The 72,089-nt window shown below is 42.2% G+C and overlaps 1 protein-coding gene across 1 annotated transcript; it reads right to left on the minus strand.

The window, feature by feature from the left end:
* Positions 1–7,993: 7,993 nt before the first annotated feature.
* anxa10 (annexin A10) lies at positions 7,994–54,930 on the minus strand. Its single transcript, XM_033034139.1, has 11 exons — positions 54,914–54,930; positions 53,473–53,605; positions 38,621–38,734; positions 32,279–32,369; positions 29,960–30,039; positions 22,948–23,007; positions 22,715–22,808; positions 20,247–20,342; positions 20,030–20,088; positions 12,479–12,601; positions 7,994–8,062 (listed from the first exon to the last, which is right to left on the minus strand). Exons 1-11 carry the CDS (start codon positions 54,928–54,930, stop codon positions 7,994–7,996), a joined length of 936 nt encoding a protein of 311 aa, XP_032890030.1.
* Positions 54,931–72,089: the final 17,159 nt, after the last annotated feature.

The raw sequence follows: 72,089 nt of genomic DNA on the forward strand, positions 1-72,089 counted from the left end.
AAAATCGAAGGTACACAAAAATGCTGGAGAAACTCAGCGGGTGCAGCAGCATCTATGGAGCGAAGGAAATAGGCAATGTTTCGGGCCGAAATACTGCGGTAATACGGTATTACCTTGGTGACTGATGGTAAAATGCTTATGGGGCCTTTTCACGGGGCGAGTTGACGCAAGATGTCACCAGAGTGAAGAGGTCGTGGTCCAGCACGAGTCTCGCACGATATAACGGGGGTAGATAAAGAGTTCCCACGGTACTCGGCATTTCTGTTATTTGTGCGAGTGACTTGTCCGTTTCCCGAGCTTTCGCGTTAAATCTTGAATGAACATCGTGAACTACACGTGACACAAATGATGTAACTTTTTTTTTCACACACTATATATATCCTCCCTTGGTTGAATTGGCTCATTTGGAGACATGTTTTACTGTGTATGTGGGAGACACAGATGGACTGAGCACAGTACCTCGGTCTTACTGTGTGTGGGAGAGGGGGAGAAAGAGACGTACACTCACAGAGGCAGAGTCTCTCAGCCTGTGTAAGAGGGAGGGAGAGAGAGAGAGGCACACACAAGGTGGATGTGAAATCTCACCTGCCTGTTTCAGTGACAGACACCCGCCGCCAGTAAATGAAGACACCCCCATCTGTCTCCCCCTCCTCTCCCTCGACTCCCCCACCTTTCCCTCCCAACTCCAGTCCCGTCCCGACCCCCTGGGAAACTGAATAGAGCAACAATATAGATATAGAAACTGAAACAATATAGAAACTGAATAGCGCAACATGGCAAAAACATCTCTGACACGCTTTACCCCCTTTCTTTGAGATTTTCTGGGAGCCATCTCTGCAAGTGTTCCTGTTAAAAAGATTATCCAACAATGACAATTAGGTGGGACGTCCTCGAAGGACACATGTTCCCTTGTCGATATTGAGGCCACCTTTTTTACTCACCTTCTGTCCCCTCTGTCCAGCTTCCGGGTTTACCGTTCGCAGGAGTTCCCACGCGCTATATCTCTAAAATCTGAAGTTAGGTAATGTCTAAAGGAACTGCAGACGCTGGTTAATGCTGGTTAATACGCACAGAAGGACACACAATGTTGGTGTAACTCAGCAGGTAAGTCAGATCTGGGAAGAAAAACATAAAAAGCTGGAGTAAGTCAGCGGGTCAGGCAGCATCTCTGGAGAAAAAGAATAGGTGACGATTCGAATCGGAGCCTTCTTCAGACAGCCTAATCGGAATTGAGTCTGAAGATGTGTCTCGTCCCGAAACATCAGCTTTTTTTCTCCAGAGATGCTGCTTGACTCGCTGAGTTACTCCAGCTTTTTGTGTCTGTCTTCGGTTTAAACCAGCATGTGCAGTTCATTCCTTACACGGGTCTCTGTACAACATTGATTGGTAGCGTTCCGGACCCCTGGACCCGAGGACTCCGACCTGTATCTCTCAAAGAAGTACATGTGAAAAATTTCTCACGGACCATAAAAATGCGTAACCTTTCAGTAAAGTCCCTTTTAAAGTCCCTTTTAAAGATTATAGTTATTTTCTTGAATCTCATTAACATAACTCATGAATAAGTTGATGTCCATATGCGGATGCAAATCTTTATTTTTATTTATTTTTTAAATTCAATCCCACAGAAGATAATTTTTACTCACCTTCTGTCCCCTCTGTCCAGCTTCCGGGTTCACCGTTCGCAGGAGTTCCCACGGTACCCGCAAGAGTTATTACGGATATCGCACTGGCCACTACGTTCATATAATGTTGCAATACTCAACCACAAGTGTACAAGTCAATCTTGGAGAAATTCAAACTTTCTTGAATTTTCTCCCGAGTGACCAAGTTACACGACTACCTGCCGTTAGCGCTACGGTGGTCCACGGTGGTCCACGAATGCCGTACTGTTATCGCACGAGGTTCCCACGATGTTAAACTCCGGTTAACTCTTGCGTCGTCGCCCCGTGAAAAGGCCGCTTTAATAGGAGCTTGGAGTTATAAACCAACAATTTATCACTTAAAGGCACAGCCTTTGTAGATTATGATACCACATGGTTCCATGTACTATTGCAACATTAAAAAAACATTTAGATAGGTACATGGATATGTTTAGAGGGCTATGGGTCAAATGCAGGTGGCTACAACTAGTCTAGTATCATGTCCCAGCAAAAAAACATTTTACTGGAAATTGCATTTAAATCCAGATTTGCCTTTATCTAGTATCAAAGACATGCACATAATAGGAACAAGATTAGGCCATCAGGCTACATCTTAACTACCTCATTCTGAATTCACTCGGGGGCAGATAATGATAGAGGACATTCCTATGCACTACCCTCGGAAGAAATATCTGCATACATTCCAGTAGAATGGTTTGAGTGTCAGTGTTAACAGTCAAGTTCAAACAACAAACATCATTAAAATGGATGTTATTATTAAATCAGGGATCCTAACTATTAAGACACAAAATGGAGTAATTCAGCAGGACAGGCAGCATCTCTGGATAGAAGGAATGGGTGACGTTTCGGGTCGAGACCCTTCTTCAGAATGCTGAGTTACTCCAGCATTTTGTGTCTATCTTCAGTTTAAACCAGCAGTTTTGTCCTACAACAATCCAAAATATTAAGATTGTTTAAAATATACATGAACTAACAATCTTTAAAAGTAATACTTGAAATTATCTCAGTGTGGTCTGAAAAGCTAACCACATGTGTGGGAAGGAACTGCAGATGCTGGTTTAAATCAGACACTAAATGCTGGAGTAACTCAGCAGGACAGGCAGCCTCTGGAGTGAAGACCCTTCTTCAGATTTATCTGTCTGTTCAACAAACAGCTAACAATGCCCTGTTTCCTTTGTCATCATTACTTTTTTGCATATCCTTCATTCATTGTTCTATATATCGCCACATAATTGTCTATATCTCTCGTTTCCCTTTCCCGTGACTTTCAGACTGAAGAAGGGTCTTGACCCGAAACGTCACCCATTCCTTCTCTCCAGAGATGTTGCCTGCCCCGCTGAGTTACTCCAGCATTTTGTGTCTACGGTTTAAACCAGCATCTGCAGTTCTTTCCTACACACTTTTAATTTACGTGTTTTGAGATGTTGCATAGGCAAATAATAATTTTTGCTGTGAACCATGTAGGTTTAAAGAGAGGGAAGAAACCAGCTGAAAGGGAATATGGGAACTTGGTAAATGAAAAGGGAACATGGGAATCAGGACCTGAATGGGAAAACAGGCTAAGAAGTAGAACCTCGGTAATTTAACAGGGAGCTTGACAAAGATTTTCCGGTGATGCAGGTGCTAAACTATTGTGATTTCTGAACAATCAGATTGTGAAATACTAGAATTTTACCACAAATTATTTTTTATTTTAATGAAGAGCCTCAAGCTTGAAACTCGGTTTCTCTTTCTACAGTTGCTGCCTGACCTGCTGAACGATTCTAGGATTTTCTGTGTTCATTTCAGATCTGGATGATTTTCTAAATGCGTTTTCAATCAGCTTTAACTAATGCTGAATTTTTGCAAATAATATTATTGATAATTGATAGCAGCAGGCTGCACACCAGTTTGCATAATTGAGCTTATTCGATTCATCAATTGAAGGATATTATTGTACAAGTCTAAGGATACCTCAAAGTGGAAAGGTAATGAAAGTGGAATGTCCAGCCACAGGCCCGGTGGACGGTAGCATCGGGAACTCGCGGGTCCCTGGTGAGAGACCGCTTTTCGGAGCTCCCCGCAACGGCGGCTTCTCCCTTAACGGCTGCGGACCTTGCCAGCTCCCGCCGGGGGCTCCAACATCAAGGCCCGGAGCGGGGCATTCCATCGCCCGGCGTGGTCTTAATGGCCGCGTGACTTGCCATCGCCCACTGGGGGCTTTAACATCGGGAGAAGAATGGAGAGCAGGGGAGAGACGAGACTTTGCCTTCCATCACAGTGAGGAGGAGATTCACTGTGATGGATGTTTGTGTGAACTGTGTTGGTGTGTGTCTTGGTTCTTTTGTTGAATGACTGCAGAAACCAAATTTTGTTTGAACTTCATTTGAGTTTCAAATGACAATAAACGGTAGTGTATTGTATTGTAGATAAGGTGATTAAAAAAGTATACACAATACTCTACTTTGGAAATTGGATGAACGCAAATTGGAGGAACAGCATCTCATATTTCGCTTCAGCAGCTTACAGGCCAGTGGCATCAATATTGATTTTTGTCACTTCAAGTAAGCCCGGCATTCCCCCTCTATCATTCCCCACCCAAGTTGCACCAGCTTCTTGTTTTGATCCAACGAACATCTAACAATGGTTGTTTCCTTTATCATCGTTACTTTCTTGCATATCTTTCATTCATTGTTCTTTATCTCTCCACATCATGCGCCATCGAGTGTGGCAGCCTCATCAGCAGTTGTCTGTCCTTTCATCCTTTTAGTTATTTTTAGTCTGTCAAAAAGTTTGTTTTTGGAGGTCTTAGTCTTTTTTATGTGTGGGGGAGGGGGGAAACCCTCTTTCTCAGTCACTACCTGGTCGAGGATATGTCTTTTCTTCGAGCCGCATCTTCGCCCGCTCTTCGAGGGCTACCATCTGGATTGGCGCAGCCTTTCCTGCCGGAGATCGGCCAGAGCTTCAACGGCGGCACAGCACTGAATTCCATCTCTGAGCGGGCCATGCCTAATCTGGATCGCCGTGTGGAGCTCCGGACGGCCTGCCGACTTTAACACCGTGGAGCTGTGTTCTGCGGTGCTTCCATCCGCGGGCGGCACTGACTCTTAACATCGTGGAGCCTGGGATCCTTCGCCGAGGATCGCAGTATTGGAGTTCCGCCCAGCTCGGCCTGTCGACTTCTGAAGCTGCGGTCTCTGGTCGGAAGCGGTCGATTCGGAAACTCCAAGCCACTGAGAGTGTTCTTCCGTTCCGACGTCGGAGTTTCACCATCCTGGCGAGAGGGCTTGAAACATCGGGCCGCCGTTGTGGCGACTGCGGAGGCCTCAATAGGCCCTGACATGAGGAAGTGGACTGAACTTTGTTGCCTTCCCTCACTGTGGGAAACATTAATTCTGCTGTGGGGGATGTTTTATGATAAATTCTATAGTGTTGTGTTTATCTTATTTGTTTGCTGCATGGTAACTCAAATTTCACTGCACCAATTGATGTTTGTGACAATAAATGTCCTTTGTCCTTTGTCATCGCTTATATCTCTCGTTAACCTTTTCCCTAGCTAGTCTGAAGAAGGGTCTCGACCCGAAAGGTCACCCATTCCTTCTCTCCAGTGTTGCTGCCTGTCCTGCTGAGTTATCCCAGCTTTTTGTGTCTATCTTTGGTTTAAACCAGCATCTGCAGTTCCTTCCAACACACTCGACTTTGTTAGCTTGGACATAGTATTTGAAGGGAAGGAGGTTATTGCACATCTTTGCAAAACATTGGTTAGGCCACAGCTGGTATTGTGACCAGTTCAGGTACCATAGGAACAAAGTGTTTGCACTGGTGCAAATGAGATTCAACGATTTGTTGTTCATGATGGAGTGTTTAGTTTAGTGTATTATCACGTATACCGAGGTACCGTGAAAAGCTTTTGGTGCATTCTAACCGGTTAGCGGAAAGACAATACATGATTTCAATCGAGCCATTCACAGTGTACAGAGACTTCATAGAGCAGAGACTTGCGGTCCCAAATCAAGCAGTGATGCATCCCGATAAAAATGCTTTCTACATCGCATCTGTGGAGGTTGGTGAGAGCTGTAGGGGACATGCCGAACTTCCTAAGCCTTCGAAGGAAGTAGAGGTGTTGGTGTGCTTTCTTGGCTGTTGCTTCAATATGGGTGGTCCAGGAGAAGTTGTTGGAGATATTTACCAGTAGATGTCGTCAATGCAAACTGGGGCATGTGTACCCCTTCGCTTCCTGAAGTCGATCACTATCTCCCTTGTCTTGGTGACATTGAGAGAAAGATTATTGTCTCGACACGAGGTTCTCAATCTCCTTCCTGTACTCCGTCTCATCATTATTATCTGGTCCACAATGGTGATGTTGTCTGCAAACTTGCAGGCTGCACAGCGATGGGTGTACAAGGAGCAATGAAGGGGACTGAGAACGCATCCTTGTGGAGTACCAGTGATGAGGATTATCATGGAGGGTGATTTGTCCCCTATCCTCACTGATTGGGGTCTGTTGGTCAGGAAGTTGAGGATCCAGTTGGGTGGCTGTTATCTGGAATACAGTGGGTGAAGGAGTGGTGGATGCAGGTACTCTCATATCTACGAGATATCTAGACAAGCACATAAATCATCAAGACAAGAAGCTTATGGACAAAATGCTAGTAAATGGAATTAATGTGGATGAATGCTTTATGGTCAGCATGGATGTGGTGGACTGAAGCGTGGCATGAATCAAATGTTGAGGCTCCCTCTAGAAACCCCCTTGGCCCTGGAGGGTCTTCATTGCCATGGCACAGGACATCCGAGTTGTAGATAATATAAGCCGGCAGCCTCTTTAAGTCTCTCAATAAACATAGGAGAACAGTCCCTGGGTTCTGGAAGAACTAGTGGGGTGATTTCCAACTATTCAACATTCTTTAGTAGCTTCTAGTTGTTGGCAACTGTGAGTAAGACAACCAGTATTACCAGCTGAGCAGCTTGACATAACATGAAGGCGAGGAACAATGCTATTTACAGACGAGGTAGTGGAGCGTCATCTTTTTATTTTGCTTTTAGAAACACTGGAAGATATTTTGTTTCAATAGCAAACAAATGGGGATTGAGGAATTTCTAGCCCTTCATGCTTTAATGATTGTAGTTGATATGTCTCTCATTATTGCTCCTCTTTACTGCACAGAGTTTTGTTTCCTTTGCCTAAAAAAGGACATATTAGCATTGGAACCAGTCCAAAGGAGATTCACTGGGCTGATGGCTGGGGTGAGGGAATTGTCTTGTCAAGAGAGGCTGAATAGTTTGGGCCTGTATTCTTTGGAGTAAAGCAGAATGAGAGGGGATGCTATTAAAACACATAAGATCTGAAGGGGCCTCGACAAGGAAGATGTTGAGATGTAAAGATGCAAATAAATTTATTTTCACCAAGGGTAAGTGAATCTTGAATTCTCAACCCAAGATGTTTGCAGAGGTTTCATTATTAGCAGGTGAAGATGATGCATGTTTGAAAGCCCAAGGAATTGGGGACAATGGGAACCTGGCTCAGAAGAGGAGTTGAAGTTGGTAGAGATCAGCCATGTTCATATTAAATGGTGGGGCAAGATCGCGGGGCCAGGGGACCTTAGCCTATTTCTATATTCGTGTCATTTTGTGTTCTCACTGAAACCTCTCACCGGAAACACATTTGGTCATTGAATTTCAGGAATGAAATTCATGAATTTCAATGGCTGATACTTAAAAAAAATGCATAACTTGGTTGATCATATAAGTGTTGTCAAGCCTTTTATGTTGAATGTTTTACCATTATTAGAGCTATATTTAACTGAAGTGCACTCCAGACATCTGCAATAAAATGCAACTTAAGAGGAAATAAATCTTTATTAATAATTTGAGCGATATAAATTGTATAATAACCAGTTCTAAAAGAGATATATCTGGAAACAATAATAGATTAAAGTTCCTTCATCTGACAACACACACTGTTCTTCCAGCAATAACTATTTGGAAGCTGGAGCATTCATTATGAAATGTGTGGTTTACAGGACCATCAAAGGTTAAGGGAACAGGTTCCTTGATGTTGAAATTTCCCTGATATTTAAAATCATTATTATATAATCAAAATGCATGCTGCTTTTGTTCTACAATATTAAAATGATCTTAAAATGTTTAAAGTATGATTCACAATATTTATCAGAATATTTCTCTAAAGGTTCTCTGTAGTTCAACAAAAGAGATTTAGTTATGATAACTGAATAGGCTCGTACAATTAACTAATGTTTTGAAAGATAAGAATTTGACTTTATAATCTACATTCCCTGCAGTGAAGTTGGGTTTTGTTGACTTCAGACGTTTTATCATGTATCTTCCTTTATTTAATATTGCTCAGCATCACCAGTACAAATTGCCAAGAGAGCTGTCTTATAGTGTCCTGATGCATATTTCTGAAAGAAATTAAAAAAAAGGCATTTAAATAATCTTAGCTATCACTATTGTGACTTTGTCACAAGGGTTCGGTTAGATTTATTATTGTCACAGGTACTAAGGTACAGGGAAAAGGACGGGGAAATCAGATCAGATAACGCTATGCATAACTACAATCAAGTCAAACTCGTACAATAGGGAGAGCAGAAGATACGGAGTGCAGTATACAGTACTCCCGCATTGAATGCATCAGTTCCCTAGATTAAGCATCTATTTACACGAATACTATTTCACGTCATTCCCATCAGGTTTATCATATTCCACCATTCACTTACATACGAGGGGAAAGTACAGTGTTTTATTCATCTAGCATATCTTTGGGGAAACTGGAGCACCTAGAGTAAATGCATGTGGTCACAGGGAGAATGTGCAAACTCCAGAGATAGCGCCGAAGTTCAGAATTGAAACCAGGTCACTGGAGCGGCGAGACAGCAGCTTTAACAGTTAACTTTTTTTACTTTAAGATATACAACGTGGAAACAGGATCTTCTGCCCACCGAGTCCGTGCTGACCAGCAATCGCCCCGTACACTGACACTATCCTACACACTAGGGACAATTTACAATTTTTACCCCAAGCCAATTAACCGACAAACTTGCACGTCTTTGGAGTGTGGGAGAAAACTGTAATGCTCGAAGAAAACCCTTTACGGTCATAGGGACAACATACAAACTCCATGCAGACAGCACCCAGTCAGGATCGAACTGTGGTCTCTGGTGCTGCAAGGCAGCAACTCTACCGCTGTGCCACTGTACTGCCCAGCTGTGGCATTGTGCCATTGATATCTAATTATATCTAATTATATCTAAAATATCTAATAGACATAGATTTCTAAAGTATGTTATTAAATTCGTAATATCTGCTAATGATGCAAATACCACAATTAAAACAAAACGGTTAAACGCATAAGTGAAAATGCTTGTCAGGCAGCACAATGGGTCGAGCTGTGCCTCAGCGCCAGAGAACCGGGTTGGATCCTGACCTCCGGTGTTGTCTGTGACCTTGTGGGTTTCCTCCAGGTGCTCCAGTTTCACCCCACTTCTCAAAGGTTAAAGGTGGTCCTCTGTAAATGTTCCCTAGTATGTAGGACGTGAATGCGAAAATGTGATACCATAAAACTAGTGTGAACGAGTAATCAATATTCAGTGGAGGGCCTATTTCCATGCTGTATATTTCAATCATTCAAAGTAGTGCAGAGATTTACAAAGTGATTTAATATTTGCATAGCATCATTTCATTTTGATATTTTGTCTTATGTGGATATATGTCTGTCAAAACAATTCCTCTTCATATATCTTTTATATTTTGTGCTAGTATTGAAGTAAATCATGTGTACAAGTTCAAGATGACCATAACACCAGAACAATGTTTGCAAGGGATTAATAAAGTTGACAATATTTTTGTGCCAATTTTAAATTTGCTTACTCGGCAAAATGCATGGACATGGCTGTGGGATTTATCTACATCAAATCTGATGTTTTAAAGCAGGTTTCAGGGTTAAACTTGCAACTGGGAAACTTACTGAAAAACCACTTCATCGCTCTGTATATAATTATTTTCCGACCCTGATTATGTAATTAGCAAGTCTACAGTTTTATGTGGATACTTGCTGAGGGAAGTCCTGGTGACTGTTCTGCAGGTCAATACAGCTAGTAGAGAAACTGGCTCCAGAGGTGTTCCGAGGATGTGAATGGATTTGATTTTTTTTTTTCATGCAGGCTAGAGAAGAATGGAAACCCCAACATATCCTGGGAGGAATGTGTTGATGCCTCCCTCCTCTTGATATCCACAATGAAATAATCTGCCCCTGTGTAGGCTGGGAAACACACTGAGGACTTTCTCTGATGGTTCCACATGATTTGACCCATTATATGGAGACACAATGAACTGCAGACGTTGAAATCTTGCGTAAATCGCCAAGTGCTAGAAGAATTCAGCAGGTCAGACAGCATCCCTGGAGGATAAGGATAGGCAATGTTTTGTCCAGAAGAATGGTACCGACTGGAAACGTCGCTTATCTATGTCCTCCAGAGATGGTGCCTGAAACTGAGTTACTCCAGCACTTTGTGTCCTTGGCCTATTATATGGGTGTATTGGTACTTCAAACCTGCTTCAATTTGCTGATACCTTCTTCTGCATCAGAACATCATGGGTTCAAAATGTTTGCAGAATCTATGAGGTTACTTTATTGCGGCACAGTTTAATTGCTTGGGTGAAGCTATTCAGCACGTACGGCTGCTTAACAAAATGCAGTGTTTTTTCTCTGGTATCCAGATCCAAAAACTTTTGTAATTGTCTATCATCAAAGAAAGAGTTTAATTATTCTGATTATCGATCTTTGTTTTTATCAGGAATCAGGAACTACCAGGAATGAGTAGGTTAACCTATGATTTGTCGGCACTGTGCCTGTACTCGCTGGAGTTTAGAAGAATGAGGGGGGACCTCATTGAAACATGCAGAATAGTGAAAGACTTGGATAGAGTGGATGTGGAGTGGATGTTTCCACTAGTGGGAGTGTCTAGTTCTAGAGATCGTAGCCTCAGAATTAAAGGACGTTCTTTTATGAGAGAGATGAGGAGAAATTTCTTTAGTCAGAGGCAAAGATCCTATAGCAAGCAAGATAGACCACTCGACGAAAAAGACGTAGTATGGTCATGGGCAGATTCATGGGTAATTTTTGGCCCCATTTCCGTAACCGGCTTCCGTCTCCGCACCAAAGATCCCATAGTGGAACAAAGATACTAGTGCGGAGACTGAAGCCGGTTACGGAAACATCCTCGTAAAATTAAAAGTTCTTTGGGAAAAATCCTCTCATTTTCAGAACTATAATTTATTAACACAAACTGTTCCCCCGCAACGTTGATTACACTGCGAGTCGGGTCGGGTTACTGAAATAGATGAAAAAAAGGCCCACGTTCCGCTCCGTTGCGTACTACACATCAGCCCATTGCATTTAGAAGGAGTGGTCTATATTGCTCTGCTATAGGATCTTTGGTCAGAGGGTCAGTGCCTGATTTAGATGAAGAGAGGCCCTAGGCTATTCCACTTGTGAGACCCTTCCCAATCCCCCACCCCCATGACTAGAGGAAGATGGAAGAGTCCACCAGATTGACACCAATGTGCAGCCGAGCATGGCCAATGAGATAAGGGGCTGGAAAGGCGCTTTAAAAAAATGTATTTATTGCCAGTGCTAGTGTCGAGTTATCAGCTTAAAACAGTATTATACTGAAATGGAGGGCATGGATTGCATTTGTCAAAACAGGGCGGACCACGTGAAGGTTGCAATTTCCCACCCCCTTTTTCCCCCTGAAGTATAGGAAGCTGCGGAGTGACCTTATTGGGGTATACAAATTTATGAGGGGCATCAATAAGGTGGATATTCACAATCTTTTTCAGAGGGTGGACAGCCTAAGTTTTAAGGACATCGATTTAAGGTGAGAGATCGAAAAGGGATATTGGGGCAACTTTTTCCACAAAAGGGCAAGTAATGTGGATTGAAAAGGTGTAGAGGATATGAGTCCAATGAAGGCAAACCGGATTAGCATGGATAAGCATCTGGTTAGATGGACCAAAGGGCATCTTTCCATGCTGTATTACTAAATTACTTCTAAGAGTGTCAAGCATTCCAGGAGTAGGGTCCCAGCAGTTCATTGCCTAAGGACAATGTACCACTGATACCATATTACGCCACACCTGACACCTCCTGGGTGCAGATGTTCAACTTGGTGAATTCACTACCAGGTAAGGCAGGGTAAATGTCCACCCTGAACTGCCTCACCAGTGGATCAGTTCAGCTGTATACAATTAAATTATTAGTATGGTGCTAATAAAAAGAAAATAACATTAAAGTTAGATTTAGGAGAATAATTATTCTAAATAATGGCCATGAGTACAACACATATTCTGACACTGATTTACCACGCATGAGTTGTGGTAAAGACAACGGCAAATCCGATTGTTAAGGAATTGCTTGGACACTACATGTGTTTGTGCCTTTGATCGGACTTTACTGGCTTTATCTTGCACGGAATGGAATGGAATGGATGGACTACCTTAATGTCACATGTGACTATGCAAGGGGAAATTCTTTGCTTGCACACCCAATTATTATGAATAGCAGCCACCTAAGGCTCTGACAAAGTTACAAAGCATGCCGGCTACTCCTTATGTTCTACCCCCCCCAAGCGGTTCCTCCACACCGGGTCCCCATTGTCCATTGTTTTCCTCTTATCATGTATCTGTACACTGTGAATAGTTTGATTTTAATCATGTATTGTCTTTCCGCTGACTGGTTAGCACGCAACAAAAGCTTTTCACTGTACCTGGTACACGTGACAATAAACTAAACTGAATTAAACTCAATAAGTAATCCATACCTTGATATCATGATGTAGTGAATTTTCATAGCTGGTCTTGTAAATTGTTTTAATATTCATCAGATCAACTTCACTCCTTGAAATCATTATCCTTATGACGGTTCTGTTGTGAAAGCCTTCGTCCTAAGGTTATAAAAATTGTGGTTATCGATTTGGCCTCTGCAAACTATTCCCTCTGTGTGCAGTGCCTATTAGGTTTGTTTGAGTTTCATTTACCACAAAATTATGCAATTAATGCTTTCTTATATAGTCATGATGAAATTTGTGGTTAGTGTAATTATTAAATATGACATAAAAAATTCACATGATGGATGATTATGCTGTATCATACTCTAAGCAGTTGGAAACATTTGCAGGGAATGCAATTTGGCATATTGCAAAATCAAAGGCGGCATGGTGGCACAGCGGTAGAGTCTTACAACGCTGGCAGCGACGGAGACCCGGGTTTGATCCCGACTACAGGTGCTGTCTGTACGGAGTTAGTACGTTCCCCCCGTGACCGCGTGGGTTTTTTCCAAGATCTTCATTCCCTTCCACATTCCAAACACGTACAGGTTTGTAGGTTAATTGGCTTGGTATGTGTAAATTGTCCCTAGTGTGTGTTGGCTTGTGTTAATGTGCGGGGATCGCTGGTTGGTGCGGACACAGTGGGCCAAAGGGCCTGTTTCTGTGCTGTATCTCTAATCTAAACTAAACTAAACTAAACTAAAGAACGATCCTAATACCAAATCTAGCCTGATACAAGGTTTAAGAGGCTATTTTGCCAATTTAGATGCTTCTCAGTAAAACCCCTGTCTCACGGTACGAGTCCACCCACGAGTGATCCCTAGTTTAAAACAAATCAAACTCATGGTAATCATGTAGAATTAACGTAGCGGGAACGTAGGAGCTCGTAACGCTAATGGCAGGTACTCGGGAAACTTGTTAACTCGTGAAAATCTTTCAACATGATGAAAGATTTCCACAAGTCAAATTTACTCTTGAAGTAAAAATTTTAAACTTTTAAACTCGTTGTAAGAACGTAGTAGCCCGTGAGTTTACTCTTTAACTCAGCGGGACAGGCAGCATCTCTGGAGAGAAGAAATGGGTGACGGGATGACGTTTCCAAAATTCTGCTGCATCTTTGTGTTACTCCAGCACTGTGTGTTCACTTTTTGTCAACCAGCATCTGCCCTTTCTTGTGTATGACATTATTTGTATCAGTGGCAGTTGATTGTCGCTCCCTTCAGTTCCCCTCAGGACGGGACTAGAGTTGGGAGGGAAAGGTGGGGGGGGGAGGGGGGGGTAGGGAGGGAGTGGGGGAGAGGAAGGGAGTGGGGGGAGGGGGGGGGGGTGGGGTTGGGGTGACTTAGTACGGGAGACAAGTGTAGGAGAGGTGTACTGACTGTGTGGGCAGACACTTTGGAAGTGATTGTTTATGAGGTTCACTGTTGAGGACTTCATAATGCAGAGAGCATTATAAACAGTGGAGCGATTAACCCTGGAAAGGGGGGAGACTTCTCTCTGAGTTGGACCCAGGAAACTGAAGCAGGCTTACGTAGACTTAATATTTTCTTGAGGTTATTAACGACAGATAAATGGATGGGAAGGGTTTAGAGGGCTATGGGCGACATGCAAGCAAATAGGACTACCCCAAGACGCCAACTTGGACGGCACGGCCAAGCTGGGCCGAAGACCCTGTTTCCGTTTTGTACAGCACCATGACTAAGGCCTATCCAGTGGGATTGACATGTTTTGTATTTTTCCTTTCTTAAGATGCAGTGTATTTTGGTGACTATTGCACACTGCAGACCAGAAGCGCCTTCAATGCCCAGATATACCAGATCCACACAAAATCTTTTTTTGCGGCAACTGTTTATAATGCTCTCTGCATTATGAAGTCCTCGACAGTGAACCCCTTGGGCAATCACTACCAAAGTGTCTGCCCACACAGTCAGTACACCTCTCCTACACTTGTCTCCCATACCAAGGCACCCCAACCCCCCCCTGCCCCCACTCCCCTACCCCCCCCCCCCCCCCCCCACCCACCTTTCCCTCCCAGCTCCAGTACTCCGTCCCGACCCCCTGGGAAACTGAAGGGAGCGAGAATCAACTGCCACTGATACAAATAATGTCATACACAAGAAAAGGCAGATGCTGGTTGACAAAAAGTGAACACACGGTGCTGGAGTAACAAAAAGACGCAGCAGAATTTTGGAAACATCATCCCGTCACCCATTCCTTCTCTACAGAGATGCTGCCTGTCCCGCTGAGTTAAAGGGTGCCCACGGTGGACTCACAAGTCACTACGGTAAACTCACGGGCTACTACGTTCTTACAACGAGTTTAAAAGTGTAAATTTTTTACTTCAAGAGTAAATTTGACTCGTGGAAATCTTTCATCATGTTGAAAGATTTTCACGAGTTAACAAGTTTCTCGAGTACCCGCCGTTAGCGCCACGAGTCGCTAAGCCACGTCCACGAGTTCCGACGTTCTCGCTACGTTAATTCTACATGATTCTCGGGATCACTCGTGAGTGGACTCGCACCGTGAGACAGGGCCAAGTCTAGCTTCTGTTGTTGGCTTCCATGCGATGAAGTAAACTGACTCTTCCAAATGTATCACAAAGTCCACAATTCTTGTATTTGACATGCACAGGCTGAAGTCATTGATCAACTGCTGCTTAAATGCTTAGTTCTAATCATTGGTTCTATGTGTAATCAGTGGCACAAACCAGCAAGATTCTACCCTGTGACATGTCAAGCTGTGAAAATTTTACTTTTATTTGAACACTGGCGTTTTTCGGAATATTTTGCAGGTATATCTGGTAAGTACCTCATGCCCTGCATGTACCTCATGCCCAATGAAAATGTTATCAGCAGTTCTGCTCGCCCCATAACAGTTCTGGTTGCCCCATTACAGGAAGGATGTGGAGTCTTTGGAGAGGGTGCAGTAAAGGTTTGCTTGGAATAGAGAGTAATAGCTATAAGGAAAGGTTAGACAAACTTAGATTGCTTATTCTGCAGCATCAGAAGCTGAGAGGAGACTAGATAGAAGTATATAAAACTATGAGAGGTATAGATAGGGTAGACAGTCATAACCTTTTTCCCAGGGTGGAGATGTCAAATATTAAAGGACATAGCACAAGGGTGAGAGAGACAAAGTTTAAAGGAGATGTGTTGGGCAAGTTTCTTACACAGAGAATGGTAGGTGCCTGAAACGTACTGCTGGGGTGGTTGTGGAGGCTGATATGATAGTGGCGCTTAAGAGACATATGGATAGGCACATGGATATGTAGGAAATTGAGGTATTTGTGCAGGCAGAGGAGATTAGTTTAACTTGACATCATGTTTTGTGTGGACATGATGCGGAAGGGTCTGTTTCAATCATGTACTGTCATATGTTATCTCTGTTAAGGCAATATCATGGTGTAGCCCGAGGTGTTGTGGTATATGTCAGGGATCATCTTCTGAATTCTATATTTAGCTTGGCCTTTAAATGCGCCTGTTAGGATATGTCATCTGTGTACCTCAGCTCCATGACTGAAGTTGCCCTCAGTTTTGGAGTGAAAGTATCGCATCTTTTACAGTTGCCTATCTGCCATGTAGATAGGCTCCACTCCATTGGGAAGCTTGTGGGAGGTGAGGGTTGTGAGGTGAAAGATAGGGAAAGAGTTCCTCTCAGCCACTGATGACTTGCTTCTGCTGCATTTCTGTAGGGAGGCTGATGGGGAGTGCGGAGGAATCGCAAATTCCTCCACAGGTGGAGTTGTTGGTACAGGCGAGGATAGGTGTAGGCGGGGAGTGGGTGGGGCAACAGTAGTTTGAGAGATAGTGTGCTCCTTCCACCATTTACAATGGGCTTCTGCATGTTCTCAATGAGGGGACTGCAGGTTCTGAATGTTACAGATTTAAGTTGTTCAATTTTAGCACGTCCTGGGCGCTGCTGTCAGATTAAATCTATAAAGATAACTCAATGTTGTTCACAATTTCAGCCCATAGTTGATGTATACTCGCAATTAGTTCCTATAAATGTTTATTACATCTCATTATCTCTACTTTCAATCATACTCAATTGTATTAATTAAATATAGAAGCACATTATCCATCAAAATAACAATTTATCTTTATTTACTCTATTGAATCCTAGCATGTTATTAAAGACCTCGATCAAATCTGCCCTTAGTAATTCTGAGAAAAATCACTCTAATTTCTTCATTCAGCATATTACTATAATTTATCCTCCTTGGATCCAACGTAATAAACCTCTTCTGTGCCCCTTCTTGAAGTGCATACGTGAAAATGAATACAATATATTAGCTGTAGGTAAATTAATGTCTTAGAAAATCTAGTTTCTTCTAGTTTAGTTTAGTTTAGAGATACAGCTTGGAAACAGGCCCTTCGGCCCATCAGGTCCACGCTGACCAGCGATGCCCGCACATTATCACTATCCTTCACCCACCAGGGACGATTTTTACATTTAACAAGCCAATTAACCTACAAACCTGTATATCTTTGGAGTCTTCTGTTTTCGATGATACTGTTAATAACATTCAGGCTTACAAGACTCGGAGTATTACGTCCCACAAGTGCAAGCCAGCAAAAGATGGGGTTTAAATTCTCTCAGTTACTGGCTTGTGGTGCATATTATTGTGGATCATACATCCTCAAGTGCTCATCCAGGTACACTTTAAATGTAAATATGATTTCTGCCTCCACTTTGCAGTAAATTCAAGTGAATTATTTTTACATCATCTCTCTTCCTTTAGCATTATCAACAATTCACCAATCTTTCCTGTCACTTCAAAAAGATCTGTGCACAAATATCTCCAGCCCGTTCAATTTTCCATATCAACATATCAACACATCCTTCCTGTCAAATATTTTCTTTCGCTCTTCTGCATTGAATTTCATGTTCTGTATTTCTGATTTTATAACAGTAGGGGGCCCCAGTGCTTGCAGGATATCAACTTCCTGTTTCATAAAGAGGATTTGAGTATCGGAGCAAGGAGGTCCTACTGCAGTTGTACAGATGCACTGGTGAGACCGCACCTGGAGTATTGTGTGCAATTTTGGTTTCCTAATTTGAGGATGACATTATTGCTATTGAGGGAGTGCAGCATAGGTTCACCAGGTTAAGTCCCGGGATGGCGGGACTGTCATATGATGAAAGAATGGATCGACTGGGCTTATATTCACAGGAATTTGAGAAGGGATTTTATAGAAACATATAACATTCTTAAAGGAGTGGATAGGCTAGATGCAGGCAAAATGTTCCTGATGTTGGGGGAGTCCAGAACCTGGGGTCACAATGAAGAATAAGGGGTAGGCCATTTAGGACTGAGATGAAGAAAAACATTTTCACCCAGAGAGTTGTGAATCTGTGGAATTCTCTGCCACAGAAGGCAGTGAAGGCCAATTCACTAGATGTTTTCAAGAGAGAGTTACATTTCGCTCTTAGGGCTAAAGGAATCAAGGGATATGGGGAAAAAGCAGGAGTGGGGTACTGATTTTAGATGATCAGTCATGATCATATTGAATGGCGGTGCTGGCTCGCAGGGCTGAATGGCCTATTCTTGCACCTATTTTTCTATGTTTCTAAAGGCTCCTTTTCTAAAATCATAGTCAGTCAGCATTTAAGCATTTACATCATGTAGAACAAGAAACTAGCAAACAAAATAATAGATGTTAGCTGAATATTTATATGAATATACGTAGAACGTAGAACTGTACGACACAAGAATAGGCCCTTCGTCCCACAATGTCTGCGCCGAATATGATGCCATGATAATCTCTTATCTACCTGCTTAAAATCTATATCCCTCCATTCCCTGCATATCCACATCAGGGATCCAAAAGCCACTTAAATGCAACTATCGTTATGACCTCAACCACCAACCCAGGCAATGTGTTCCAGGCACTCATAACCCTATGTGTAAAAAACGTTGTCCCTTACATCTCCTTTAAACCCCCCCTCTCTTAAAGCTATCTCCTCTAGTATTTGATTTTTTTCCATTCTGGGGAAAATGTTCTGACAGTCTGCCCTATCTTTGCCTCGCATCATTTTATATAGTTCCATCAGGTTTCTGCGCAATCTCCAGCATTCCAGAGAAAACAATCCAGGTCTGTCCAGCCTCTCCCTGTAGCTAATCCAGGCATATGCTCCAAAAAATGTTTGAAAGCTTTTGGCAAGGTGGCTGAGCCAAGGTAGACGGTAAAGCAAGGTGAGGTGTTTTCCTTTCACAAGTTCCTCTATAGTTAGCGCAGGGAGACTAGCAGCTAGGACAGTTGTATGCTTCTTCAGCCAAATGTGGGATGTCAGGGAGACTTCCAGTCTTCCTGTGGACTACACCTATGGGAGCTGCATGCAGCTGCAGCATCTTACAGATAGCATTAAGAAACTTGAGCTACGGCTGAATTACCACATCCTTGTCTGGGGCTGTGAGAGTCTCAGTGATAAGTGTCATTGTGAGGTGGTCACGCCTAAGGAACAGGCAGAAAGTATAGTGTCGGAAGAAATTGCAGATGCCGGTTTACCTCCCTGCAGAGCACGATGTCCGTCGGGGAATATTGCCCACTGGCCTGCTCCAGACTGCAGGAGTATGTGCTGAGGGGTGCACTGAAGCTCGGTGCAGCCAACGCCAAGGCACTTTGGGGGAAGACCACAGTCTAGTGTCCTTCCGCTGCTGGACATTGGGGGGCAGGGTGTGATGGAAATGCCCCTCAAACAAAGGAAGGGATGTCATCCTAGGGGGCTACATGAGTGGCATGGGTGGGTGGTAAAATAGTGTGTGAACAGTATTTAATGTATGTATAGTCTCCGAGAATGTCGGAAGACTTTTTTTGCAACAGTTGTTGTATTGTCCATATTTTTTTACTTAAATAAAGTTTATTTTGATTAAAAGAAAGATGCTGGTTCAAACCAAAGATAGACAAAAAGCAAGAGTAACACGGTGTTGGTGAGGCTACACTTGGAGTATTATGTTCAGCTTTGGTCAGCCTGCTATGGAAAATATGTCATTGTGCTGGAAAGAGTGCAGAGAGGATTTACAAGGATGTTGCTGGGACTCAAAGCCCTGAGGTACAATGTTGGGCAGGCTAGGTCTTTATTGCTCGGGGACTGGAAGATGCTGGGCGATCTTATAGAGATGTGTACAAACATCAGGGAAATAATCAAGAGGAGTGCACAGTCTTTTCCCCTGGTTATGACTATCACGAACCCGAGGGCATGCGTTCATGGTGAGAGGAGAAAGGTTAAATAGGAACTCGAGGGGCACACAAAGGATGCTGGGGACATGAAATGAGCTGCCATAGGAAGTAGTTGAGGCGGGTATAATAACAATATTTAAAAGACATTTGGACAGGTATGTGGATAGGAAGGATTTAGAGGCATGTGGATCAGATTGGGTAAATAGGACTATCTTAGATGGGGTATCTTGATCAACATGGACAAGTTGAGCCAAAGTGTCTGTTTCTGTACTGTATGTGTCCGACATATCATTTGGATTGTACTGATGAATTTCAATTTGATTTAAGAAAATGATCTGCAGTGGCTTAGAACTACATTACTTACGTATATGGCAGTGTAGAGCTTGCGTGCAAAATAAGAAGCTTTGCCTCTAACACAAAGGACTAGGAGAAATGACATAAAAAGGTATAGATTAATCATGATGACAACAGAGATAAACAAAAATATAAACTTAAAGTTGGAATGCAATGCATTTTGTAACTAAACTGCAACCTAAACCTAATATTTAGCACACATTACTCAGTTAACATGTTTAACTTACCAATTGCACCAAGTAATTGCTGAAAGTGTCCCTCATAGCAGTTGTTTATTGCATCTTGAATATCTTGACCATACACGAGTTGGAACTCTTGAAAAACTGCAAATAAATGTGAGATTAAAGAACGTTAAGAGGCTTTTCAGCAATGATTTAATCATCTACCTCCAGCAAATTAATAAGGACCGATTTCTGGCAGTTTTAACAGAGAAATTAATTTAGTGGAATACCAGGTCGTAAAGAAAATAATGTCATCAAGATTGGAGTCATAGCTGCCATGACTTAAAGTCATAGGAAGGCAAATATGCTTCCATGATAACTATTTTAGGAAATGTATCTTGATGTCAGATTCATAACTTGTCGTTTGCATAGGAAATATTTGCATATGCTTGAAGAGGACAGACATCCTATTGCTCAAATCACACCTAACAAAGTACAGAAATAAAACATAGAAAATAAGTTTTATTTATTGTAGCTTTCGTAAGTCAAGGTTATCCTTCGTGATGGGGCATGTTAATAAGGAAAACATTTAGTGTTGCCAGGAATTTATTTACTATCATATCCATTAAAGGAATATTAACATGTCCAAGCATTTTAATTACTTCATGACCAAATTTTATTACACGTTTATAACATTAATTACAAAATCTATTCAATCTGGACAAATTATGGTCCAACGGTTGGTTGGTTGGTTGGTTGCTGGAAGTGTGCAGTGACCTCTGTTCACCTATTGGGCTGCTCCTTGATCCCTTCTCAAATGACAATGAAGAACTTTAATTTTAATTTGAAAACATGGATGCACTTGCTACCTAACAATGTACCTAACAATGTTTTATGCTGGCATTAGGTGGGAAATGGAGATGGAACCTCTAACTGATGCTCAGCATCTGTAAAATCCAACTCTTGTACTGCCAAAGTCTGGATGATCCAGTTCGCCCAATTCCTGACCCTAGTTAAAATCAGATCCTTTAATAAATCTGCTAACAATACACTAAGGGGCATTAATAAAAATTGATTTAGACAAGGAAAACCATTAATCAGATAATTCAAATGCAGACACAGATATGCCAGACTCTTGTAAACGCGAAGCCTCTACAGGATAAAATGTGCCGTGATGTAATTGGGTTCTTGACATCGAACTTTAGCTTTGTCTTTGAATTGTTTTCAAGAAATTAGACAAATTCTCACCGTGCAAGAGAATTGTTTAGCAGAAAGTAAACAAGAAGCAGTTAAATGTATCTGCAAAACATGGTCATCTTAGGCAAAGGACATTGTGCATTCTCTTCAAACTATCAAAATGATCATCCCAATTGGTAAAACTCACCTAATATAAAGACATGTATTACTAGATTTCCAGCAAGTTGTTGAATGAGTAAAGCTTTCATAGTCTGCTACCTTGCATTGATTGCAACAATGACTGCTGCCCCTAATCTGACGCAAGTCCCTGAGATGCCATTGTATTGGGGCATTGTATTTTCTGCGTGGTATCTATATGGATCGGACCCTGTCAATGCACATACTGCCCTTACTTTTTGCAGTGCTGGATACTGATTATACTGGAGTTCTCTCCGCCACCATCAGCAAGCAGGTGGCAGACCCTGAGGTGTTACCCCTTGACCAGCCTTCTGTCATGCAAACTCTGAGTGCTGTGTTGCAGAGTTCAATGGGGCAGAGTGAATGTTGCAGCTACCTGACAATCCGTCTTCCAAATAGATTGCCAAAATTGCTCAGGCAATGGCCTGGGAACACAAACTTGTTGTTTTCTTTCAATATAACATGCCTTCTCTCACTCTGCTGATTTGATAATGCCTTTCCTATTTCCTGCCAGCCAGATGTAGCTAATGTTAGCAGCGTGCTAGCTGACTGAAGCTCAGTCCACACTGACATTAAGACCCAGTGCCTCATTTTGTGGGTCAGGTAGCATCTCTGGAGAGCATGGATAGGTGATGTTTTGGGTTGGGACCTTTCTTTAGCCCTACATCTTAATGTAGATGTTCATCCGTTCTTTCTGTACACTGCTGTGGATACTGCTGCTACATTTTGCCATATGTGACTTCTTGTTGGAACATAGCCGTAGTCCTAGAGTCATAGAATGATCCAATGTATAACATGTTCTTTGGCCCAACTTGCCCACAACGGCCAACATGTCCCTGATACAGTAGTCCCACGTGCCTGCGTTTGGTCCACATCCCTCCAAACCTGCCCTATCCATGTACCTGCCTAACATGCAATCTTTGAGCAGAGGCAAAAATGCACAAGGGACAGACTGCATAAGGGAAAGGAGTTTCTATCCATTTGCAGAGTGGCAGAAGAAAGTGATGAGTAGTTTCTTTGATTGAGATATATAATAATTAAAAAATCCCCATGAAAGTTTAAATATAGTTCTCGCTATACACATTGAATGAAAGCCTTTATTTCTTCATGATTTCTTTATGCTAATACTCCTATGTCAAACATTCGTAATCTGTAATTACCCAGCCACAACTGTTGAAAACCCTTTTTACATAAAATATCTTGCAACATGCTTTTATGTTCCCCTGTTTCATCTTGGCAAGCTTCCCAAAGTGCCTGCAACATAAAAACGTTGAAAGAAATAATTAATGGTGTTGTCTTTTACTTCTTCAGATGCATTTGTGCAATGTGTTTTTTTTAATAGAATTAGCAATGTACATGTGAAAGCCAGTAATGCAAAATAATTTCCTTTTACCGTAGCATCTTGGGCAGCCATGCCTTGATCCTCATATCCATATCCTTCTTCCCTGGCTCCCTGTGAAATTTTCACAAAATTAATTGGTGAACAAAAGTAATAAGTACAAGGAAGAATTTTGTTGCCACGCACGTATTTTCTCAATGATCTGATAGGATTAGTAATGATAATATTCTCTGTGCGATTCTTTTATTGTGTTTTATGATGAAATGTCAGAGCCTGTAGTTTCAAACATAAACACAAGATGGAAATGTCGTAACTCAAACTGTAGCACTCGGCTTGAGTTTCAAACTATAAACTATAGGGATTAGAGATACCCGGTGAATATAAAGATCTTAGCAGATACAGTTAGAGAGTTGTGATGAATTATAAGGAACAGTTTGTAAATCATCAGATATAACAATGAAGGGAAGCTCGTTTGAGCAGCAATCATTGTTATAACAAATTCTTCTTATGATCTGAATTCTTAATTCCCATGTGACCAACTGATATCAATGTTTTCTAATTGTGCATCTTTCCACCAATGGAAACATTCTCTCTGTATCTTTTACAATGAAACGCTGATAATCTGCTAACTGACTATTCACAAATCCTTATGGGTATTATCTGTCTCTACAGGTGTCCGATCCTACACGTCCTTCATCATACCGATGCCCGGGTTTCCACACTCCCTTTCACGCACTGTGGCCCAAATGCTGCTCGTCCTGCTGAGTTATTCCAATATTTTGTGTATTTCTTTGGTTTAAACCTGCATATGCGGTTCCTTCCTAAAGATTTTGATGTTGCCTGTCCTGCTGAGTTACAGTATTCCAGTATGTTGCGTCTATCTTCGGTTGAAAGCAGCATCTGGAGTTCCTTCCCTCATATTTTATCTGCTCCACTGTGAAAACTCCTCAAGGTAGGCCTACTTTGACAAAGTTCTCCTCCTCTCTCTGACGAGATTTCTGTAACACGCTCTCTCGCTGCTACCCCTCTGATTCCTCCTGCTCTCTGACTCTACGTGTTTGCATATCTTTCATTCATTTGTTCTATGTCTCTCTACATCACCGTCTATATCTATAATTTCCCTTTCTGCTGACTCCAGCCCCAAGAAGTTTCTTGACCCGAAACGTCACCCATTCCTTCTATTCAGAGAAGCTGCCTGTCCCGCTGCGTTACTCCAGCATTTTGTGTCTATCCTGCATCCCCTGTTCTGTTTCAAACTCTCCCTTGAAATTCACCAGGCCTTGTTTCCCATCTCCCCTTTGAACATCATCTTAAATGGAAAATTAGAACTAAAAGTGCGTAAGGGTACAAATGACATCTAATAGTCCAGGAAATTTGCTAGTCCAGCACTTAAAGTTTGAAGAGAGCTGGAATCATTGAATTTGTACTGCAATCTAACAAAACCCTTATGTCACCCCTTGGACTCCTATTTTTGAGGAAAAAGGAGACATGATTTGTTCATCCTTTCCAAATAGATATACCCTCATGCTTCTGGTATTATTCTTAAACGTTTTACATTTTGCATCTGCTCTGACTTAGCACCTACCCCTTTGTGCCTGTTAAAATGGAACAATATTATAATTTGATAATTTTCTGCTTTCATTTTAATTTTTAGTAATTTCAATAGCTTATCTTTTTTTAACCTTTGCCCACTTTATTTCATAGTTCATATGAAAAATGGAAATGCATACGCAGATGTATGCACATCATAAAGGCTTTAGATAAAGTATTGGTGCAGGACTCCATCTTTCTCATGCTCTCCCTCTATGTTGCAGAACATTCTTCCTATCAATAGGTGGCAAAAGAGCACGATATTGGTCTTAATGATTTCAATTTCTAAAGTTAATTGCCAATAAATAAATAATTGTGTGGTAATGAAAAATTATGTCAATGTGTTTAAATGTGAGTTCATGCAATAAAATAAAATGTGGTTTGCCACTTAGAAGCATCTAGCTTAGAAAGAAATGCAAGTGAATGAAAGAGGTGAACAAGATTTTGTTGTCATATTTGGAAGACATTTTTCTCATTTGTTCAACATTGCTTCAGTAGAAGTACTGCAAAAATAGCTCACAAAACTGTATGAAAACACAAATTATTTTAATGGGGTTCGGGGCTTTTCAAGAATTGTGTTGACCAGGTGGAGAACTTGAATAGTAATTCACTCGAAGGTAGACACAAATTGCTGGAGTAATTCAGCGGGACAGGGAGCATCTCTGGAGAGAAGGAATGGGTTTGGGTCGAGTTCGGGTCGAGACCCTTCTTCGGACACTCTGTTTTAGTATTAGATTTTACTGTAATCTCGCCTATTTCATAAGACAGGGCATATATCAGCATCAGAAATTTTTTAAAGTTAGATGTAGGAAGAAGTCAAGTAAGCACTAACTGAAGGGCACTCTTCCACTGATACCTAACAGTTTTAGGAAGCTGCACCCTCCATTTTTATTTTGTCTCTGAGGCGTGTTAAACCTAGTAAACATGTCTCAAGTTGGGACTGATCTATCCTCTTACAAATAAACCAATCTGGTCTGATTTTGACCATTTTGGAGTTTGAAAATTGATCGAACATTGATCCACACCAGGTCAAGACACATACATTAATGCTTCGAATCAGTGGTTTCTGATAATACAACATGTTATTAAGTCTGCCTGAAACAAGCTTGAGGCACACTTAAAGAAGTGACCCTGGCCTATAGGTGAAAAGATGTGGTGCATGTCATTACTGCTAGATTCCCAAAGGTTCTGTGTGTGCTAAACATTGGCTATTTGCTGAAGCTGCATTGCATTTGAAAGCAAAGGAGAAAAGAACAATTTCCCCTTCAGCAGCTGGAAACCAGTATTGATCCTGCTCTCTGACAGCGAGGGCCAGTGCTCGTACATTATTGGCAGCATTATTTGTTCAGCCGCAACCTCAGAAAACACAAAATCATTCAGTAAATCAGTCTTTCACTTTTCAAATGGGAATATTTATTGGTGGAGTTTTATGGCTGTAATTATTACACAAAGCCACAAACTATTGAGCATCACTGACTAATAAAAATATTAGTCAGTACTAAGAATAAATCATTTAAAAAAAAAGTGTGAATGTAATATTATAATGTTGCACTGCTTTACGTGGGAATACCAATTTTAGGGCCCCTGCTCTTCTCCTTATACCTACTTCCTCTGGGCTCAATTTTAAGAAGGCATGGCATCTCCTTTCACTTTTATGCAGATGATAGCCAGTTATATATGCCACTCAGGAAAGAGGAAGACTATTCTCTAAAATCACTTCTGTCTTGTCTTGAGGACATTAAGTCCTGGATGGCCTTAAACTTTCTGGGACTTAATGAAGAGAAGACAGAGGTGATTTTGTTTGGCCCCAATGGCTGCCGTGAACCTCCCTTTGTTGACTTGGGTCCACTGGCATTGTCTGTAAAGCCAACCGTCTTGAACCTGGGTTTTAGGATGGACGGTGATTTTAAACTAGACAAACAAATAGGCGCGGTGGTTAAGTCCAGCTTCTTTCACCTAAGGAAGCTGGCAAAGGTGAAGCCCATTCTCGAGCGGGAGCATTTTGAAACAGTAATCCATGCCTTTATTACATCTAGGCTGGATTACTGTAACGCACTCTACTCTGGAGTCGCACGAGCTTCATTGGCTCGTCTCCAGCTTGTTCAAAATGCTGCCGCTCGCCTTTTGACTGGAACTCGAAAGAGGGAGCACATTACGCCAATTTTGGCCTCCCTACACTGGCTCCCAGTGCACTTTCGAGTTCATTTCAAAATTCTTTTATTTGTTTTTAAATCATTGAATGGGCTCGCCCCGCCTTACCTCTCTGAGCTGCTCCACCTATATGCTCCTGCCCGGTGCCTCAGGTCAGCTGATCAGCTGCTCCTTGAGGTACCAAGGTCTAAGCGGAAGCTCAGAGGGGATAGAGCCTTTTCTGTTGCTGCTCCGGCACTCTGGAACACCTTGCCGTTGCACATCAGACAGGCCCCCTCACTGTCCATCTTCAAATCCTCCCTAAAAACATATTTTTATTCTTTGGCTTTCGACACTGGCTGAGGCATTGCTCCTGTTTTTAGTGCTTTTAATGTCTTTTAATTTTTAGTGTGTTTTTTATAGTCCTTCGTTGTACGGTTTTTAATGGTTTTTAATTGTTTGTAATAGCTTTTTGTTCATGAGTTCTCATGTACAGCACTTTGTGGCAACTGTAGTTGTTTAAAGTGCTTTATAAATAAAGTTATTATTATTATTTATTATTACCATTCAATGTGCCATTGAAATATACTTGTTGCCAGACGTTGGCTAAATTTCAATGCATCACTTTTAGCACCTTTAAAAAGATTGAGGACAGAATCACAACATTTACCCATGCGGCAGTTCATTTCTTCTCCATTTCTCATAGTACGTAGTGACCTTGTACTAAACGAGTGATGGTACTTTGATTTAATGAGGCACTTCTTCCAAAAATTGGTGAGCTACCCAAGTTCACTTTCTTAAAGTAGGTTAGTGCCCAGCTGATCAGCATGGCTTATGCAGCACAGTCTTATTGCGACCACAAAGGGTTTGCCCTGTCTCTGAAATGGCATTGAGAGCCAGGGTAAGAATCTGCTACTTTTGGGGTTGGAACATTTTATGATGATGGAAAGTATGTGCTCATTTATAGGCAGTGATTCTGGATTACCGATGACGATATTCAGTTCATAGCAGAGAGACCGAGCAGTTTGAGAAAATCAAAGAAAACTGCACCTGCTGCAAATGCAAAATCAAAAAAGAGTAAATGCTGGAAACACTCAGCATCTGTGGAAGGAGAAACAGGGCGGGAAGGAACTGCAGATGCTGGTTTAAACCAAAGATAGACATGAAAAGCTGGAGTAACTCAGAGGGTCAGACAGCATCCTGGAGAAAAGGAATAGGTGACGTTTCGGGTCGAGACCCTTCTTCAGACAGTTCTTCGGGAGAAGCAGTTATTGGTTTGAGTCGGAGGTCTCATGTCGGCAGTTTTATGAAGTGATTGCATTGGGTTCCATTGCATCATATCTCAAATGACAGCATAACTACTTCCCAGAAATGCTGTAATTTATTTTTATGGTTAGGTTGTTTTACTCTCTTCCTATAAATGTTCAGATTATAATTTCAATTGAATTGCAATCTAAGTCCTTTATGATGCCAGGAATTTATGCATTTGTGTAAAGATTGAATATTGGAAACTATCAGGATAAACGGCTCTAAAATTGTGGCCTGGCATTATCATGAAACTATTCTGCCTGAGCACATTTGCCTTATCAGATGGGAACCTCTTATGTCTTTAGAATTCAAGTCTTTTTTGAAATCAAATTAATACAAGGCCATAATTACAATATGCCTGAGGGCACATTCTGCAGAGGAAAATTAGAAAAATTAATGGAAGCAAATTATTTGGAGCCTATTTGGGATGTTGGAATGTGGGGTTATGTACATTCTTGATAACATAGGTTTAGACAAGAAATTGAGCTTAAATGAACCACAAAAGTCCACGATTGACCTTCCTGCCCAAAGATGTTTGTTTTATCTTGGGGGTCTATTTCCACACCTCTGCTGAGTACAGAGGGGCATTCCTGTTGTCTCATTGAGGCAAATGTCACCCTATCTATTCACCGGTTCCCATTGGAATAAGATCTCTTGTCCCTTTCTGAGGTTGCATTGCTTAGGGTTTTACTGTGGTGGAAATTCCATACATCCCAGCATCCAACTGTAACAGATGCATTGTGCAGGAAGGAACTGCAGATGCTGGTTATGCCGAAGATAGACACAAAATGCTGGAGTAACTCAACGGGACAAGCAACATCTCTGGAGAGAAGGAATGGGTGATGTTTCGGGTTGAGACCCTTCTTCAAACTGAGCGTCAGGGGAGAAGGTGTTACAGAGATAAGGAAGTGTAAGAAATCAAAGATGCAGATCAAGGAAAATGTAGAATAGTAGATGCTAGCTAGGAGAAGATGACAACAAGGCAGATAGAAATACAATGTAAACAAAGGGGCTGTCAGACTGGTCATAGAACTGGGAAGGGGGAGAGATGGACCAATCCCCCATCCTAGTTCTCTAACCAGTCTGACTGTCCCTCTGATTACATTGCAACAGATGTGTTGTCTGTTCCTGAGGCCTCACTGAGACAAATGCACCATATTGGATGATTCATATTCTCCTGTCTTTGGAGAAGGTCAAGCACAGCCAAATTCCCATCAACCTTCCTCAGCACAATGTAAAGAATCAGGTCCAATAGGATTTGGGTCTTACAGGTGCTGAAATGCATTTACAATTCTGACAGATGACTGGTGTAAATTCCAAAACTTTTGAGTAAGGATAAAATAAAATAACTTATATTATGTACCATATTTTGGTTCAGTTTAGTTTAGATGTACAGCAGTTTGGGCCTGCCAAGTCCACACCAACCAATGATCAGCATTAGACAGGTACATGGATAGGACTAGTATGGAAGGATATGGACCAAGCGCAGGCAGGTGGGATTCGTGTAGCTTGGACATGTTGGCCAGTGTGGGCAAGTTGGGCTGAAGGGCCTGTCTCCACACTGTATCACTCTATGACTCTATCAGCAGTTCGCCATAGTTCTATCCCACTTTCCCATTCACTCCCTACACATGAGGAGCAATTGAAAAAGGTTAAATAACATACAAACCTGCCGGTCTTTGAGATGTGGGAGGAAACCTGAACACCCGGATGAAACCGACATGGTCGCAGGGAAAACATGCATGGTCGAAGGTCATGATTGAACCAGGGTGTCTGGTGCTGTGAGGCAGCTTCAGCCAGTAACCACTGTGCTACCTCCGCTTACAGAAGGCATAAGATATTTTGTTTAGACATGATTCATTTCCAATTGCAAACAACGGGGAAAGTGAACTTCCAATTTTTATGAGTTTGTCCCAAGATGAGAAATCATCAGGATGATCAGCCCTCAATTAATGAGTTGCATAAAGAGTTTTATATTACAACATCAGATTACTTTCACAAAAGTCAATGCACATTGAAGACAATATTAATAAGATACCTGTGCAAGCAACATGAGAGCATCTCTAAAGTGCCCTGATGTTTCCGAATCAATATCCTCTTGAAGTTGTATGCCGAATTCTAAAATAAATAAAATTCAAATTATATTGCCAGCCAATGTTAATTCTTTTAATATATAATTTGCACAATGGGTAAGGAACATCTGTGGCATGATGTAACACTAGTCACCCAGAGTTCTTGAAATTAATTTGGAATGAGGTCACTTCTCAATTCAATAAATGTGTTCATGTGAGGACCAGTGAAATAGCAAATCAATAGAAACTTTTTTTAAAAAGGCAAAAGTTAAAAACAAGGGTTATATTTGGTCTGGCCTCCTTATAAAGTGTCATGATGTGAGAATGATTGACATTGGTGCCGTGGTAAAGTTGCTGTTTTACAGCACCAGAGACCCCGGTGTATGGAGTTTGTACATTCCCCCTGTGACCGCGTGGGTTTTCTCGGGTGCTCAGTTTTCATTCCACATTCCAAAGACATAAAAGTTTGTAGGTTAATTGTAAATTGTACCTAGTGTGAAGGATAGTGTCAGCGTACAGGGATTGCTGGATCGGTGGGCCGAGCATCTGATATCCACGCTGTATCTCTAAACTAAACTAAACTCAACTGTAATAGTTATTGAATTCAATAACAAATGAATATGAATAACTCAGTCATTAAGCAAAGATAAAAGTATTGCTATTTTGAATCCCATTAACTTCCAACAGTCCAAAAATCCAGACTACTCAAGCAGTGGTCTGTCATAGATCTGCTCTGAGATTGTGTGTGTGTGTGTGTGTGTGTGTGTGTGTGTGGTGTGTGTGGTGTGGTGGTGGTGTGTGGTGGTGGTGGTGGTGTGTGGTGGTGTGTGGTGGTGGTGTGTGTGGTGGAGTGTGTGGTGGTGTGTGGTAGTGTGTGGTGGTGTGTGGCGGTGGTGTGTGGTGGTGGTGTGTGTGGTGTGTGGTGGTGTGTGGTGGTGTGTGGTGTGTGTGGTGTGTGTGTGGTGTGTGTGGTGTGTGTGGTGTGTGTGGTGTGTGTGGTGTGTGTGGTGTGTGTGGTGTGTGTGGTGTGTGTGGGTGTGGAGTTGTCTTACTGCCAGTATCAAGTAAAGCATTAAAGACTTCTGTTGTAAATTGAAGACTCTCAAGTTTTGTGCAGACCTAGAGAACGTCAGTTTTTTTTGCATTGTCAATAAGCCTGAGAACAATGTAAGTCATTTTTTGTCTAAACCAGTTATCAGAAAAATATATTATGTTTTCCTTATGAACTTTAAGTTTATGAAAGAGAAAGAAAGAGATGAATAAAGATGTATAATAATTTTTATGTAGGGGTTCTCTGTAACATGAAAATTATTTCAAGGGTTCCGCAAGGGTAAAAAGGATGAGAAACGCTGCTCTAGTGTGTAACCTTTTAAGGTGCCTGGTTTAAAATCAGATGGAGTGATTTACTATGTTAGCCATTTTAACACCCTCATATAAGTAAAGGACGCAATCTGGGTACTCCTGTGATGTGTGAAATAACTCTGGCTCCTCGAAGGTTCTCTGTCAAAGCTTAAGCCAAGTGTATAAAGATCTGTCTGGCTACAGACAGAATAATACCCAAGATAATAGATAACATGCAGGAAAGAGCAGTTTGCTTGATGTGGGCTGGACTGAATATTCAACTCTTTATCAAAGGTGTTTAGTTCCTGAGGTATGTGTGGCCTGTAATTAATGTCGCCACAACCTATAGAACATCATCAAATTCATCTTCCAATCCACCAACCTCTGCAATTGAGGTTTTCAATATTCTAAAAATAATACTCCAAATTTTTTCAGAAGAAACAAACCTAATTGCTTAAAATGGACCAATCCTTTTTTGTTGCAAGGACAAAATCTTACGACTATGAAGCCATAACTCAATGAAACACCAATGAAGGGAGGTGCCCACTTAATAACCCCAATGATACACTTGCATCTACAGGATTCATTTTTTTTAAATGAGCTAATTAATATGTAGGTAGTGTTTTTTTGCAATTGGAGTAATTTATTGTAAGTTGGTATATTTAGTTAGATAGTTAGATAATACTTTGGCTTTGGGCTTGGTTTTCTTAGTTGAGTGCTTATCCTGGAGTTATAGCGCAAGTACTGTGTGTTTTCATTGTAATTGGGATCAACATCATCATAAGAATTACAATGGTTCAACCACTAGGCCACAACTATTTTCTTGTAGCACACAGTGGTGTTTCATAAATATGGTTTGGCTAGTGTCACCTCATTCCAAACTGTTATTTCTGGAAATTTGAATTGAAAGTTATGATTTGAATATAATGTAAAAAATACATTACGCATCATGTAGCATTCATTGATTGCGTAGATCTCACTGTTTGTTCTTGTGGCAAGAATTTCAATTAGACAGTTTTCATCTGTACCTGCACCCTTCATATGAAAAGAGAAAATAAAATAGTTCATCGAATACCCTTGTAAAGGTCTTACTAGATTAATAGGTCTGTGAAACAAATGCATTTGTGCCATGACATCAACTGAGAGATAATGTATTTTGCAACACTAGCAGTGGGTAAAAAAAAAAATTAATCTGCATTGATATTAGGATCAAAAATTGTATTTTAGGAGGGGCACAATACAATGAATATTATTATTGTCGGTGCCTTGCCTAACTATACCATAATAGATTTTGGGCAGTAGTGATTTAAGTAAAATAAATTTATCTTCACATGGATGCATGTCCCTTCATGGACTAATGGAGAATCCCATAAACACACCCCTCTTAAGTACTAATGTAAATCCATGACTCTAGAACCACATAAGGTACGGTTTCAGTCACAGTCACACACCACAAAAGCAGATACTTTGGCCCACCATGTTCTTGCTGGCCTCGACCCCCTTTCATATTAAACCCATTTACTAGCACTTGAGTGTTAGCCTTCTCTGCCTTGGTAATTCAAGTGCTTGGCAAGATATATTGAGTACACCTGACCCCACCATTCATTTAATGCATTCTAGATTGCAACTGCCTCTATGATAAATAGTTATTCCCTATATCCCCCTCAACCATTTAACCCTTACTGTAAACCAGTTTCCTCTTGTTTTAAACATCTGTGCTATTGTGAATATTTATCGCTACCACCTATTCTATCTGGGAAAGGTTTCTTACTATCTGTCTGAAAAGAGTCTGAAGAAGGATCTTGACTCAAAACATGACCCATTCCTTCTCTCCAGAGATGCTGCCTGTCCCGCTGAGTTATTCAAACATTTTGTGTCCATCTTCGGTTTAAGCCAACATCTGCAGTTCGTTCCTACATGTTTCTTACTAGTTATCTTTCTATGCCTCTCATAATTTTGTATACTTCTATCAGATTCCCCCCCCCCCATATTATTTTGCTCCACTGAAAGTAGAACAATCTGAACATATGCATATGCATAACTGAAATGCTCTGCCTCTTGCAACACTCTGAAGAATCTCCTCTGCACCCTCTCCAGTACAATCATGACCTTCCTATAAGGCAGTGGCCAGAATTGTACGCAGCTGTGGTCTAACCAATGTGATATAACATTGTACCATAACCTTCCTGCTCTTAAATTCTGTGCTGTAATGAAGACAGCTACCTTGTGTGCTTCCTTCACCGCCACATGTACCTGTGCTGTTATCTTCACTGATCCTTTAACTTGTCTATCCAGATCCTTCTGCTTTGTTTGGATGATAATGATGCAACTTAACAACAATGATGAGATACAAGGAATTGCGAAGGCTGGTTTGCCAAAAAAAGTCACAACGTTCTGGAGTAACTCAGTGGGTCAGGCAGTATCCCCACAGAACCTGGATAGGTGACTTTTTGGGTCGGAACTCTTCTTCAGACTGATTGTAAAGTGGGTGGGGTGCAGGTTGGGGGGAGGAGACAGCTGGAAGAGAGGTGAGGGCAGGACAAAACCTGGCAAGTGATAGGTGGATACAGGTAAGGGGAGTTTCTGATAGGCAGATGCCTAGACAAAGGCCAGAGATGAAAAGACAAAAATGTGTGAGATAAGGATAGTAGAAGTAAAAATTGTAAGGAAGGTGGAAATAGGTGGAAGGGAACGGGTTAGGGGGAAGGGGTGGAATTAGTGTGGATCCAGATGGGGCACAGGGAAGCGAGGGGGTGAAGAAAAAGGATGGTTTGCTTATTATGAAAATGTTCACATAGTATAAATTTTATTTCCTGACCACATGGATGACCCATTGCAAAATTAGTTGTGGAACATACATCATTCTAATTAGGGTGCTTGCCTCCCATTATTAGTGCATGTTCCTTATGTGAAAGGACATAGTCATCTTAATGATAGATTTAGGTCAGTTATGTTTCAATGCTTAAACTCCATTGGGAAATGTTTGTTCTGCATCATGTGATGCATCTGGAGATTCACATTATTTGATAGTGCAGATTTTCTGTTGCCATGCTGCTATATTGAATTTAAGGAACTTAAATGTTAATCAGAATACCGGACTGGCAAAACAATCATGTTGAATGTGTCTGCATATGCAGAACCTCCCACTCCCCTATTGTCAGTGCTGGCAAATTATGGTTAATAATGCTTATGTTTTAAGATAAAATATTATCTAAGATGCCCTCAGACAATCAATGGTAATCTAAAAGTTGCTAATATTATAATGAGGAAAGGACGAATATTTAAACTAAATGTGACCTTTAACCTACTTGAATAAACTTAATGGAATTTTTAATAATGACTTCAATGTTTTTGCAGTTACCAATTACTGTAAGTCTTTTAACATCATCTTGAAATTTAATTAGTGCCATGGAATTAAATTCATCTGGCCTGTCTGTCAAATTATAGCTTATTGCAGCAATGAGTCATGAAGCTAGGCTGCGATTTCTCACTTTGCAACATAAACAACTAATAATGCGAAATAATTTTTCAAATCACTGTTTAACTGCTGTGCAGAATTGAAGTTGAAAGTCCTTTTTTTGGTTCTGCAAGTAAAAATTAATCATATTTCAAACCATAGAGCACAATGATTTTATTTTTAAATGTGTCTTTCCATCCTGCTTAAGAGGGCGGCACGGTTGCGCAGCGGTAGAGTTGCTGCCTTACAGCGCTTGCTGCGCCCGGAAAACCAGGTTCGATCCCGACCATGGGTGCTGCCTGTACAGAGTTTGTACGTTCTCCCCATGATCTGCATGGGTTTTCTCCAAGATCTTTGGTTTCCTCCCACACTCCAAAGATATACAGGTATAAAATTGGCTTGGTAAATGTTAAAAAAAATTGTCCCTAGTGTGTGTAGGATCGTGTTAATATACGGGGATCACTGGTCTGTTTCCGCACTGCATATCTCTAAACTAAACTAAAGAGGCAACTTTTCTATAGCTGACTCCTATCAGATAAATTAATACATAAAGGGGCTGTCCCACTTGGGCGACCTAATTGGCGAGTTTAGAAGTGTTTGAAAAAAATGACATGTTGAAGGCCTTCTTCGACTATGTAGAAAACCACCTTCAACCTCCTTCGACTATGTTGAAGACCAGCTTCGACTAGCTACAACAAGTTACGACTAACTTCGGGAAAATTGGACACCAAATAGTGGAGAGTGAAGATGACCTCCTTCGATCTCCTTCGACCTCCCTTCGACCTCCCTTCGACTATGATGAAGACTATCTATGACTACCTTCGACTACCTTCGACTACCTTTGATTACCTACGACTAACATGCCGACCTACTACGACCTACTACGATTAAACTCACGAGTAAAAAAAGTATTGATTTTTTCCATGGCGACCTTTTTTTACTCGCGGGCATTTTTTAACATATTGAAAAAAACGGCGCGACCTAGCTGAGGCCTCGAGTACGCAGAGACCACTCTCGAGCATGAAGGGGAGTTACGAAGACCTCCTATGGCCTCATGTCGACCATGCTGCTAGTATGCATTGAGGGCAAACACGCAGATTAGGTCGCCCAAGTGGGACAGGGCCCTTAAGACTATCTGTGCCTACCTTACCTATTACTGGTCAAGAAAATATGTGATCTTGGGGAAGATTAAGTCATTATTCAATGATCAATTGGTTGAAAATTACAGCATGGAAACAGGCCCTTCGGTCCACCGAGTCCATGCTGACCATTGATCACCCATTCACACTAGTTTGGTAATCCCACTGCACCACTTTCTACACATTAAACGGCAATTTACAAAGGCCAATTAAGCTACAAACCCGTACATCTTTTATGATGTGGGAGGGAAACAGGAGCGCCCGGAGGAAATGAATGTGGTCACAGGGAGAACATGTAAACTCCACACACACAGCAGCGGAAGTCAGGATTGAACCTGGGTCCCTGGTGCTGTGAGACAGTAGCTCAACCCGCTGCACCACTGTGCTGACCTCTTCACACGATAGTCACGCCACATCCTCCTGGGGCGAGCAAAGCTGTGTGAACCCCTGCGCTGGTGAGTGCACATTTTTTGTAACAAGATCAGCTCCATTTATGAAATTTGCTTTTGTGATTGTTTTGAGCCGCAATCATTCTGGAACATTCTGTGTGCCTGCCTCGTTTACAGTAAAGGTACATTTCCAGTGTCAAGACCATTTGGGTCAGGGAAATGAGACATTCATTGCTTAGAGCTACATACTGTTTTTTTTTTTGATAGCAATCCATCTGGAACGCAGAAGGACCTTTCTGGTAGGTACAGGACTCAATGTAATGTGATTGCATATCAGCTCCAGCGTGCGACCAAGCAATTCCTCATTCCAATTCAGATCTGTCCTCTTCCACCTCGAACAGTTTAGTTTAGTTTGGAAAACAGGCCCTTCGGCCCACCAAGTCTGCACCGACTAGCGATCAAATCCCTGCACATTAACACTACCTTACACACACTAGGGATAATTTTTTGTTTTACAATTATACATTTATACCATGCCTATTAACCTACAAAACTGTACATCTTTGGAGTGTGGAGGAAACTGAAGATCTCGGAGAAAACCCATGCAGATCACGGGAATCCGTACAGACAGCACTTGTAGTCGGGATCAAACCCGGGTCTCCGGCGCTGTAAGGCAGTAGCTCTACCGCTACTTCACCGTGCTGCCCTATTTTTGCACGTCTTATTTGGACATGAAAAAAATTGAATTATTGTTTAAATACTGGTAGTTTAGTTGTGGAATACAACACTTAACAACACACAGAGTGGGTGTACTGGAGGGTTCGGTTTTCTTTTATCTTACTGATCCACAATATCGTGTTTTTATTCCACGTTATTTAATCTTACTGTTTCAAAGTAATTTCTAACTCAGAGGTTTTTGTTTTTTGGTTAAGTATATTTCATTTGCTTACTTATTTAAATACTTAAAATGTTTAACATGTCTCTAAATAGAGAGAGATATAAAATCAAATCAAAAGGCTTTGACAGCAAGCTATCAGGGCATCCAGAGGCATCAGAATCCACCTCTTGGGAAGTCGATACTGCAATCTGCATTGGACTCACAAGACTGCAGAAAGTAAATGTAACCGTGGGAATAGAGCAGGCAGCAGGTCAGGTATTTCAACCATTTCAAATTAACTGCTGAGTACTCAAGTGTGGCTCTACCAGATTTTCAGATATTTGCTGACAGGAGCAAGGCCTGTTACAGGGAATGTGGTTGGAAAATTACCGTCGCAATTTTAAGCATTGGAAAGCAAAGATTATCCCAAAAAAAACAAATGTGGATATAACCAAAAAAACAATGGTACATGTGGTTTTCCTATTCAAACTTCAGCCAGCTTTGAAAGATCTAAATTTAGTCAATGTCGCATTCGGTGTGATTTCAAGATTTTAACAGCAATATGGACAGCAAAATTCATTTTTTCTTCTTTTTATACTGTCTATAACTTACATTTCTGATCTTTAGCTGAGAAGTACATTATTGAATTCAAACTTTGGCCGTGTAAATATTTCTTATATATATGTATAAATATATGCTATTAAATATATATATATATATATATATATATATATACACACACACACATATATATATATATATATATATATATTTTTTTTTTTATTTTTATTTTTTTTTATTTTATATCTCTATGTATATAAAATTGTATCTAAATTTTTCTCTTTTCTTGATATAAATCTATTTCTTTCGTGCTTCAGTTGAAGTTGAGAAGGTTGTAAAGCAATCCCATTTTAGATCATTGGTTTGGTTCTTTGGCTTTTTAAGTTCAGAAGTTCATGGAGTTAACCATCTATCCCAATAAACAATATGGTCCTTTTGCTTCTAACATGGTGTATCTTCCAGAATTTCTCCCATCTTTTTGTTTCCCTCCACCCTCCTCCCATCTTCATTTAAGCACCTCTCTCCCACTGTTGAACACAGGAGATGCTGGAATCTAGATACATAATATACATTAAAAAAATTAAATAATTGGCTGGGAAGGTTGATAATAATTAACTTTGACACAAAAATATATCATTTGGAACTGATGAATAACTATTGTGCAGAAAGCAGGTGAAATAATAATTTCAAATCAAAGTTATTGTTTTGCCTTATTATCTTTCTACTCTTATTCTCAATCCAATAGAGCCGACAATAACATGAACCCATTTCAACAAACATGTACTGCTAAATAAACATTTGTTTTTAATGAGGGAGTCGACAACAATATCCTTATGACAATATATAGAAACTTTGTGTAGTACCTTCATGGCATGTCTCAGTTCATGAGCATCAAAGAAAGCTGGTGGGTACATCAGTCCTACCATTACTTCCTTGAAATGTTCAGACAATTTCTCCTTTAGGTCAGTAATCAGATCCTGTATTTGAAGGAAGAAAATATTCTTATTCAGGAATGATAGATAGTTACAGCCAAGCACACCAAATCCATGCTTCTAACGTTTGATTAATTTTCAGTGAAATAAACCATCCATTGCTTTTTAGTTTAGTTTAGAGATACAGCGTGGACACAGGCTCTTCAGCTCACCGAGTCCACACCGACCAGCAATCCCCGCACATTAACACTATCCTACACGCACTAGGGACAATTTATACTTATACCAAGCCAATTCACTTGCAAACCTGGACATCTTTGGAGTGTGGGAGGAAACCGAAGATCTCAGAGAAATCCCACGGGGATTACGTAAAACTCCGTACAGACAGCACCCATAGTCGGGATTGAACCCGGGTCTCCGGAGGCCTAAGCACATTGAGCATTATTAACAATCCAGCAGTTTCAATTACACCTTAAATTATACTTATATTTTTAGCACGTTAAATTAGGAAGACTGCAACGAGTTATTCGATCATATGGATAAGCTGCTTCAAACAATAATAAACCAGTAGTAATAACATAATGCCAAAGAAAAGATTGCAAACAAGGATGAAATAAGCACAATTAAGAACCAGTGGAAGCTGTTTTTGTTTTCCTTGAACCTCTAACTATATATACAGGGCAGGAAACTTTTTTAAATGGATCTGTTGTTTCCTATCATTCAAAATGTGACAAAATAATTAAAGGAGCTGATGTAGGAGAAGGCTTTACTGTAAGACTGCCAAACAGTGCTCCAATTAAATAGCACTATAGAACTGTGTCTTTCCATTCTGCAGCGAAGGGGAAGGGCAGTATAGATATTAGCTATGAAATAACAGTCAAATCAGGGTAAAGTCAATTTCAAAGCATCTCATTGTGTGAAGTGTGATGAAGAGTGAAAACATAGCAGCGCATTTCAGAAATCCGTGTGACTGCCTGAGGAACAGCAATTAATAACCAACTCGTTCCCCATTTTCTCGTGCTTTCTCATTGAAATATTGCAATACAGAATGAAAGCTTTCTGATTCAGCTTTAATGAATTTTACAAAAAAACATGCGTTAGATTTTATTCATGTTGACGAACAGGTGATAATGAATTAACACATCAACATCTTAGAGAGATACATCGTGTGATAGAGTTCCATCTTTTTTTCATTTTGTCAGCTTGGCTCAGGTTGGCAATCCTATTTTTGAAAATTATAGATTAAATTATGCTCTTAGAATTGAAACTGATGATGCAAGTTGACGTTGATGAGCAATACCAAAGGACGTGTTGCATTCTTGGAAGTACTGAATTTTGGATAGGAAGAGAATCTGTCTACCTGGGTGAGGAAGAGCCTGGAGGCCTTTTATTTGCAAGATGAATGTTACCTTTCAGTCAATATCGTAGTAGAATGTGACTATGCAAGTGGAGAATAGCAGCTGTCTCTTCCTCTATAACCATAACCTCTGTACTGCAATGATAGTTTATTGCAAAAATGTGCTTTGAGATATTTCATAAAAATAAATGTACATTATTTATTGAAGAGGATGAGGTACTGCAATTTTGAAAAACATCATTTGTAAACATTATATCACAGAAAAATAGGACCTCTGTCATTCCGTGAGACTATGGCTGATCATCCATTTGAAATTCCTTTGGTGCTAGAAATTTATCCATCTCATTCTTAAATGATTCTCTGCAGTATTGGACTTTGTTGATCTTGGAAAAAAATACTCCTCAACTCAGTCCTAAGTGTCTTATGTCTTAACATCCTAAGGCCTTATATTAATGTACCAGTAAAGCTGCAGCAAATCCTTGTTTTATTCTTAGTACAAACGTTCTTGACGCTTGCCTTTAACCTTTGATTATAGTTATTCCAGACAGTGGAAACATTGAGTATGTCTGGCCCTATCAAAAATTTGTAAGTTTCAATTAGTTCACCACTTATTCTAAATTCCCAAGAATAAAAGCCTAGTTAAACCTAATCTCTCCACATATGTCCCACCATCCCTGAAATCAGACTGACTAACCAACATTATGCAAAAGAAGCACATACAGAAAAGTTGCCATATCCACCTTAGGGCTGTACAATATGCCAAAGTGGTTTCAGTGTAGAATAAACAAAAAAATGTATACAATAAGTGCACAAACATATAGCAGCAATTAAAAAGCCACAGTAAGAAGAAAAAGATATGGGGAATCAGGAAAAAAACCCAGGATGTCCCCATTCTGCAGATGAGCAAGGATAAAAATGCAAAGAAGCCATCCTTGTGTGTGAATGACAATTTCATGGAAAAAACCACAAGCCAATTAGCTGGAAATGGAGGAGGCATTATGATGACAACCCACGACAGCACCTACAACAGGAGACGACAGGCAATGTCAGGCAACGTCAAGCCCACTGTCGCCGCAAGGTTTTGAACATTTCAAAATCCAGCAGTGACAAGAAAAAAGAGACGACATTTGCGGAGAAAGCTCACGACAACACAGGCGTCAGCCCGCGTCACGCCGCGTCATGCCACGAGCATGAGGCTGTCGCCGAAAAAAGTCGCCAAGTGGGACACGGGCTACAGAGTGATACAGTGTGGAAATAGGCCCTTCGGCCCAACTTGACCACACCGGCCAACATGTCCCAGCTACACTAGTACCACCTTCCCGTATTGGCTCCATATCCCTCCAAACCTGTCCTATCCATGTACCTGTCTAACTGTTTCTTAAACATTGGGATAGTCCCAGCCTCAACTACCTCCTCTGCTTTTTCCACACATCCACCAACCTTTGTGTGAAAAAGGTGTGAGGACCAGTGGAGTGTGTTGAGGATGAATAAAAATAGGGTGGACATGGTTTGGCTCCTATTATGAGCCTGTGAGGATCTTTGAGCTTGCACAGGAAATCCAAACCTGCTGACAATCATACTTGGTAGAACAGAGGAAATGTGTAGGAAGGAACTGCAGATGCAGGTTTATACTGAAGATTGACACAAAATGCTGGAGTAACTCAGCGGGACAGGCTGCATCTCTGGAGTGAAGGAATAGGTGATACTTTGAGTCGCGACCCTTCTTCAGTAATGAGTGACGTTTCAGGTCGAGACTCTTCTTCGGTAATGTGACGTTTCAGGTCATGACTCTTCTTCAGCTTGGGTGACGTTCTCGACCCGAAATATCACCCATTCCTTCTATCCCAAGATGCTGCCTGTCCCGCAGAGTTACTCCAGCATGTTGTGTCTATCTTTGGTAGAGCAGAGGTTCCCTCGGTATTACTCATCAGAGGCTTGCAGTTCTGAAGCTACCATTTGGATCCTCTCTTAAAAAAAAGCATTGATAAGGCATTCAAGCAAGCAGCACATTTCCCATTCATAAGTGAAGTAAAATCATAAATGTGGCCCCCTAGCTGGTGTGCGTCCCAAATTTCTATTTTAAAGCGATCATTGGCAAGAAGGAAGCTGGTGGACTTTTTGCTTATTTGCAGGTTTGCCTGCGAATTCCATCAGCCATCTTTGGGGAATCAAACAGGTGATCTACGTCCCAGCACTGCACACTGTCAAATTTCTAAATGCGCATTGCCCGTTAATCATTGGTGAGAAATCCCTTCTCCGAAACCTGAAAAAAAATGATGCTGTTGGAAATAGACTTAACTTAGAGAAAAGCAAAATTGCTCCCGCATCTGGGCTTAACACCAGTAGAAAATGTGACCTTTGATCTTTTGGTAAGATTCTTGTTTGAGCTGGAGGTATTACTCCAGCAAGAAGCTCCCTTAAATAATATCTGCACTAACACACCTCATAATCATCTCAAGCATGTGTAGGAATTAATTACAGATGCTGGTTTACATCAAAGAGAGACACAAAATGCTGGGGTAACTCAGAAGAACAGTCAGCTTCTCTGGATGGAAGGAATGGGAAACGTCACCCATTCCTTCTTTTCAGAGATGCTGCCTGTCCTGCTGAGTTACTCCAGCATTTTTCATCTATCTTCATCTTAAGCATGATCTTCAATGAACTGGTCTGGAAAATATCTATATTTGTTTACTCACAGAACTATCAGCTTTTATTATATTTCTCATGAAACCACACAATGTGAAGGGCCAACTCTTGAGCTGCATGTTTGGACGTCTGCTCCACCAGACTCTACACTGTATTCACGCACAAGGATAAGTCTTCCTTGCATTTTCTTCCTTCCGTCTTGCATTCCTTGGTGGATGGTAGAGAGAGGCATCTCCTGTCTCTTCGGGGTGTCTTGGAATACTCTGCATCAGTATGCCTGCATCTGCATCATTGCAACAGTATTTTTGAGTTGGCCAAAGAGTGCTGCTTTTATTGTATGTTTGCAAAGGTGAAAAGGGCAGCTTCATAAGATTGTAGCTGCAAGGTCAAGTGGGCACTGCAGTGAGACACTGCAGATCAACCGATCAATGGAGATCAATGGAACAGCACACAGTGAAACTGACACAAGGGAAACCTAACTATGCCTTTCTGTGAATATCAGATTAGAAAACTGCAATCTTTATAAGTATTTTAAAAACATGTTGGGATATGCTTGGAAAGTTCCCTCTTTTGGAGTAATAAGCATGTGTTGTGCATAATGTCTATTCCGATCTCCTCAAAATTTTGTGTAGTTAGGCTTTGGCTTCAGTGCTGTGACATAATGCAAGCCAAACGTGCACTGAAGAGGGGCCTGTACATTCCCCTCAAGGGGTGCACGAAGAGCTTGTAGGTCTATTTCCATTATTGTACGTACCGTTTAGAAGTGAGATGAGAGTGTGTAGGAAGGAACTTGCGATGCTGGTTGAAACTGAAGATAGACACAAAAAGCTGGAGTAACTCAGCGGGACAGGCAGCATCTCTGGAGAGAAGGAATGGGTGACGTTTCGGGTCGAGACCCTTCTTCAATCTGCTGCTTGAAGTATTCTCTCCAGGGACGTGTAAATTATTTAATAGAAGTTTAAAGTTTGAAGTTTAAATCATCTTTATCATAACATATAGTAGAGCGTTACAGCAGGTTGTTAGTTCATCACTACCGCTTCCAAGACTACTTAATGTAGGAAATGGGTGTTAATATAAAGTGTACAGTAAGGTGAAGTTAATGATGCTACACTACTCTGATTGGTTCACATGCAATATCCAATCTACAGGACAGGCAGCATCTCTGGAGAGAAGGAATGGGTGACGTTTTGTATCGAGACCCTTCTTCAGACTGGTGCTTGAAGTATTCTCTCCAGGGAGGCTACAGTACAGGTTCAGAAAATGGAGGAAAGGGGAAACATGGGGCAATAGTACTTGGCAGTTCCCCGTATGTCTATACACCCACAACTCCTATACTGTGCGTGGCCCAGTCACTCTGAGATGTGGACATATCAAGGAATAGGCAAAAAAAAACAGCGATCAGTGAAGGGCACCACAGATTTATTTTGTACAATGCTGATGTTTGAAAACTGAGACTAGCAGACGCTATGTACAAGATATCATTGTCACAGTGTGGAAGTTAAATAACCATCTTACTTCTGATCCCTGTGCAATGCGGTTAATTTTGCCATGACTGAATCGTGACAATCATAGGATGACTGCAGAAGCTTCCTTTCTCTCAGCAGTGAAGGACACCACACTGTGTGTCCTGTGGGAACATCGGCTCTTGCTTAAGCTGCTGGGCAAATGTCAGCCGCGCCATGGTGAATCATCGTCCAGAAATGCCTGGTGAGTTTCCCTAGGGCCACCGTCTCAACCCAAAGTTATCATTGGTGCAATAATTTCCGGGTAAAACCTCCTTAATGTACAACTTGCACTTTGCAATTATGTCCACTTTCTTGGAAACAACTTTTAAGTTGTGAATTTCACTGTGAGATTCCTGAGTGCATATCGTTCAATCCAACCATAAGGTGGCACAGCAGGTCAGGACATCAGCCTCTAATTCCAGCAGCATACTTCTGCTGTTGCAGGCAGCACAGTGTCCTAGCTGGTGGACCTGCTGCCTCACAGCACCAGAGACCTGGGTTTGATCCTGATACTGTCAATATGGAGTTTGTATATCCTCCCTTTGACCGCATAGGTTTCCTCTGGGTGCTCAGGTTTTCTTCCAGTTTCAAAAGACGTGCAGGTTTGTAAATTAATTAATAACAGGGAGTAAGGAGTGGATGTGAAATTGGGATAACATAGAACATGTGTGAACGGATGATTGATGGTCAGCATGGGCTGAAGGGCCTGTTTCCATTCTGTATCTTTCAATCAATCAATTCATGGAAATACAATGAACCAGCAATTTCTCATTCCCACCCTTTGTAATATAGCATCACCTCTGCTTATTTGACAATCTATATTAAAATGACTGAACTAACAGTTATTGTTGTTATCACTGTGCCTGATGTAGGTTCCATGTGATCCTGGAACTCTTTGCGATAGGCTCACTATTGTGCCATGAAACCCTAAGAACTCTCCTAATATGTTTTGTTAAGTCCAAAATTAAACCCAGAAGTAGAAAGATTGAAATGTGTCTTTAGTAACAATATAACCCCCTTTGCACTTATATTTATATTTTGCCTAAATTCACGCATGTGATCAAAATCTGTAACAAATTTCTCAACAACAAGAATAAATCTTCCAATGCAATAAAATATTTAGACAGATAAAAATTGACAGGAAAATATATCTTCTCATATCAAAGAAATGCAAAAACACTGGTTTTCATTTATTTCATATAACCCAATAAAGGCTTCAGACGGGATGTGGCTGTGGACTGGTAGCGCGGTCGGAGGCCTTTAACGAGGCGCTGCTGTCTCGATGCCTCCAGGATCGCCGCAAAGAAGCCCGTGTCGGGGCCTCATGGGTAGAAGCCCGGGTCCGGCAAAGCGGCGGACGGAGCCCACGGCTGGAGCCCAGGTTGGCATCACGGATGCGTGAAGTGGGGCGTTGACAGCGGTGAGGCAGCGGCAGCGGCAGCCGTGAAGCCTCGCGACAATGGGGCTTCGGCGGTGGTGAAGTCTCGCGGCGGCGGTGATGCCACACGGGTCGGCCTATGGTCGACGGTCGATGAGAACGTGGCGGACCACCGTGAGGGGGGAGGGGGAAGAACAATGGAGGACCCGGCGTGGGGGGACCACCATGTGGGAGGTGGGAAAGGACAATGGACAACAAAGATTATAGAGCTCCTCTAGTATCTTTGATGGACACTAGGCCGGGGGGGGGGGGGGGGGACAAAGGGGGGGGAGGCGGGCGTACTTTGTAACTTTGTCAGCGTCGTAGATGGCTGCTATTTGTATACATTGTTTATGCAATTAAAGGATCTCACTGTGCCAATAAAGTATTCTTAAATCCTGCAATATACTGTACAGTAATAGTTAAGTCTGTTTGGTTCAGTTACTTAATATTTAATTTGCCTATTTCTGACATTAACAGAGCAGAACTTATTTTTATCCAAAATATGATGTCATTCTTCACAAATATACATTTCTAAAATAGTCAGCTCAGCATAATGTTAATGTGTAAAAAGTAGAACTATATTAATTATAGTTTATAATATTTTATTATTTTTAAATCATAGTTCAGAAAAGTACTCAAAGTATTCTGGTGGGTGAACTTTTCCAGGATAGAATACAAGATATAGCCAACAATAAAGTAACCCCAGATTTCTACTTTCATGTTGATCTTGATCACTTTTGTAATAGTGTATTAGGGTCAGCTGTTGTCAGCTCAGGACACTGAGGTACTAACATGGAGTAAATATAATAACTGGTGGATCATTTTTAAATAGTCTCATAGAAGGAAAACAAGGAAATAAATCCAAAGTTTATTGACCATAAAAATGAGAACAGATGTAGATCATTTAGCCCCTAATGCATGTTCTCAAAGGGCCGAATGGCCTCCTCCTGCACCTATTTTCTATGTTTCTAGATTATGACTGATCTGTCATTCCTTGAGTTCACTTTTCTGCCTTTTCCCCCATTGCCCTTGGTTCCCCCCAACCCTAACCCGACTCTTCCCCAAATAGAACAGTTTGAGTTCCCTTGGTCTTTACCTTTCACCCTATCACATCCACATCCAACGCACGATGCTTTGACATTTCTGCCAGCTACAACGACATCCCACGACCTTCAACATCTTCGCTTCCCCGTCCTTTTCTACCTTCTGCAAAGACCACTCTCTCTGTGACTCCCTGGTCTGTTCAACCCTCCCAACCCAATCCTCACTGTGGCCAGGGACTTACCCCTCCACCACAGGAGATGCTACATTTGTCCCAGCACCTCCTCCCTCACCATCCAGGGACCTAAACGGCCATTCCAGGTGAGGCAGAGATTCACATGCACCCCCTCCAACCTGGTCTATTGCACTCAGCTGTTCTCAATGCCGATTCACAATAATCAACTTGGGCTTCCAGTTGCAAGCCTTTTCAACTCCGTTTCCCATTCCCACACCAAACTCTATGTCCTTGGTATCCTCCACTGCCAGGGTGAAGCCCAACACGACCTGAGGAACAGCATTTTATATTCCTCCTGGGTATTCCCCCTCATCCAATGGCATGAGCATTGAATAATCCGTTCTCAGGCAAGGGGGTTTGTCTGTTAGTTTGATACTTTTGGCAAGGAGGAAACAAATGGCACCTTGAGTCAGTATGTGTAGGAAGTAACTGCAGATGCTGGTTTAAATCAAAGATAGACACAAAATGCTAGAGTAACTCAGCAGGACAGACAGCATCTCTGGAGAGAAGGAATGGGCGACGTGTCAGGTTGAGACTGAAGAAGGGTCATGACTCAATGTCACCTTTCCTTCTCTCCAGAGATGCTGCCTGTCCCGCTGAGTTACTCCAGCATTTTGTGTCTGGCATCATGAGTTATATTGGTGAAAGATGTCAGATGCACGAAGATGAATTGAGCCAGTGACCCTGATGGACCAAAGTTCACCCAGAAATATACATCGGTGTGATTTAACCCTGGGGGAAATCCCTTTCATTTGTCTGTGTAAGAGATATCAAAGAAAGATGAAGTCACTCTGAAAGGAAATTGATTCTTCGAGCCATTTTTTGATACTGGCACTGGGCCCAAGAGAATGTCAATTCATCATGAAAAGAAGAGTTAATTAAATTGACCCTTGCAATGGCAAAGAGGGCGAGCTTGGGCTGCTAAAATGACAAAAATAAAAGTTTAGAATGCCATAATTTCGAATATGGCAATTGTATCAAGTGGATGAATGTTGCTTTGTTGTGTCATTGTTAAATATTTCAGGTAGACAATCAGTTATTTAGAGGAAATTATACATAATAAATGACTAGTTAGACACACAATTGATGAACAGACATTTTGTTACAACCAACGACTGTGGTTTCAGCTTCAGGTAATTTTCAAAGGTGAAATAGCTATAATAATAGCTAATAATAATAGACTTAATAATTACCCTTATTTATTAATTTCCATAAATGATAAGAACAAAGTGGATTTATTTGGCTACCACACATTGGCATATCCTTTGTGAAGTCAATGCCTAAAAAATACCAACATACTTAACAAAGCATTAACACGTGCCATATACAACTCCAGCACAAAACATTTTCTCAATTATAATAATTTCAAAACTTGTGATATTTTTGCATCAGTTCCCTTACCAAAGAATGAAGGATTTACAACCATTAATACAGACAATACATTGATATTATGGAAACCGCCAATGCATTCTTTACAGAACTAACAAGAATTTTACTTAATAGTATCTCTATCTAATGATAAGTGGTGCTGCACATGGATTCACAAAGTCTTTAGTGTCTTACTGACTTAACGTCTAGCATATATTAAAAAAGGGGGAAGAAGTGGGCGGCATGGTGGCGCAGCGGTAGAGTTTCTGCCTTGCAGTGGTTTCAGTTGGATCCTGACTACACTTGCTGTCCGTACGGAGTTTGTACGTTCTCTCCGAGATCTTCAGTTCCCTCACTCACACCAAAGACGTACAGGTTTGTAGGTTAATTAGCTTGATGTGAATGTAAATTGTTCCTATTGTGTGTCAGATAGTGTTAATGTGCGGGGAGCGCTGGTCGGTGCGGACTCAGTGGGCCGAAGGGCCTGTTTCTGCGCTGTATCTCTAAACTAGTCTAAGTGGACCAAGGACGAGAAAAGAATCAGGCAGGATAGGGATTGATGGTGTAGAGGAAAGGAAAGATGAAAAGGAAAAGGTGGCAGGAATACAAGAAAGGGAAAGGAAGAAGGGTAGTGTGTGAGAGAGAAGGCGATACTGGGATGGAGAGTATGTGCTGGAGAAGCTGAGGCTTAATTTTCTCACTAATTTTTGGAACAGTACTGATCTGCAGGAGTACTTCGCAGAATAATCGGCAGTAAACATGTCTTTTCTGGTCTTCAGCTCAACTAGTTTTCTGCTAACATCTTAGCAAAATGCAAAAGGGATGAATGAGTGCAGATACAACTGCGTTAAATGTGACACAGAGACTCAGGGTGAAAAAATGCATTTTCCCAAGATTTCTCCAGGTTTTACATCAAAGTTAGAGCTAACGATTAGCAGCATCTGCATGGAAATCCACCCCATGAAATATGAGTGGTAAAATTCCACTTTTGGTGATGGGACTGTTTAACCTTCGTCCCACTTTCTCCTGAATGATCTTTGATGCAAGATAATCAGTGGGAGAGTTAATTTCATCGGCTTTGGACAGGAGTCAGTATCGGATTATGTTAACAAGACCACTTCCTACAGCTTGCCTGATCAATGCAGTGTGCTATAATTAGGCCTTGAGATACATTTTGCAGTTTACACTACCACTCTGAGTGGCAGTGTCTGCTTTCAGTTTGCTGTTCTCCAGGGAACATCCCCGTGTACTGGTCCACTGGTTTCACATTGTTGCTGCTTTGCATTATTTAACTGTAATGCTCGTTGGTTTCAGAAGGCAAGGATTGATAGTCATTCTTGACACAAGAAAATCAAACTGAAACAGAATGGCCTTTGATCTGTAACTTACAGCAATGTTTGACTTACAAGGTGGAGGCTTTCACAAATAGATGACTATTTGACGCAGATTAAAATTAACCTTATTGTGTAAATACTCAAGATTTGTTGCTACTGTGCTAATCAAGATTTGTTGCTACTGTGCTAATCTGTACTCTTGACATTAGATTCTGACTCACTCTTCAATCTGTGTCATGTTTGTACCTTGATTGAAAAGTGTACCCATAGCTTGAAGAGATAGGTGATAACATAGAAACATAGAAAATAGGTGCAGGAGTAGGCCATTCGGCCCTTCGAGCCTGCACCGCCATTCAATATGATCATGGCTGATCATCCAACTCAGTATCCTGTACCTGCCTTCTCTCCATACCTCCTGATCCCTTTAGCCACAAGGGCCACATCTAACTCCCTCTTAAATATAGCCAATGAACTGGCCTCAACTACCTTCTGTGGCAGAGAATTCCACAGATTCACCACTCTCAGTGTAAAAAATGATTTTCTCATCTCGGTCCTAAAAGACTTCCCTCTTATCCTTAAACGGTGACCCCTTGTTCTGGACTTCCCCAACATCGGGAATAATCTTCCTGCATCTAGCCTGTCCAACCGCTTAAGAATTTTGTAAGTTTCTATAAGATTCCCCCCTCAATCTTCTAAATTCTAGCGAGTGAATTATTTTAAATTCTAGCGAGCTCTGAATTAGTCACAAAAACTGCCGATAAAGGCCCCCGCACCTCACCATTCATTACCAATTTATTGCATCTTGTTTTCTCCAGGTTTCTAGTAATCCGAGCTTGCATCCTTTGCAATCACTGTACCACACATATTACAAGCCATCAGTTCAAGATATTTGTAGGAAGGAACAGCAGATTCTGGTTTACACCGACGATAGACACAAAATTCTAGAGTAACTCAGCGAGACAGACAGCATCTCTGGATAGGAGGAATGGGTGACGTTTCGTGTCATCTGAAGTTTGTAGAAGGTTCCCGCTAAGTTGCTCCAGCATTTTGTGTCTATCTTCAGTTCAAGATATAGCATATTTAAATATTCGAGAGTGAGAACATCAATTACAAGATTCATATTATCAGTTCTCCTAGAGTGTTGCCACGCTGCTGGTTTCAGCAGAACATTCTCTGTTGATGTGTTGCAAGTTCCTGAAGTTGTCAGCATGTGGCCACGTGGTCTAGCTGCTGTGATCTTTGCAGCTTGATCTTAAATATACAATTATTTGATGCTGCTTGTAGCCACAGATGAGGTGCCAGATGACTGAAGGCAGGGGCGGAAAAACCCGGGGGGGGGGGACAGAGGGGACACGTCCCCTCCATGTTTTGAGAGGTGGGGGACATCCCCCACAAGTTTTTGTAATCCGGATTTAAAAATCCGGTGAAATCTTCGCTTTTCGCGAGACAGTGAGGGTGGGACTGATGATCGAGGGCGCTGATTGGATGATAGAGACGTCGGTCAGCAGGTAATGGGGGTGGGACATGATCAGTGCGATGATTGGAGGAGGGAGGAGTGGGACTGAGGATAGAGGTGATTGGAGGAGGGAGACGTGGCACAGACCTGCGCTTCACCCGCAGCCAGGATCGATCCCGGCCGGGTCTCCGACGCTGTCGAGTACCCCCCCCCCCCGCGGGTGGCCAGAGAGGTCGGCAGCAAAGATCCTCCGCCATAGGATCTTTGGTCGGGAGTCAGACGGGCCAGCGCAGAGAAACAGCGCTAAACCCAGCTAACTGCCTGTCCCGCCAGGTGAGCTTACAACCCTTCCTGGACTTGCGGGAAATATGGCCAGCTTGGAGAAGCAGCGCTGGTATCCCGTCAGTCCAGACAGGGCTGTAGTTAACCCGGTGAGACAGGCAGAGTTGAGCTGCATTTAGCGCTGGATTGAGCCTCCGAAGCCTCGCGCGTGTGTGTGAGTGTGCGAATGCGCGCGCGGTCGCCAAGAAATCCTGTCCCCCGGTCCCCTCCATGTTTTGACAGCGGTTTCCGTGTCTGACTGAAGGACAGCAAATGTGGTTGATTTATTCGAGAATCAAGTATTGCAAATACAGGCTAGTGAGACTAGCATCAGTGGTAGTGAAGTTATTGGGAAAATAATTCTGAGGGGCAGGAATACTGTCCACGTGAACGACAAGGATTGATCAAATATTGTCAGCATGGTTTTGTTATGAGGATATGCTATCTAACTAATATAATCACATTTTTCAAAGAGGTAACAAATCGTATTTATGAGGACAATGGTATATGTAGTCCATGTGGACTTCAGTAAGATGGTCCCATTTGGGTGACTGATCCAACAAGACAGAGCCTATGGAATTCAAAGCAAAGTGTGAGAGTCTAAGACCAGAGACCACAGCCTCAGAATAAAAGGGTTTATCTTTAGAAAGGAGTTGAGAAGGAATTTCTTCAGTCAGAGGGTGGTGAATATGTGGAATCTGTTGCCACAGACAGCTGTGGAGGCCAAGTCAATGCACATTTTTACGGCGGAAATTGATAGTTTCTTGATTAGAAAGGGGTTATGGGGCGAAGACAGGAGAATGGGGTTGAGAAGGAAAGATAGATCAGTCCATGATTGAATGGTATAGACTTGGTAGGCTAAATGGCCTAATTCTGCTCCTAGAATTTATGATCTTATAAATTAATTATAAAATTTGATTGGTAATAGGAGGAAGAGAACCATGGTGGAGGATTGTTTTGTAATTGGGAACCTGTGACTATTGATATCACAGATAGATCAATGCTGAGCTCCATACTGTAATATGGATTAATGAGGGGTGGGAGAAATTTTCTCCTGTTGTACCATTGATGACATGTACTGAATAAAATTTGATCTCGGGGAAAATGGGAGGGAGAATGAAAATCTTGATAATGGATGAGACAATTGCTTGAATGGTAACTCAGAAATGTGTGCAAAATCACTCTGGTCAATCGAACCAGTTCTCTACAGTACAATGCTATTGTATTCAAAACTGCATGAATACATTTCTGATCCTTCACTTTTCAAGTCAAGCCAAGTCAAGTCAAGTCAAGTTTATTCGTCACATACACATACGAGATGTGCAGTGAAATGAAAAGTGGCAATGCTCGCGGACTTTGTGCAAAAAGACAAACAAACAAACAACCATACAAACTACAAACAGAATGTAACAGAATCACATATTCTTTTTCATATTAAATATTGTGGGCGGAAGGAAAAGGGGAAAACCGAACGAGTCTGAATTTGCACAGGTGAAGATATAAAGTTAGTATTCGACCACAAAAGCAAAAGCATCCTGGAAACACAAGAGAATGCAGATGCTGAAATCTTGAGCAAAACACTAAGTACTGGAGGAGCTCAGTGACCTGCTGACTTCCTCCAGCTTTTGTGTTTAGGAAAAGTATCCTGTTTGACAAAGTTCTGGTGAACAGTTTTCCCTCAAGCCACATTTCCTAAAGCCGATCAGCAACTCAACCATAGATCTCAGAAATTCCCTACTTTGTTAATTTTCTGCCATGACTATAAAATGAATGTGATCTCCTGCTGTAATCCAACATGAGAACTTGGGCTCATTGCCGGTTGAATTTTGCCCCTGTCCCACTTAGGAAACCTGAACGGAAACCTCTGGAGACTTTGTGCCCGACCCAAGGTTTCTGTGCGGTTCTCGGAGGTTTTTATCAGTCCCCCTACCTGCTTCCACTACCTCCGGCAACCACCTGCAACCTCCGGGAACCGCACGGAAACCTTGGGTGGGGCGCAAAGTCTCCAGAGATTTCCGTTCAGGTTTCCTAAGTGGGACAGAGGCTTAAGGAGCATGCAAAACGTACTGAATAATAGAGAAAAAATGTCAGACGTCATACCTTTCCATACATCGCATTGTAGGTCTGACCAATAATCATCCTCTGTTCATTCGAGCACTGGGTCAGCACATCAATAAGATCGTCTTTATTGCATTCTAAAACAAAAGAAACAAAGGATAAAACATGGAGACACAATCAACTGCAGGTCCTGGAACCTTGAGCAAAGCACAAAGTGCTGGAGGAACTCAACATGCCAGGCAGCAAATGTGGGGGGAATGGACGGACAATGTTTTGGGTCAAAACATTAAAGAATAAAACATGCTTGTTGTGACTATTACAAGATGCAATCAATCTAATCAATCTATAACACTTTCACCAAATACAAGACTTGATTCTTGCAGTTGTGAAATATTCACTAGTTGTCATGACAATATTGATAGGAATCAAATTAAAACAATTAAAAGTGAATATAAAAAAGAAAGAGATATACTCAAGGTAGTGTGAACCTATCTGCCACAAATGCATTAATTCCTTTGAAATAAAGTTGTCTATCAGCTTGATAAATAAGAGGAAACAAATTGAAAAAGTACTGATGGAAGAGAACGATGACTTTCTGTATGAGGAATATCGAATTCCTCAAATAAGCTCTGAACTACAATAGACCATTATTATTATTATTATTATTATTATTATTGTTATTATTGCACTACAATTGTTTGTTTTTTGTGTGTATGTATGTGTGCATGTGTGTATATGTGTATACTATGTATATATATATGTATATGTATGTGTACTTGTGAGTGTGTGTACACACTGAACTTTTTTCTCTTGTTTATTATATTATTTACAGTGTACTATGTTTACATATTCTGTTGTGCTGCAGCAAGTACGAATTTCATTGTTCTATCTGGGACATATGACAATAAAACTCTCTTGACTCTTGACTCTTGAATTCATCTGGTGTGATTTCCTCCAAGCTGATGTGTCTAGGTACTTTTGGGTGTGAGTGTGGTACGTGCAAGGAAGATGGGCAGGAATGATTAAGGGAAAGTCACTCGTTCTTGCCTCCATTTGCAGGATCTACAAAGTAGCTAAGATTCTCGGAAGGAGAGTTTGAATCACTGTCTGTTAATGGTGAGCAAGTTTTGTGCCGACTGACTGCAAATAGCCACTCCACTATTTGCAGACAATCTCCCTGGTCTGACCTGATCAAGCACCATGGATCAACAGAGGTACAAAGAGGTTCAAACAATTCTGCTCCATTGACTCAGTGGGGTGGGAGATTGCAACCTTCACATGGTTCACCCTGTTTTGATTAATGCAATCAACCCGACGTGCACAAACAAAAAGATCAAATAGAACAAGTTGACCTACAACTTTTGACTGTGCACGCCATGCGCAAGAAGAAGAAGTGACTCAGTTTCAAACCTAATTCCCAGTGCTGCCTTTGTAGAGTTGGCATTACGACTAGAGATCATTTATAATGCTGCACCACACATACCTTTGATAGCCGGACATTCTGCGGAAATATTAAGTACCGCTTCATAGTAAACATGTGCTTTCATGAAATTCATTATGAACATATTGCACAGTTCACAAAGAATGTAATCATTATATACCTAATGTGTACTAAGCTAAAAGCAATTTGCTTATTGTGCAATCAGCATAGCTATTACAAGAACACAACGTACAAATCTGGATAATTAGGCACAAAATGCGGGGACAGGCAACATCTACAGATGGAAGGAATGGGTGATGTTTCAGGACGAAACCCTTCTTCATACAAATTATTAATTTAGTCTTTTTCAAATAAAGGGACGTTTCTGTCATGAAGTTATTTCACATTTAAAATAAAAAGTTATATTCTCGTGGTTTTCGCACGTTTGTTGCAGTCGTTCTGTCCAGTCAAGTGTCCATCAACACCAAGGAATTGTAAAACTAAACAAGTGCTAAACAATTTTCGACCAAGTGGCGCAGTGAGTAGAGCAGAGACCTGGGTCCAATCCTGACCTAGGATGCGGATTGTGTGCAGTTTATACCCTTCTCCTTGTGCCAATGTGGGCTTCCTCCAGGTGCACCTACTTCCTCCCACATCACAAAGGTGTGCAGTTTTGTAGGTTAATTGCCTCTGTAAATTGCCCCGAGTATGTAGGGGGTTGGATGAGAAAGTGGGAAGACAAAGAACGAGAGTAAACAATGATCGGCTGGGACTTGGTGGGCCAATTTCACCTTTTGTTTTGTTTGTTTTTCTATTACATTTCTGTTAGCTTATGAATAGCTTATTCAAAATCATAGCTTGCAATAAGAATGTTGATTTTAGGTACGAGATAAATAAATAGGCACTGAAGCACCAAATGTAAATTATAATTTCCATGCTGGTATGAAATGTGAAATCAATGTTAGCAGCAATTTGTATTTATTTCAAAAGTAATGACTTACATAGAACATAGAAAATAGAACAGTGGAACACAGGAATAGTCCCTTCGGCCTATGATGTCTGTGCTGATCAAGATTCAAAATGAAACAGTTCTTTTCCATGTGTCTGTCTAAATTCCTCCTAAACTTGGTGATCATATCTGCTTCCACCACTTTTCTTGTCAGTGCAGACCCTCATGCATCTCCTTCAAACTTTAGATAGACACAAAATGCTGGAGTAACTCTACGGGACAGGCAGCATCTCTGGAGAGAAGGAATGGGTGATGTTTCGGGTCGAGACCCTTCTTCGGACTTCCCTCCTCTTACCTTAAAGTAATGGGCCTGTCCCACTTAAGCAACTTTTTAGGCATCTGCAGGAGACTATGAAGTCGCCACATGGTCACCACACGTTCGCGGGTGGTTGCCGGGGAGACGCCTTCATGGTCGTGAGGAGTCCCCGCATTCTGGGAACTAGTCGCGGCCTCATTATGGTCACCGCAAATTTTTCAACATGTTGAAAAATTAGCGGCGACTAGAATTAAGCTACCATGGAGAGTAGTGAGAATTCTCTTGCCATAGGTGGGTTGCCAGGAGGTCCTTGTGGGTTGCCAGGAGGTCGAAGGTTCTCGTAGGTTGTAGCCGGTGCTGATCGGTGAATTTCATTGGCTCATTGGAAAAAAAACCGTATGCAGTAGTTTTCAGAACCGAGGATGTTAAATGTCCGCCGAACTTCACAGCCATGTATCTCTGGCTTCTTAAAAGTTGTCTCCACTCCTTCACCCTCCTTCTCCCCCCTCTCTCCTCCTTCTCTCCCCTCTCTCCCCTTTTAAAGGACTTACCGTACACTGTGCTTCTTAATTGCAGCGCCAACCTTCCTGTTCATTGCGTTGTGTGTCTGTATCACATTTGCTTTGCACCGTGTGAATTTCTCTCAAACAGCGTTCCCCCCACTTACCCTGTCCCCCGCCTGCATAAAGGGGTGGTGAAGGAAGCGATGTGTTTGCGCGTGTGTGTGTGTGTGTGTGTGTGTGTCTGTGTGTGTGTGTGCGTGTGTGTTCCACTCTGACAGTCACCGTTCCAGTTGCCGGTTTTTCAGGTGACTGCCGGCAACTGGACAGTCGCCGGCAGTCGCCTGAAAAGTCGCCTAAGTGGGACAGGCCCATTATGTTCTATGGTAATTTGACATTTCCTTCCAGAGAAAAAAAGACTAACAATTCACCCTATCGATTTCACTCATAATTTTACATATTTCTACCAGATCACCAATGCTCCAGAGAAAACAATACAGATTTCCGTTTCAGAGATCGACCATTTTTGACCAACATGAAAGAGATTTATTATCTCATTGGAAACATTTGGAGCTCTCTGTCTTAAGCACAGAGATAATGTGTACATTTTAGCCTGAGGCTTTTGAGTATGGGTCTAGAGTGGTACAGAAAAACCATGATCCTATTGTACAGCCTCAAGGGTCAATATAAACCATCTACACACTTCTTTCCAATTATGATTACAAGGAACTCCTTGTTCGCTTAAGAATAGAAGTAAATATAAGATGCTTTTGGGACTAACCAAGAACATGCCCAGCTGGAGATTAATTAATGTCATGAATGATAAGTGTAATTCTGTTATTAGGTCTGTAATTAAAAGTTGTTGCAAGACATCTATAATTATCTCATAACATCAAATTTTAATCTAGCAATTTATGTATTTTGCCTTCTTTTTCTCAACATGTGATTGCTGTGAATATTATTGGAGGAGTCATCCAGAAGAAGTAATTATAGCTGGCATTGTGGATTTTGATGTAGCACCTTTGATAGAGCTGATAAAATTAATTCAGTTTCCTCATTTGTGAAAAAAATAGATGCATCTGAATTAAAATAATCCAAAATTAGAACACAAAACAGGCCAAAAGAATATTCAGGTTGTCTTCCCCATAATTAATGTAAATATTTCAGTTTTCAATGGGTCGCTTATAATGAAGTGTTGCTGTCAAGTTAAAACCATTCAATATTGGAGGTACTGTGGCTCCTTTACAGATCATAATCAATGGGATTGTTTTAAAGGCAACTCGATCTCTCATGCATTCTTGCATCCTTCAAGAGATTTTCTACAATAGAAATTTATTGACAAGTCATAATTGCAGTCATAAGTCTAATTATATTGTTTACCAGACACTTCATGAACTAAATCGTGTGCTAAGTGTTCTTGAAAAGCCTGGTTTCACTTGCATTCATTTTCTGCTATATTAATGCAAGATTGCAATAGGTTGGCTCTTAGTAATTATTGGTGGAATAATGTTCAGGGTATTTGAACCTGATCAGAGGCTTAAAATTGTTTGCGTTAATTAAAAAGCACTGCCATCAAACATTTGCAACAAAGGTTTGAATGTAAGTGAGAATCATTAGGTTCTCTGCTCTCTGGTGTTATTCAATGGCCATGTAAAGTGAAATAACTTTTAACTACTAAAATTGTGTGTGCGTTTATAAGTCCACACTGTAAAAGTGCTCATAATGTGGCACCAGTTATATATTTTTTTTAATAAATGCCAAGAAAAGTCAACGGATTTGGAAAGTGAATTGTTTCGTGCCATACTATAGTTTGAATGAACAATTTTCATTCTATTGTCTGCACCATCTCCTCCAAAGAGACAAGTTTGGAGGGGGTGGAGAGAGGACAGTGAACAAAAATGTTTTGAAGGAAGTGGGGAAGAGCAGATACGATATCTGTCCATAGAAGAGCAAGGAGGCTTTGAGAATTACAGGTGTGGTGGTTAATCTAGGATTCAACCATGATATTTTTAAGGCAGAGATTGATAGATCCTTGATTAATATAGGTGTCAGGGGTTTTTAGTTTAGTTTGGTGTTACAGCGCGAAGACAGGCCCTTCGGCCCACTCGGTTCCTGCCGACCAGCGTCCCCCGCACATTGACTATCCTACACCCACTAGGGGCAATATTTACATTTACCAAGCCAATTAACCCTCAAACCTGTACGTCTTTGAAGAAACCGAAGACCTCGGAGAAAACCCACGCAGGTCATAGGGAGAACGTACAAACACCGTACAGACAGCACCCGTAGTCGGGTAGTATGGGGAGAAGGCAGGATAATGGGGTTAGGGGGGAGAGATAGATCAGCCATGATTGAATGGCAGAGTAGACCAGATTGGCGGAATGGCCTAATTCTGCTCCTATCACTTATAACCTTATGACCAAACCCAAAGCGATTAGAAGTGCAGAAGGTTTAACCAACTTGAACGTGCAGCCAATTGAAAATAGCACTTTGATTAATTCAACATTTTTCCCATCACTCACCAATCAAGATGAACTTAATATTTATAAATTCACCTCAGCATTGTGCATGGCAATCTGCTGCAATGCTATAAGGCAAACAACCACTGTCTGTAACAAGGTTTGCTGCCCGAGAATTTGTTGAGATCATCCTGCAACCATCTGTTGCTTCTTTGATACTGAAAATCAGCATCTTTACAATGGCCATTGGGCAGACCCTGAGAGAGAACTGCAAAAGCAGGCAAAGTCATATAAAAGGCAGCTGTTAAGGGAATGCAAAGTTAACATGTATAAACGAGATTGCCTGTTATACTGTAGTTGCCTCCTTCCATATTCCCTCATGATGGTGAGATTTTGTGGCAGGGGTAGCCACTTCACCCTTTGAGGTTACTCTGCCAATTAATATGATCTTGGTTGACCCTCCATATCTCACTTCATGTCTTTTGTGTTGAGAAATCTCTATCTCCTTATTGAATATACTCAGTAATTCGGGATACATACCGGTAGCCTTCAATAGACAATACAATGGACAATAGGTGCAGGTGTAGGACATTCGGCCCTTTGAGCCAGCACCGCCATTCAATGAGATCATGGCTGATGGGAAATTCAGCGATGTGGAATTCCACAGGTTTACCATCCTCTGAATTAAGGAATTTCACATCAATTTAATCCGAGCTATTTTAGAGTGTGTATTGCGATTGTGACTAGTGGTTCTTCACCCTGTTAGCTACGAAAAAACATCCTCCCATATTAACTTTGTGTAATTTGTATACAAAGAACCTAATGCCTTCTGATGACCAATTCTGATGATCTGCCTTTCTGTTTTTTTTTCTAGCTGTCCAGATGTACGCCAGTTACTGTACACGGAAACATGCTTGGACACTGCATGAACTGGCTTCTCCACGCATCAGTGTGTGTGAAGCACGGTGGACCCAGGAGGAAAATTGCACATTTCCTGGAACTCAAACTAAATCCACAACTTTCTTTTCTGATTCATTCATCTTTATTGAGGTTGAATGATACAGAGTAAGAACAGGATACTATGCTCTACAATTACTAGGCAATTTGGTCTCTGATTCGCAAGTGTAGAATATTTTCTGGTCGCCATGGGGTGGATATAGATTTCTTCTAAAAACCCACTCCCACTTTTCTGCTCTTTCTTTCCAGCTTCTCCTTCTCTATGTACCTCTAATCATTCTCCCAGTCACGCGGCATGTTCAAGCAAACCACTGCAACAGGTGTCACAATGTCACAAGATATAGGAGTAGAATTAGGCCATTCAGTCCATTGAGTCTCCTCCAGCATTCAATCATAGCTGATCTCTGCCTCTTAATCACATTCTCCAGCCTTCTCCCCATAAGGCTGGAGGAGGAGGCGCTGTCCTGAACGGCTGCCTGTCCTGCAGCTGTCCGTTTTTTCCCCTTCTTTTTTATTATTTTTAGTTCGTTAAGTGTACAGTCAGGGGGTCTAAATCTTTTTATGTGTGGGGGGTGGTGGGGGGGAAGGGGGAAACTGCTTTTCCAAGTCCCTACCTGGTCGGAGGGGTTGCCTTCCTCCGAGCAGCGTCTTCGACCTGTCCTCGCGGCCTACCAGCGGGTCCTGGAGCGACGTTTCCCTGAGGGGACCTGGCCAGAACATCGGCTTTGGCGGCGGCGCAGAACATCGGCTTTGGCGGCGGCGCAGCGCTGGAGCACTGTCGTGGAGCGGGCGATGCCTTTCCTGGGTCGCCGCGCTGGGACTCCAGTATGCTGGGACCGCCGATGAAAATATCGTGGAGCCGCGGTTCTGCGGTGCGGCCAGCTGCGACGTTGAACTTTACATCCCGGAGCCTGGGATCTCTCACCGAGATTGCCAGTGTGTGGAGCTCCGGTGGGAAGGCGGCCGTTCCTGGCACCCCAAGCCGCTGGGGGTTCTCCCGACGCCGGAGTACCATCACCCGGCGAGAACATCGGGCGCCGTGGCGGCGACTGTGGAGGCCTCAATAGGCCCGACTTTGGGTGGACAAGAGGATGGGGACTGGACTTTGTGCCTTCCCCCACAGTGGGAATCACTGTGGGGGGATGTTTTTATGTTTTGGTGTTGAATTTCTTCATGAATACTATGTTGTATTTTTATTAGTGTGCTGCAAGGACATCTGAATTTCCCCTGAATAAGGGGATTAATAAAGTCTAATCTAATCTAATCTAATCTAATCTAATCTAACCCTTGACACCCATTCTAATCAAGAATTTGTCACTCTCTGGTTTAAACGTATCCACTGACTTGGCCTCCACAGCCCTTTGTGGCAATGAGTTCCACAGATTAACTACCCTCTGACTAAACAAGTTCCTCCTCACCTCCTTTCGAAAAGAGCCTAAAAGTGTCAGGGCAAAGACCTTGAGCAACTCCTACACCACCACTTCCAGTTGACTTCAGCAAGGCTGACATTGAAAAGCCCACCCACATATTGGTGCAGAGGTTGTGATGTGTGACTAACCCAAGCATGACCGACCCATTGAAGGGAGGACCCAAATTCGCACTGCTTGCTTATTATAATGATTGTGTCCAGCTAGTGCTAGCCCCACGGTGGGGTAGCCACACAGGGCTGTAGAGTGATTTAGCTACTAGATGTATGCTGCCTCATTGCTCCAGTGGCCTGGGTTATGTCTTGACCGCAGCTGCTGTTTTAGTTTTAGTTATACTTTTAAAGATATAGCACTGTAATGGGCTCTTCGGCCCACTGAGTTCACACCGACCAGTGATCCCCGCAGATTCACACTACCCTATACACACTGGGGACAATTTACACTTATACCAAGCCAATTAACCTCCAAACCTGTACGTCTTTGGAGTGTGGAAAGAAACCGAAAATCTCTGAGAAAACCCACGCAGGTTAATAGCTGAGTCTCACGTTGCGAGTTGACACAAGAGGTACCCCGAGTTAAAACCCGTGGTAATAACGTACGATTAACGTACGGAACTCGTGGACGCAACTTAGAGACTCGTGGCGCTAACGGAAGGTACTCGTGAAACTTGTCAACTCTTGCAAAAAATCAAACATGTTTAAAATTTACCACGAGTCAATTTTACTCTTGTGGTTAAGAATTGAAACATTTTAACTCGTTGTAAGAACGTAGTGGCCCGTGCGTTTACCTTATTGTATCGTGAGTCTACCGTGGGAACTCTTTAACTCAGCGGGCAGGCAGCAGCAGATTGTCGCTCCCTTCAGTTTCCCAGCGACAATCACCTGCCATAACGTGAGAGAGATCATGCACTGTTGTAGGTCTCCTTTGCACGTCGGTGTTTCTGTCTTTCTCCACTCATTGTTGGCCCTATCTGTCACCACCCCCACCTACACCCCTCTGCTTCCCGGCCATGTGTGTGACCCCTTCCCTCCCCTCTCCAGCTCCCCGCCCATTGCACAGGCGCGGGGGTTTGCACTGTCTTCACGTCGGCAATGCCAGCAGGTCAGTGCCAGTCGCCCCGGGGCAGTCGCTCCCTTCAGTTTCCCAGGGGGTCGGGACGGGACTGGAGTTGGGAGGGAAAGGTGGGGGGGGGGGGGGGATGGGTGGGTTAGGTGAGCAGGAGAGTGGGGTTGTTTGCAGTTGCAGAGGGAGGGGGCAAGGGCGGTACAGTTCCCAGTCTCAGCTCCTGTCCAGGGGGGTGGCCGGAGACATCAGGACCAACGGGACACCGACCCCCAGGCCCACCAGGCCCACTGCAAGCATGGAGAACCCAGAGACCCACAGCCAGCAGCAACTCCAGCCCAGCCCCGCTCCAACTCCAGAGGAACCCGCTCCCCGTAGGGGCAGAAGCTGATGGTGTGCAAGGCATGTCTTGTTCTTGGGGTGGTGGATGAGGAGGCACAGCTCGGGCTGTGGGCGAACTGCCACTTGTCGCCGTAGCGGCCCATCGGGGAGTGGAGTTAGAGCGGGGCTGGGCTGGAGTTGCTGCTGGCTGTGTTCCTGACGCTAAAGCCTTGGGATCATTGCCCTTCGTGTTGACGTAGAGGGGGAGGGGGGTATTATGCTGTTTGATCGCCCCCTGCTATCCCAGGGACAGGGAGACACAGCGGCTTTTGAGACTGGTGGGCAATCACTTCCAAAGTGTCTGCCCACACAGTCAGTACACCTCTTCTACACTTGTCTCCCGCACTAAGATCATCCCGCAGAGAATGATCCCAGCCTAACCCAAGAGCCATGTCACCCCAGACAGATTAATGACGTCCCCCCCACCCCCCAACCTCTCTCTACCTCAACTCACGCCTGGGCACCAAAGCAGCTCAGGAGGCGAACCCTGAGCTCCGTCTCACAACAATCCGATGTGCACATCCGTCCACATTCAAAGATTTAATCTCCCGTCTCCCCACAGTGTGTAGACATGGCAGTAAATTCAATTAAAACATATCAAACCTGTGTGTTTCAAACAAATCATAAGTATAACTGCTCTGGCACTGGATGGTGCGCATTTTCCCTTTGTAGGTCACATCAATAGATGCGGCCGCGCTGAATTCTATCTTTAAAACAAAGCCACAGGATGGAGAGGTCTTCTTTAACACTGTTGCTTATTAAAACATGACACTGTTGCTTATTAAAACAAACCTTCAATCAGGATTGGCTCCAGAGTAACTCGGGAGACGAACTTGGAACATCGCAGAAATGACAAGTAAACGGCAAACTTGTCATACCCGTGGGAACTCGGTTAAACTCTTGATCATACACTTGCAATCTTGTACACAACCACGAGTCTTTCACTCGGGGTACCTCTTGTGTCAACTCGCAACGTGAGACTCAGCTTTAAGGGGAGAATGTACAAACTCCGTACAGATAGCACCCGTAGTTGGGATCAAACCCGGGTCTCTGGCGCTGCAAGCGCTGTAAGGCAGCAACTCTGCCAGTGCACCACCAAGCCACCTGGTGTCTTACTGGTGATAACATTAAAAGATTTGTCTGTAGGTGCTGTTTGTGGGGAGTTTGCACATTCTCAGTGTGATCATGTTGGTTTCCTCCATGTGCAGGAAGAAACTTTCCTGCAACACAAAGGCATTGGTGTTGGCCACTTTAGATGTGTATTGTAAATAGTCACTGCAAGTTTCTTCAACATGAAGCACATCTCTGTGGACTTTAGCTATCTCAAGAATTCTAATAAGGTCATTTAATTAATGCAACAAAGAATTGATAATCGATCAATGGCCACTATAAACACTGTAAATAGCCATTGTAAATGTATGGATGAGTGCTAAAATGAACGAAGCGGTGGCATTTTATGGGAATGTAGGAAAAATAAAATGGGATTTACGTGGGATTACAGCTTGCTGGTAGTTGCGAATATGTTGAGCCTAATTACCATTTTTAATCTATAACTTTCTTATTGCAATTGTTGGGTTGCCTCAGAGAGGACAAATTCCAAGTGTGGTGAGGACCAATTCAGGGTATCCTACTTGCCTTTCTTCAGCAAGGTTAAAAAATAAGTATGTAGGACAGAATTGCAGATGCTAGTTTACACCGAAGGTAGATACAAAATGCTGTCGTAACTCAGCGGGACAGGCAGCATCTCTGGATAGAAGAAGCGGGTGACATTTCGGGTCGAGACCCTTCTTCAGACAACAAGAAGTAAAATTGGAGAAGGAGGTGGAAGATATTATGGAAGTGATTGTAATTTGCTAAATAAATTCCTGGGACATTGCAGAAGAGAGTAAATTCTGCTGTTTTGTATGTTGATTGAAGGTTTCTGTTTAGATTTTGGCATAGGCAGAAGACCATGTGTGGATATGGTAACCTTCAACTTCAAATACTTCCTTCCTCATCCAGCAGCCTGTCCTGCTCATTTTCACTGTTGTAAGGCATTCCAAGAGAAATGTCTTATTGGCATTCATGCCAAGGAGCAGTTGGCCATGACAGAACCTTGAGGTCAAGAAAAGATTTCTTCAACGTGAAGCACATCTCTGTGAACTTTAGTTATTTAAAGAATTCTCGTAAGGTCATTTAATCAAGTTACGTCTCTCTGAGCTGTGAATAACACTGAGTACATGTCTACGCAGCCCTGAATGTGGTTTGAAAATGAAAATGTGGTTGCTTTGAAATGCTGCACTGCAAAAATGGTTGTTGGTGGTGGTGGTGGTAACTGCTTTAAAATGCTGCACTGCAAAAATGGTTGTTGTTGGTGGTGGTAACTGCTTTGAAATGCTGCGCTGCAAAAATGGTTGTTGTTGGTGGTGGTAACTGCTTTGAAATGCTGCGCTGCAAAAATGGTTGTTGTTGGTGGTGGTAACTGCTTAGAACTGCTGCGGTGCAAAAATGGTTGTTGTTGGACCGGAACTTCATGCAATATTCCACAAGCAAAGTCCTATAAAGCTGCAAACATGTTTGGCTTGTTTTTTTAAGGGTATTTTCATACCGACATATTGACGAGATAATACATACCCATTCCTTGCAGGGCTGAGGCCAATGTTTCTGCACCTTGACCGGGATTAAAGTCTGTTGATTGAAAAATTGTCCCTTGATTCTGAGGAAATACAAGCGCACAGTTGCAGGTAACATCAGTAAAAGAATGGGAGGAAAGACAATACAATGTAAATCAGGAGTGATGAAAATGTATTGTGTTATTTCTTGTATTTCTCTGTTCAACAAAAAAATAATCTATAAATATCATTTTTTCATTTTAAGATAAACATTAAAAAGCTGAATGGGATATATTTTATAAAATTAATTATTTAAGAAATATTAGTATTTTGAAGTGTTTCCAGTGTTTTCATACTTTCTATATATTTAAAATTGTTTAACACATTATTGTATATATAAATGGTTCATTTTTGAATATTTTAGCACTTAAAAATGATTGGTTGATGGAGTCTATGTTGGTGAATAATATATCTGAAATCCATTCCATATTAATGTACAAATGTTGTGCGGGAGAGGAACACAATGAATTTGCATAATGCATTTCTTCCTTTGAGACTCCAATTCCTACTTATAAATATCAACTTACTTAATAGAAACATAGAAACATAGAAATTAGGTGCAGGAGTAGGCCATTCGGCCCTTCGAGCCTGCATCGCCATTCAATATGATCATGGCTGATCATCCAACTCAGTATCCCGTACCTGCCTTCTCTCCATACCCTCTGATCCCCTTAGCCACAAGGGCCACATCTAACTCCCTCTTAAATATAGCCAATGAACTGGCCTCGACTACCCTCTGTGGCAGGGAGTTCCAGAGATTCACCACTCTCTGTGTGAAAAAAGTTCTTCTCATCTCGGTTTTAAAGGATTTCCCCCTTATCCTTAAGCTGTGACCCCTTGTCCTGGACTTCCCCAACATCGGGAGCAATCTTCCTGCATCTAGCCTGTCCAACCCCTTAAGAATTTTGTAAGTTTCTATAAGATCCCCTCTCAATCTCCTAAATTCTAGAGAGTATAAACCAAGTCTATCCAGTCTTTCTTCATAAGACAGTCCTGACATCCCAGGAATCAGTCTGGTGAACCTTCTCTGCACTCCCTCTATGGCAATAATGTCCTTCCTCAGATTTGGAGACCAAAACTGTACGCAATACTCCAGGTGTAGTCTCACCAAGACCCTGTACAACTGCAGTAGAACCTCCCTGCTCCTATACTCAAATCCTTTTGCTATGAAAGCTAACATACCATTCGCTTTCTTCACTGCCTGCTGCACCTGCATGCCCACTTTCAATGAGTGGTGTACCATGACACCCAGGTCTCGCTGCATCTCCCCTTTTCCTAGTCGGCCACCATTTAGATAATAGTCTGCTTTCCTGTTTTTGCCACCAAAATGGATAACCTCACATTTATCCACATTATACTGCATCTGCCAAACATTTGCCCACTCACCCAGCCTATCCAAGTCACCTTGCAGTCTCCTAGCATCCTCCTCACAGCTAACACTGCCCCCCAGCTTAGTGTCATCCGCAAACTTGGAGATATTGCCTTCAATTCCCTCATCCAGATCATTAATATATATTGTAAATAGCTGGGGTCCCAGCACTGAGCCTTGCGGTACCCCACTAGTCACTGCCTGCCATTGTGAAAAGGACCCGTTTACTCCTGCTCTTTGCTTCCTGTTTGCCAGCCAGTTCTCTATCCACATCAATACTGAACCCCCAATGCCGTGTGCTTTAAGTTTGTAAACTAATCTCTTATGTGGGACCTTGTCGAAAGCCTTCTGGAAGTCCAGATACACCACATCCACTGGTTCTCCCCTATCCACGCTACTAGTTACATCCTCGAAGAATTCTATAAGATTCGTCAGACATGATTTACCTTTTGTAAATCCATGCTGACTTTGTCCAATGATTTCACCACTTTCCAAATGTGCTGCTATCCCATCTTTAATAACTGACTCTAGCAGTTTCCCCACTACCGATGTTAGACTAACTGGTCTGTAATTCCCCGTTTTCTCTCTCCCTCCCTTCTTAAAAAGTGGGGTTACGTTTGCTACCCGCCAATCCTCAGGAACTACTCCAGAATCTAAAGAGTTTTGAAAGATTATTACTAATGCATCCACTATTTCTGGAGCTACTTCCTTAAGTACTCTGGGATGCAGCCTATCTGGCCCTGGGGATTTATCGGCCTTTAATCCATTTAATTTACCCAACACCACTTCCCGGCTAACCTGGATTTCACTCAATTCCTCCAACTCCTTTGACCCGCGGTCCCCTGCTATTTCCGGCAGATTATTTATGTCTTCCTTAGTGAAGACGGAACCAAAGTAGTTATTCAATTGGTCCGCCATATCCTTGTTCCCCATGATCAACTCACCTGTTTCTGACTGCAAGGGACCTACATTTGTTTTAACTAATCTCTTTCTTTTTACATATCTATAAAAACTTTTGCAGTCAGTTTTTATGTTCCCTGCCAGTTTTCTTTCATAATCTATTTTTCCTTTCCTAATTAAGCCCTTTGTCCTCCTCTGCTGGTCTCTGAATTTCTCCCAGTCCTCCGGTATGCTGCTTTTTCTGGCTAATTTGTACGCATCATCCTTCGCTTTGATACTATCCCTGATTTCCCTTGTTATCCACGGATGCACTACCTTCCCTGATTTATTCTTTTGCCAAACTGGGATGAACAATTTTTGTAGTTCATCCATGCAGTCTTTAAATGTCTTCCATTGCATATCCACCGTCAACCCTTTTAGAATTAATTGCCAGTCAATCTTGGCCAATTCACGTCTCATACCCTCAAAGTTACCTTTCTTTAAGTTCAGAACCATTGTTCTGAATTAACAATGTCACTCTCCATCCTAATGAAGAACTCAACCATATTATGGTCACTCTTGCCCAAGGGGGCACGTACAACAAGACTGCTAACTAACCCTTTCTCATTACTCAATACCCAGTCTAAAATAGCCTGCTCTCTCGTTGGTTCCTCTACATGTTGATTTAGATAACTATCCCGCATACATTCCAAAAAATCCTCTTCCTCAGCACCCCTGCCAATTTGATTCACCCAATCTATATGTAGATTGAAGTCACCCATTATAACGGTTTTGCCTTTGTCGCACGCATTTCTAATTTCCTGTTTGATACCATCTCCAACTTCACTACTACTGTTAGGTGGCCTGTACACAACACCCACCAGCGTTTTCTGCCCCTTAGTGTTTCGCAGCTCTACCCATACCGATTCCACATCCTGCAAACTAATGTCCTTCCTTTCCATTGCGTTAATCTCCCCTCTAAGCAGCAACGCTACCCCACCTCCTTTTCCTTTCTCTCTATCCCTCCTGAAAATTGAATATCCCTGGATGTTCAGCTCCCAGCCTTGGTCACCCTGGAGCCATGTCTCCGTGATCCCAACTATATCATAGTCATTAATAGCTATCTGCACATTCAACTCATCCACCTTATTACGAATGCTCCTTGCATTGAGACACAAAGCCTTCAGGCTTGTTTTTACAACACTCTTACACCTTATAAAATTTTGTTGAAAAGTGGCCCTTTTTGATTTTTGCCCTGGATTTTCCGGCCTGCCACTTTTACTTTTCACCTTGCTACCTATTGCTTCTACCCTCATTTTACACCCCTCTGTCTCTACGCTCACACATTTAAGAAACCCTTTCCCTTTAACTCCATCCACCACTAGCCCATTCGACACCCCACCCCCCTTATTCAGTTTAAAACCACCCGTGTAGCAGTGGCAAACCTACCTGCCAGAATGCTGGTCCCACACCTGTTAAGATGCAATCCGTCCCTTTTGTACAGTTCCCCCTTACCCCAAAACAGATCCCAGTGATCTAAGAATCTAAATCCCTGCCCCGTGCACCAGTTCCTCAGCCACACGTTCAGGTCCCGTATCTCGCTGTTCCTGCTCTCGCCAGCACGAGGAACTGGAAGCAAACCGGAGATAACAACCCTGGAGGTCCTGCTTTTCAGCATTTTTCCGAGCTCTCTAAAGTCACGCTGCAGAATATTCATCCCCTTCTTTCCGACATCGTTTGTGCCGACATGCACTACCACTTCCGGATGTTCACCTTCGCCCTTGAGGATTTTCTGCACTCTGTCCGTGACATCCTGGATCCTGGCACCAGGAAGGCAGCACACCATCCTCGCATCCCGTCTGTTGCCGCAGAAACCCCTGTCCGTACCTCTCACAATGGAGTCTCCCACTACAATGGCGTTGCCTGCCTTAGGCCTTTTTGGTTTTGGCTCAACAGCCCTATTCGCATCACAAGCCAGTCCGCCGCCCAGTGTAAACACCTCTTCTGTCCCGACAGCTTCTAAGTGGGTGAACCTGTTCACAAGAGGTACAACACCCGGGGACGTTGGCATTCCATGCTTCCCTCCCGTTCTCACTGTCTCCCACCTTCTCTCTTCCAGCACCTTAGGTGTAACAATCGTACTGTAGGACTTGTCGAGGAACGACTCCGTTTCTCGGACGAACCGGAGGTCATCCACTTGCTTCTCCAGTTCCCCAACACGGCCCTTCAGGAGCTCTACCTGGATGCACTTCTCGCATTTGTAGCAGCCAGAGGCACCGGCGGTGTCCTTGACCTCCCACATACTGCAAGCATCGCACTGAATCAGCTTGCCTGACATCTCCTTCTTTCGTCTCCTCTCCGGGGCCAAGGAAAGAGCGTTCACGTCGCGGCCCTGTTTCAACCAATCTTTCCACCACCACGCACAAGAAGCACAAGAAGCGCAAGACAGACACCATTGTACAGATGCCGAGAAGTGTGTTCAGCTCTGGCTGAACAACTTCTAATCTTGTGTGTGGACTCGATAAGAAGGAGAAGTCTCCTCTCCGAAGACTCTCGAGCCAAAGACTCACACTTTTCTCACAGGGCACTTCCCTCACAAGGCCGCTCACTCACTGCCGCTCGCTAAGAGCAGTCTTGCTTAAATTGACTGATAAATTGCCTGATTTACCAATTTACAAACCAAATTCCTCAGTTTTCAACTGTTTTCCCAGCACTGACTCGCTTCTCTCCTCCCACTTGGGCTAGAGCCAATCAGTCGTATCTCTTGCTAAGCTCCTGCTGCTGTTGTTGCTCCCAAACCTACAGCAGTTCTGAGTCAAGTCTGCCTGCCCTTGACCTGTACTTTAACTGTTTTCACTTCTCTCCTCCCACTTGGGCTAGAGCCAATCAGTCGTATCTCTTGCTAAGCTCCTGCTGCTGTTGTTGCTCCCAAATCTACAGCACCTAATATGACATACGGAGAGAAAGGGTTCTATATAACAAGGATAGGATGGTGTTGATCCTTCAGAATGATGTACTTGTCTGCATTAAAAAGTCTTAGTTTAGTTTAGTTCAGTTTAGAGGTACAGCGGGTCCGTGCCGACCAGCGATTCCCGCACATTAACACTATTCTACTCCCACTAGGGACAGTTTTTACATTTACCAAGCCAATTAACCTACAAACCTGTACATCTTTGGAGTGTGGAAGGAAACTGAAGATCTCGGAGAAAACCCACTCGATCACAGGGAGAACGCACATACTCCGTACCGACGTCACCCGAGAACCCATGTCTCCGGCGCTGCAAGTGCTATAAGGCAGCAACTCTACCGCCGCACCACTGTGCCACACCAGTGGATGTTAAAATTCCATCTGCATTACTGCACTGCCACTACTGCTAAATACATTTCTGCAGAACATTTTATTCTCTCCACGCTTCTGTTCAGAATTTTAGTTATTGATTCAAACATGCTGATGTTTTATTTTACCGCTAAGGTGACGATGGGCCATAAAATCAAACAATAGTTAATCCTTCCAAGACCCGTTGTCAGTTCAGAATGGATGGTAACCACCATTAGTATGAAATGTCTGTTTCCTGTAACTATGCTATTGGCCATAAAATGAATTTGGTGTGAGCTCAGGAGCATTGAACACAGATTTTGCTAGACATGGCTCCATATTTCTTTCTGGATTGTTTATGGGGTGATTGTTATTGAGGGAGGATCTAAACAACAAAAAAAGTGCAATTTCTCTGTGCTAAAATATTATTGATTTAACCAATATCCTGGCAGGCAGATTTGATAGTGCTACATGCATAGGTTTAAATCAGATTGGCGGGGGGCGGGGAGTGTTGTACAGCAGGGGCATTTAGGACTGCAGGTGCATATATCCTTGAAAGTGGTGTCGCAGGTAGATACGTTTCGCAATAAGGCTTTTGGTACATTGGCCTTCATCATTCAGAGTATTATCGAAGTTGGGATGTTTAGTTATGAGGATGTTACCAGGACCTGAGGGCCTGAGCTGTAGGGACAGGCTAGGCAGGCTAGGAGTTTATTCCTTGGAGCAGAAGAGGCTGAGTGGTGACCTTGTAGAGATGTATAAGATCATGAGGGGAAGAGATAGAATTAATCCATTGGATCTTTTAATCTGAGTAGCAGAATCAAGAACCAGAGGAGGCAGGTTTGAGGTGAGAAGGGACAGATTTAATAGGAACCTGGGGGGCATCTATTTCACACAGAGGGTGGTGAATATATACACAACCTGGCATAGGAGGTATTTGAGACAGGTACTATGACGACATTTAAAATATATT

The sequence above is a fragment of the Amblyraja radiata genome, chromosome 1 (assembly GCF_010909765.2).
Source record: "Amblyraja radiata isolate CabotCenter1 chromosome 1, sAmbRad1.1.pri, whole genome shotgun sequence".
In the NCBI taxonomy this organism is placed as follows: domain Eukaryota; kingdom Metazoa; phylum Chordata; class Chondrichthyes; order Rajiformes; family Rajidae; genus Amblyraja; species Amblyraja radiata.

Excerpts from the sequence above, each read along its gene's own strand:
- anxa10 (XM_033034139.1), bottom strand. Across the intron at positions 20,343-22,714 it reads TTTTCAACAGTTGTGGCTGG|TTTTTCAAGAGTTCCAACTC; the intron begins GTAATTACAGAT and ends ATTTATTTGCAG. Across the intron at positions 12,602-20,029 it reads AGCTCTACACTGCCATATAC|GACGAAGGCTTTCACAACAG; the intron begins GTAAGTAATGTA and ends TTATAACCTTAG.